This window comes from Scomber japonicus, chromosome 14 (assembly GCF_027409825.1).
Source record: "Scomber japonicus isolate fScoJap1 chromosome 14, fScoJap1.pri, whole genome shotgun sequence".
Taxonomy (NCBI): Eukaryota; Metazoa; Chordata; class Actinopteri; order Scombriformes; family Scombridae; genus Scomber; species Scomber japonicus.
Genome location: NC_070591.1, coordinates 13,539,794 through 13,611,882, shown reverse-complemented (window position 1 = coordinate 13,611,882; position 72,089 = coordinate 13,539,794). Strand labels below are relative to the sequence as shown.

Below are 72,089 nucleotides of genomic sequence, written 5' to 3'. Positions count from 1 at the left end.
TTTCTGTGGTATGTCAAACTCAGAACAATAATAATAATAATAATACATTTTATTTGATGGCGCCTTTCAGGTCACCCAAGGTCACCTTACAGAGAATAAAACAGAATAAAACAACAAACATTATTAAAACCAGACATCAACCTAAAAACCTAAAAACAAGTGTAGTGCACAGTGTTAAAGTGAGTATGACAGTTTGAACAGGTGTGTTTTGAGTTTGGTTTTGAAAACACATGACCAAGAACACATATTTATTCTTACTTTACATGGACTTTAAGTAACAGCCAATAACATCAGATCTTCTCACTCCCTTTAAAAGCTGCAGCAGACAAGGAAGTGAGTCTTCAACCTGAAAACTACTTTTGTCTATGTGTCATACATCCAGTATGGCACACTTCAAATATGATACCAAGGACAGATGATGCGTTGTTGTTTGTTGACTTCACATTTCAGGAGACACTGTAATTTGTGTCACTGAGTTGTTTTAGATGACAATTATTGTCTGAGCAATCAGGCTGCGACAGCAGCAACTTAAGCCGCTCACACGATTGCGTTATCTGACAGTTTCCAATACTAATCCTATCTAAATGCAAGGGAACATTATTTAGTTTACTCAGACATGCTGGATAAAGTGAATACTTCTTTATTTACACAAAACAAAATTTAGTGAAAGGCCAGGATAAATACTTCGGCTAATAATGAGCCAAGATTAAAGCAGAACCAAAGGTTTACATAGTGTGTGAAGCACAAAAAATGTATTACTTACACTCTGGTCCCATGTTAAGGTGATGTTGCTCATGTCCATAGGTTTGGGGCTGAAGGTTGATGCTCCCTCAAAAGACAACTATGTCACAGATCACATAACTGATTACTTAATTCAGACACAGTGCAATCTTGTAAAATGTGTACATGTGTAGCACATAAATCTTTTCCCAAAAGATTTGTGATAGAGGCCCAATAAACTGCTGACACCAGAGGCAAAGTGAATGTGACCTACAGTAAGGAGTACACATACCTGTCCAGACTGTGAGATTCTGCGAGTGCAGGCATGTAACCCAAATGAATCTCTTTCTTTAGTCCTCTCTATGGTCCATCCAAAGGCCAACATACTCTTTATTGTCTCTTTAATGGCCCAGCGGTATGCCTCCTTGTCCTGGGACACAAATAAATGTAGATAAGCCCTCATTTATAACTGAAATTAGTAGAAAGAGGAGAGCAAAACATGTTTGAACTGTTCTGATATTTCAAAAACTTGAATTAAAAGTCTTGTCCCCTCAATACACCAGGTTTTGTGAAAGAGGCAACAGGGTAATAATTCAAAGACCAAGAACAGAAGCATTTTAATCTTTTATATTACATACACCACATTTGGTATGCAAGTGCCTCTGGGATGTATCAGTTCACTGCTTTCTTTACTGAAGTACATTCACACACGCGCACACCATAAAAACTCTCTACCTTCTCAGCCAGAGCCCTGTATGGCTTAAGGAGCGGGTGAACCTTGGTGTTCTCACATAGCTGCTCTCCATGAACCCAGCCATTGGCAAACTGACAGAGACAACACATAAATTGACTAAAAAAAAAACATCGCACATTACAAAATATGCAGACATCACAATATAAGCTCAACCAGAGAACACAGAAATGTTTTCACACTGCTATCTTAGAAATGTATTTTTAAGGGGTTAGGTCCTGACCAGGATATCATTCATCACCTTTAATTGTCAACTTTAACAGGTTACTCAGATTTGAAGAATAATTACTGTGATACTACCTTGTCCAGTGACCACTTCTCATGGGTATGCTCTGCATATTTGTTCACTACAAACTCCAGTCCCTCTGGCACTGAAACACTAGTGCAGGAAAATAAATCCTACATTATGTAGTTCTATCACACAATGACACACTTAGATACATATAATAATGGTAAGTTTTATTAATAGCATGAAAATAAATGTTCATATGTATTCCTCTTTGTCCAAAAGTTATTTCTGTTTACCAAATTAAAGTTTATAGTATACTTCTGCTGGAACAGAACAGGTAATCTTCAAGACATCCAGAATCAAACTGTACTATTTTTTAAACTTAATCAATAAAGATCCATGGTCTGTGTCTTACTTGGAGGTGTCTACAGGCTGGGGGTCAAAGTATCCGTCCGTGTCCATGAAGATTTTTCTCTCTGTCTGGGAAATACTGCCTGGGTCAATGTGGTCAGGAGGCAGGGCCTTGGCTACTGCAGCCAGGCATTGGACACACAGCTTAAATAACTGTGGCTCATAGGGCTGTAGGAAGAGAGGAATAAGAGGGGAGCAAGAGGAAGAGACAACATGGGACACAGTAAGACAGAGTCAAAAGAACAAAGTTTGGGGATTATTGAAGAGATTTCAAAGCTGCATTGATCCTCCTAAACCAGTCTGTCCCTCCTGTCCTATTATCTGTGAAACTTGGAGAAATAAAGTTTGCCATCATCCTTCACATTTTACAAGAAAACAGTGATTGTAAGAAAGAATGGTGTGTCATTAATGTACACATTCATTTTCTAATCATGCATGTTTTTCTCTCTTAGACAAGTGAGACATGTGCAATTTGGACACAATGCACCTTCCCACTGAAATTTCAAAATTGATGTTATTGTGCTTATATGTACCGAGGAGGCTAGGTTATTAGTGGAAATTGGGTAGAGCAAAAAAATGAATAATACATTTACATGCACTGAAATAGCCTGGTTCAACTAAAATCTGCATTTATATACAGCTGGTCATGAATCAGACTTCTTCCATCTTCTAATGCAACACTGAAGCTCTGCAATTGTATGACACTGATTAAGCCTGGTTTCACGTGCTTTGCAACAGTAATGCAATTGTAATGTGTGTCCTGTGCATGTGTATGAATTTTAAAAACAAACCATTACAAAGCCAGATATTTGTACTATACAATTTTTTCTCTATTGCTATCAATATACACTATACTTTTGAATTCAATTATTAAAATATGTTCCTTTGCTTCAGAAATCTATGGTAGTATAAAAAGGGAAAGTGAAACTGTATATCTAATCTACATCACATATACTGTATGTTATACTATGTAATATCTTCTATGAAGAAGTTACACGACTCAGCAATGCTGACTATGGGCTCAGCTTCTGCAGCCGTTTGATGTAGAACCAAAGGACCTCATGAACCTAGTTCTTTGATGTTTTGATGTCCTCAGTCAGTCAGGTATATAATGGTGCATGCTTACAGATGAAGTGCAAGAAGATTCAGTTACTGATTATGTCTGTTTGAGGATGGGAGGTTTCATACCAGGATATAAAAAATTAACTTTTAATCTGAAGTGTGGTACAGCCTCCACTCAGTTCTTTCTAAAAGTACACTTAAGGGACACTCGCTGTTAGGTAACTCTTACTCCTGAAATAGATTTTGGGGAGGGCGGAAAAAGAAAGGAGGCAATGAATCAATGATAGGATTACATGATTATTAAACTGTCAAAATATGACGCGCACTCACTCTTTAACTTTTTAGGTGCTGTAGGAAAATGTTATACTGATATCAAATTATCTGAACATAATGTGTACATTAATGCAGATGTTCAATATGTTTTACCTTTTTTGCCAAGGCTGTAAACACCCCCCAAAACAACTTTCGAGACAATTGGAGCTCCTCGTCAGAGGCCAAGCCTTGGTCCCCCTGCCCCTCAGTTAGCGAGTAGTACTTCCACCTCTGCTCGTAGTGACTGGTTAAGAGCTGGTATACAAAAGTAATAATCAAAGTCAGTAAACAATGTTAAAATGATCCATCTTATTGATATATTCATATCAAAAGTAAAATGCAATTTCTATAGCTACCTTTAGTGGCATCTTGCTGTGGTCTGTGAGATTGGGAACATCAAAGACAAGACGTCGAAGAAGAGGCTGCATCATAGATGGCTTGAGTTTACTGAGGACACCAATGAGTGCAGCATTAGTCACCACACCCACCAACACACACACACACGCACACAATGACTCATGTAATGACTGATTATCATGTCTACAAAGAATGACAAACACAATTAAGAAGATACTTTGGGCAAGATGTTAATTAACTTGTTAAATTTTGATTGAATTTGGTCAATTATATCCAAACTGGGCAAAAACAGGCTTTACAGTGATTCATCCCATATTATGAGTGGACTGATGTATCTGCATCAGTTAACGATGATTTGTTGTTTCTCATTATTCATCTCAGCATGTGATTTCGTCCAACACCAAAATGACAGAGGACAATGAAAGCTAATGTTGCAAATAATTAGCAAATCAATATCAGCAGACCACAGAGGATGGGGCTACCAAAAATAACACTGTACCGTAACATATATAATCTATTAGCAACTTGTTGAAAAATCAATAACTTATCTGAAGACAAAAACTATTCTTTGCAATAATAGTCTAGTGGAGACAAAGACCTCATTCTGGTGGTTGTTCTATCATATCAACTAAAAAGCTACCTGCACACAGCCAACACACAATCTTCAATAGTGTCTCTCTGAGCCTTGGTCAAGCTTAGAGATTTGGAGAGGCCGTAGATTGCCTGGATGAGAGAATCCAGCGTCGAGGCACGGTCGTCTAAACCAGAGAAGAGAGCTGAACATTTGGTGAGCAGGGGGAGCACAGCTGTACACAAGTATCTGTTGAGGGCCAAGGCCATGTCAGTGGATCCTAAGCCAGCCTGTGATGAGAAGGGAGGTTACACTTACACAGAGTCCAATTAACTAAGTTGATCTAAGAAGACAAGATAGAGTAAGCTGGCAGAAAGATAAAACAGACCATGAAGTGTGTCACAAAGTCCATTTTAAACACAACTAAAAAAACTGAGGGGACAGGGTGGGCAGAAGTGGATATTTGTCATTGTTGACGGGCTACAGCTTGTGTTATTACAAAGTCACCGGTCACTCCTGCAATGTTACACTGAATTTTTCAGCAGGTGACCACAGCAACAAAATAACATTTTCTCTCCTTACAGTGTCAAGAGAGACGGCTGCCTGAAGGTCGGGTAGAAAGCCGACATCTAGTAGGTGGAGAAGAAAACTCTGGTTCTCTATGCCATACACCCGGTCCAGGAAGAGAACCATAGCGGCCTTGTGGTCTGGACAGAACACTGTAGACAGGTCAGGCTCAACCACCACACCATCTTGAATAAAACAAATAAAAACATTCAATGTTACAACTAAGAGTCAATATTGATTTACTGTGCATTGAACATTTATATGTTGTCCGTAGAATCATCTTGTTTGTTTTGCTGGTTGTTCTTGAAAGCTGGGAAAAGGGGAGTCTTGTTTTCATGTTGCACCAAGGTTTCCCCAGGTTATCTGCACTGGAGTTATATCTTGTACTAATGCAGTATTAATGCCCTGTGCAGGTAAAACCCTCTAATATTAAAGGGAGAGCTAGAAAGCAGTGTTAGGGTTTGTCCTCATTTAACATTTAAAAAAAGCATCTGGGAACACAAAATTAAAATTAGTCTGCAGAAAAGCAAAAACATTTACAAAGCATTTTGTATATTATGCCATGGGTTGTTGACATAGATGGAGACTATATTAGGTCTGGCAGTGAACTCTGGGCCACATTCTTGGAAACAGCATCAAACTGCATGCAGCTGCACATGCCAGCTTCTCCAACTCAACCATTTCACCATCAACAGGAAGAAGAACTTTAACATTAGAGTCACAGGGATAATGTGGCTGCACAAAATCACAGACTGGGCCTCTATTGACTAATAAGTAATGTCATCTTAATGAATCCGACTTTAATAGGCAGCCACAACAGACAATTCAGGTGTTTGTGCAATGGCTTGAATGAGTAATATGACACTTCAGTCTGATTTGACCTTTTGACACTGAAGGGATTTGAAAAGCGATGCTGATGACTCCCTCAAGATCCTGAATAGGGATGAGTGACCTCAAAATGGCCCGGATACGGATAGCTTCTCCTTTGCCTCCTTGAATCAACTGCAGTAATTTTGAAAAAAAAAAACAGTCAATGATATACAACTTCACACATAATCATACATAATGCTACAGTGGTATAATTGTTCTAAATGTAGGGTTATAGCCCATTTTGCATAATCCAAGTCTAATTTGTCTCACAGAAACAAGTGGTGTACTTCTCTTAATTTGCTTTTTTAGGTTTAATTATAGGAAAATATCCTTAGACCCTTATGCTGACAGCACACATGCCCATTCCCCAATCTGAGCTAGTCTGAGGTTTTGTGCATACTGATACATGTAAGCACAGTGCAGGGCAACTCTGACAGCATTCAGCCAACTTTCAATATCCAGTAAATAGCATCAAAGACAGTAGAATTTTGACGGACATACTTTATTGCTTTATTGTTGGTGACATCAGTGGATATTGATGCAGGAAGGATGCTGAAGGCTTAGAGAACACTCACATGCATCTCTGGAGCACAGCGCCCCAGCAAGTCGATAAGAGCTGAATAGAAGGTCATGATGGCGTGCCCCATGTGGATGAGGTCATCATCACTGTCCTGGACAAGATTTCTGTTACAGAAAAAAATCATAACAATTAAAAGTTTGTTGAAAAAACATGAAAGGAGCAGAATTAAAAGACTGCATATCCCTAAACAGCCTAATACCCAGACAGAAAAATATTTTTGATAAAACATAACAAACACTCCTTAACAGGCTTACATCTACAGCATTACAATCTTTTTTTTACATGGAGGTGACTTCCCTGGGTCTGTATTTAAAATAAACAACTGAAAAGATATTAATAAATGCTGTGCACCGAAAGCATAGCATTTATTTTAAATCTTTCTCCACATGGCAAACATTGTAAGTGAACTTTGATCCCATTTGCTAGTGAACTTTTAATACACAACCAACGAGCTTACAGACTTTCATGAGAATGAGATATGACAGAAACAGAGGACGTATTGAAAATCATTTTTTAAGCCTACAGCACAGATTTAACAAATATGCACTGACCGTTGAACTGTTTGTAATCTTGCAATCTATAGTCTAACCTGCCACAGAGCAAAAATAGTATAATATTTATTACACTACTTTTCATGCATAGGCTTTTGCAATGTGCTGCCACTATGGCTTTGTCATGTGAGACATGTGTGGAGCGAGAAGGGCAAATACAATTTCAAACCAATTTTCAAACTGCAGGATCAAAGTCATTGTCTATGCAGCAGCATTAAAGTGGTGAATTGAATCAATTTCTGTGACTTTATACTATATGTCAGCTGCAAATATATGCGCATGCACAAAAACTCTTGAAAGTACTCAACATATAATAAATTCTGACTGACAGTGTTCTGTTGGACTGGTAGGTGCATGGTCCATCCATTGAAGTGTCCTCCGAGATCCTGATGGCTTCCTCCATGGCTGCTAAGAGACCATGTCCTCCATCACCTCGTAAGGCAGGACCAAAACACTCAGGCCGACGAATCAGCAACCTCAGCACCACATAAGCATTCTCCTCCACACTCTCACCTGTGGTTGAAGAGAAGATTAGACAAGCTGTTGGTGGACGGAGTGAAGTTGTGTGTGAGCCACATTTTTGTTTTATAACCCATTTTTTATCCCAACAGAGAAAATATTTAATAGTAGAGAATCCCATTGAATTATTCGGTCAACAAATTAATAAGCTGCTAAGAGACCAAGAGAATCAATATGATAATGAAATCGTTTAATGTATGTAAAGCTCATAGACTGTATATGAATGAGGTCCAACTGAAATCACTAAGAGGCATGTGGTACAGAAAGCTAATGCCATTTGGCTGAACTGTCAACACCCTCAAGGACAATTTGAACTGATGCCTTCTGGGCACTGCTTCAAAGTAAGGAAATCAATAGTAGAAACCATCCCACCAATCCAAGTTAATTACCTCTATCGCTAATAGCTTGGTTAATTGGGAGCATGAAGTGATGCACTCTCTTCTGCCTTCCTAACTTTTTTTCCTTTATTTATTGGTTTATTTAACAGGGAGCATTAATAAACCTGCCATGTTACTATAGTAGCTCAAAAAGGACAAACCAAACAATGTCTCTAGACAGGACTAGTTACACAGCCACTATAGGTTCTCCTACATGCTTAGAAGGAGAGGGTGAGAGGAGAAGTATTGAGTTGGTTGAAGTCTGCAACATCACTGCTAGATGCCACTAAAACCTACACACTAGTCGTTTAAATGACGTAGCAAATCTTTAGAGTCCCACAAGTGATAAATGCCTTGATCTGGTTAGAAGTTGAAAAGCGTAACTAAATACATATATACATTTTTAGAAAGTAAGTTAAATAACTGATTATTAAAACTTAAAGATCTCACATTTTTAGTTTAATGAATGAAAAGCAGATGAATGAAAAAAATAATCAAATTTGTAATAGGACAGTAAATTTTACATATTAAAGTCAAACAGTCTGGAATCATCGAATTAAAATATATTTCTACAGCATGTTAAACAACTGGCATTAATACCAGTGTTGATATTTTGGATTGACAGGATATCTTCAGAACGGGATAAGTTTAATGGGCCTATGCATGGAACTAAAAGGTTACCGTTGCAGAAGACAGCAAAACGTAGAAAATCCAGGTAACGTTCGCCCTCCACAGGGTTCCACCCAATATCAGGATAACCTTTAGCCACTAGCCTTGGGCAGCTCTGAAGACCACAGCCAGCAAGGTACTGCACCACCTGGATAGATTAGTTTATCAGAAACAGGGTTATTACAGCGCCAAATAATGGTTACAGCAAAAAGAATGCATTAATCCTCCAGACTGAACCTGAATTGCCTTAACATTATGCCTTTCTTATAACTTGAAGCAACATATATATACTTGCACTGTTTTGTCCTATTAGGATTTCAGGTAACAAGTTGTAATTATGCAAATGGTGACATTTATTATGCAGTGTGATGCTCATTATACTGCTGGCGACATTAGACACTACAGCTATTGCATATATTGTTGAATGTTACATGCATCCTGACTGATATTGTCAATATATTTATCACACAAAGACAGCTATCTAAATGCAGACTGCTTTCTCCCAAATCTGTAATCAGAGTACATTCATTAATAAAAGAGGTGGGACGTACACAGAGAATATATAAAAAGAACATTTTCATAGACTGTGTCATTTATTCATTCCAACATACATACATGTATGTATGTATGTATGTATGTATGTATGTACGTATGTATGTATGTATGTATGACTGATGAGATGAGTAGAATGAGAGTGACACTGAAAAATTATGCTGTGGCAGAGCATGTTAATTACAGAACAGAGTGCTCATCGATGTATAAATTACATCATGGATGCTATTAAGAGCAGAGTATTGGAGGAATGCACTCAATATTAACTCACCTTCTCTAGGTCAGGTTCCCTCAGTGCTAGGGCCAGTTCATTATTATCCATAACAGAGGCTGCTGCCACATCCAGCGGAGTGGCCCCACGCATGGACGGTGAAGCTAAGGAACGAAGGCATAAAATAGAGCACCAACTCATAAATTATATAATGCCAGGTTGTTGGAGCTTCTTATCATGATCCGAACAGCCCCACAAGGTTATTTTCAGATCTTAAATTAAATGTTATATTAAGAATAGGTCAAACAAGAGGTTTTTTTTTACCCCTTCCATTTCCTTATGGGCAAAATAATGACATAGCAAATGGTAAAATAGTCAGACACAATAACATGCATTTCTGTGTTATCCAATACAACAATCCAGTGAAAAATTCTCCCCTATTTAAATAGTTTTGTGAAACTTTTAGTGTTACATTGTGAAATTTGGTACAATCAAAAACTGCGTCAGAGTTGAAACAACACTTCTCTTATGTTATAATTTAATTATAAATTATAGGTCATATAATTCAGTTGATTTGAGAAATCTGTATAATGAAGAGCTGTTATATTGTAATGCATTACAGTATATCAACAAGAGTTTCTGTTACTTTGTAAAGCACTCAGACATTAACAAAGGGAAGTTAAGAATAAGCTTCACGGTACCAAGTCCAACACTGCTGTTTTCCAAAAGGTAGCTGAGGTGGTCAAACAGGGCTCCCTGATTGTGACGGCTGATGCGGCAAAAATAACACAGGAATCGACAGCAACTGGCCACCATCTTTGGAAAGGAAATCTCCTAACAAGTTAATGCATGCATACAAAGAAAAGTTAAATGTCAGGAGGCGATGCATATCTGTTACAAAAAATAAACTGAGTGTCTACTTTGCAGGTATTGCCAAAGTAATGATACATATCAGTAAGAACACATCATTGTAACTTCGGCTATATGTTATCTTTATTTTGACATGTCGCTTATGAATTACCATTTAGCATGGATCAAGTGACAAATGATCAATAATCAATAGTAAAAGCTTAGTACAAGTTTTATTAATCTCACCTTTGATTCCCCTTCCCCAAGAACATTGACCATCACCTCCATCACTGTCTCATGCATCCCCAATGCCCTCATTAGGTTGGGGTGCTGGTAGAAAACTTTATTGTTCATAATGTCTCTGTGTAAAAGCAGTAAATAAAAAAGACAGAAATGTACAGTACCAGTCAAAAGTTTGGACACACTTTCCCATTCACATCAATGAGAAAGTGTGTCCAAACTTTTGACTGGCACTGTAGGAAAACTTCACCACACGGACATTATGATAAACTAACATATGTGGAAAAATGTGGAAAAAAGCAACCCATTTAAATTACCCTAGTCTTCTGATCATCAGCCTTTCCTCTTCTTTCCCCATGCGGACACTGAGGAGAGATCTTATTTGGCCCAGGGAGGACAAAAGAACCATGGTGTCCTCCACCGAACCTTGGCTGATTGTATAGGCTCTGCAGAGGGGAGCTGCCATTAAGCCAGCAAGGCCTTGATACTGGCGGTGCAGCAATGAGAAGATAGCTCTAACCAGTTCAGGGTCCTCCATCTCAGTCTCTTGAGCCCAGCGCACCATTGTCTTTGAGATCAGCTTTTTGAGGGACTCTGCAGAAGAACCAGGAGGTGAAAAGTGGTGGATGGGAAACATGCTACCCTTGTGCTTAAAATAATCTGGGTTGGTGAATATATGAACAAAACTTTTTTCATGCAAAAACCAAGCAATGTTTTTTCATATTGATCCTGAATCAAATATTGGTTGCATCTGGTCCCATGTACAGTTCAATTAATGGGCCTGCAATAGCGATGGGATGCAACCTTTTTTAAAAGCACTGTATCCAAAATATAAAAAGAAATGATTTTGCAACATACTGTAGATGCACTCACTGAGACTCTGTGACCTATACTCCTCCACCTCTACAGTTGCCAACTTCTGCCCAAGAACTCTCGCCATAAGACTGAGAAGTCGATTTTTTACAGATTTCTCGTCATCCTCTTCATCCTCTGAGTCACTGTCCATTTCGATGCCTGCACAGTAACAGCAAAATAAGATGAGATGTCCTCAGAGGTAATCATGGTAAGTGCATTCTCAGAGCTTTTTCATTGTTCCCTGGCTCAGCTAGGATTAATAATGAATCAGTCAAAGATAAGAAGTGTTCCAACCACAGTGTGTATTGAGGAGGTGATGAAAGTCTTGCAGTGGCTGTTGAATTTCTACCGGACATGGACAGGTCAGCTGCTGCGTATCCTCTCTGAAGCTAAGCAGCATGTTGATCTAAAGACAGGTTATAGATAACAGCACTGACAATATTTCAACAAATGCCATTCATTAAAATTAGAAAACAAAAATCATGCAACACACATATTGCTGGAGTACAGAGCTCCTGGAACACATTAGAGACCACACCACACAACCACAACAGTATTCACACTGTAATCCTCTTAAATAACATTCATAATTAAATTTCCAGCTATTCAACCTGTTCCTGTGGAGGTGACCTGAACTCCTTGGTCTTGCGGGCAGTGAGTGCAGCGGACATGTTGAGTGCTTGCATGACCTGATTGTAGCGAAAACGTTGATTCTCCTGCAGCTGACCCACAAAGTTGTCAGAGAAGGCAACCACGGCTTCTACCCTGTGGCGCATCTGGCAATCACACAGGTAGGACAGCAGATGGCAGAGCTGCAGAGAGAAGTATATTAATATTAAATCCATTATGATTTATTTTATCATTGCTTACAGAAGCAATACAGAAACACAGTATCTCAAACTAATCCAATGGTATACAACATGGAGGAAAAAGAGAAAGAAACATGTCAAAGGAATCAACTTATTTATTCACCTCAAGTTTGACAGCTTCTGGAAGCTTCATTTGAAGAAGTCCTTGTTTAGGACTGTGATCTTCCTTTTTGCTGCTGCCTTGCCCTTGTTCTTCATCATCACTAGCCTCCTCTTCTTCTTCCTCTTCCTCCTCAGGGGTTTCGGCATCTAAGACTCCAGGTTCTACCAGTTTCAGAACTTTAACCAGTTCCTCATCCCCTAGTGCCCCCATTACAAGTAGAGTGTAGAACAATCTAATTAGGGGAACCAGCAGAAGCTCAGTGCTGCCTCCCACAGGGTCCCTCACACCCTGACCCACAGCCCATACTCCTGCAGTCAGCATCTCCACTGTCAGGTTCTTCAGTATGTCCAGAGGGATTTCTGGGCTGTCTATTTCAACTGCAACATCACCTGCCATCCCATCACTCCTGACAAAACAAGGACAGGAGAAACGCATCTGTGGTTTAAGGGATACACTAAGACTACAGCTGGGGAAGCCCTCCAGATGATGTCCATTCCTCCCATTACCACCATGACTGGGATAAAGGGTGATACTTCTAGTCTGCTCTGTCATAGGTACAATGTATTCATCGCTCATCATGAGACACGCAGTGGCATGGCTGCTGAGATAAACCTAAAGACAAAGAACAAGACTATTTATTCTCCAAAGACTAAAGTCAATAAATGTAACCCAAAGAAAAACATGAATTCCAATAAACAATCACCTGAATAAGCAACTGGTAAAATGCTGAGCGGAGTGGGCCAGGAAGATGGGGATTCTGAATGGCATGAAGGACCTGGGACTGATCCACATGACTGCAGATGGCATGGCAAACTCTGGTGTTGCCAAGGGCGCACAAAGAGTAGTAGAGGAGGAGGGTGTGGTGGTGAAAGGTCAAGAGGTCATCAAGTTCCGACAACTCCAAAATGTCAACACACCTACGATGTCAACACATCATCAAGAAGGAAGGACTCGGTTAATGTCAGTGTTGTTACTTGCTCAAGAACAAATTAAAACTCTAATTGATAACCTGGCACAATAACATTGAATAAAGGTCAGCCTTCACGACTACAGTCTGTTGTTAAATGTTTAATGATTCTATACAAGTGCAAACATGTGCGTGTTGCCTGGTGTTTGCAGATATCAGTGGAACAAGAAAAATGTGGGATGATAGCAACATCATGAGCAAAACATGCATCACCACCTGTGTACTTAAAACTCAAAGCCTAGTTCCAATAATAGTTTTTTCTGCTCTCTGACCTGTTTTCATCAGGGATCTGAAGGCTCATGACTTGAACGGGCTCAAAGCATTGGACCCTCCAGCCATGGTGCTCATCTGGCCGATCTACAGACACCTTTAATGTATTATCCGGTACCCGGGTCCACGAAACCGGGCGCAGATGCTGGACCTGCAACCTTGGGGGGCACTGAGGAGTGTTGTTCCTTCTTTGGCTGCGAAGCAAACCAGCTGACAACGGCATCACATTCTGGATCGAGAAGACGACAAATACAGGGACATGAACCACAGACCATTAAACATATTAAAACAGTAAAACAAATTGAAACACTGAATAAAAAAATAACAGGGAAATTAAAAAAAATTGTACTCCAAAGAGAAGAAACTTCCCAACACTTCACTGTTCACAAAATCTGCAGCCTAATTTATCACTAATCCAATCTATTTACAACAATTTGTCCATATTTCTTGCATCTGTGGTATTTTTTATTAACACAACAGATAGTAGTAAAAGCACAAACTATTTCCTAATGTCTTTAGCAGGGTTAAAAATTAAAAGGTTAATTTACCTTAACGCTTCCCAGTTCAAACTGAAACATGTTGCTGGTGGTGGGCTTGACAAAAACAGCAGGAAACAGCTTAGCACTGGCCTCCACCTGATTTTTGTATAACAACAGTATATCAGTTTAACACAATGCAACATGTTACTCATTACTAAGTATGGTTATTTTAAATATTTATTTTCCCAAGTGTGACTCAATTCATTTTAATATATGGGAAAGTGGTCTCAGACTAGTGGACCCCATTGTATATTAAATGTAGATTAGAACAATTATATTACAATTGAGAACTTAAAAAAGACAAAAATTCTCATTAGGATGAACAAATCTGGATTTTTTTCCGCCCTGCATGACCTACTTGGTAGAATGTGGACATCTCCACTCCACTGGAGGTAAAGGTGAGTAGCCCAGTGGCTGTGTCAATTAAACAGCCAATTTCCAGTCCTGCACTTCTCCGACTCCGAGAGAGACCTGTGGCCTCTCCGGCACACACCACGTAACAGTTACATCGCTTCACACTGTGCAAGAGAGTAGGAATGTGATTAATAGGCAATTTATTGCTCATTTATGATGAAACTTAAAAAAAGCACCAGTGAATTTAAGGCACAAATAACTTTTTTAACATTTTTCACAAGTTTTTCAGTGATACACTAGATGCAATTTCTTTGGGATTATGGTGTAATAAGGATAATCATGGCTGCAATCAATGACATCTACTTAAATGTACTCATACTAACAATATAACTTGATGTGCACTAACCTTTCTTGGACTTTGCCACTGTCATCTCCGAGGGTGACAGTCACGGTGTGGATATTGTCAGGATCAAAAGTCATGTCATGCTGATGAAAATCTGAGGTTATCCAGCCTACCCAGACATTAAAAGGCTCCTGACCTGGAAGAACCCTCACGGAGTAATAATACTGAAATAGAGAGGTCAGTTGGTGTCACTGAATTTTGCATGCAATGTTTTCACTGTGGCTGCTGATTACATCTACTAGCAAAGGGCAGAACCACAGAGCATGTGCAATGCCATGAGTTATTTCCAAATAACAGCACAAAGTTATGGTAAGCATTAATGTTTTGTATGAATCTGCTGATCTTTTGTTATGAAGAGATGAAATCATGAAGAAAATGAAACGCTTACTCTGGAGTTCTGGATAAGGTGATCATTGTTATCTTTTTCAACTACAACATCTTCCAGGAGCCGTGCAGATGAGTTGCTGCTAACAAGGCCTGGTTTAGTCTTTTTCAGCATGAACCTTACAGACAAAAACACACAGAAATGAGTATGAAAATACACAAATTGTTATCTTTGTTTCTTTCACAATCTTAATTTCTTCTGTTTTCTGTCATTTAATTTGAGGAAACTTCACTCATAACCACACTTCTGTCATTTTAATCAACTGACACACAGGTTTCGTAATAAGTAGTAAATTATTATCCTAAAGTAATTTCATTATATATTTTCCCTATTTTATAACAACCTACCGTTGTTTCAATCTTGATGTTTTGTCATGGTTATGATCCTTATGGTTGAGCTCATCTCTTGAGCCAGCAAAGCTGTGGGCTGACTTCATCAGCACTTCAAAGTCAGAGTCCAACTCCTCCTGCTCTTTCCTTACTAGAAGGACAACGGGAATTAATTATAGCAGGACCCTGGGGAGCTTAAACAGAACAGCTCATCAAGGTCATAATGGTAAAATATAAGTAATCTGGATAGTGGATAATCTGGGTAACTGCAAAGAACAGCTGCCCAGATCTTGCACACTAATTATTTCACTCAATTCTCATCTAGTATTGGCTCTGTAATTTTTAATGCTGCATCAGGGGTAATTTCATTTGCTGTCTAAGCTTGGCAAACCAAACAAAACCTTATTGTGGTCCTTTATTACGTCTTCTTGAGTCCTCTCTGTTGCCAACTTAAGCATATTATCATTAACATGATGTAACATCTTCTGAACCTGGAGAGAGAGAGTTGGAGGCCACTGAAGACATTCCTCCTGCAGGGCTGGTAAGGATGGCAGCACATTCAATGGACATGCTGAGACGGTAAAAGTCAATTTCACTGCCTCCACCATGGTGTGCAAACAACCGCTGGGAGACCCTCAGGCTGGATAAAGAATCAGTTGAGCCACTGACTCTAGTAACCTTGAATAAGATTTGAACAATATATCAAGGTCAGTGTTGTCAATTACCAGTGCTATAAAAAACCCTGGGTCTCATAGAGCCTGTACCTACAGTATTTACACCATACTACATGCTTGTAAAGACATAACCAAGCTACCAGGTACAACAAAGACTATAAACTGCAGAGACTAACCTGTAAATTGTGATCATCAGGCAGTATGGAGGTAAACTGAGGCTGTTTCCAACTCATCCACAGGGCTGGATCTCTGCTCATGTTGACAGCAAAAGGTTCATAGCCCTCCTGCAGGCCACATATCGTAAAATACTGCAGAGAGCCCACTTGACGGCCCAAGTTCAACCTCCCCACCTGGTTCACCCCAACACTGACCACAGGCAGCATACCTGGAAAACATAGGATGATGAAAAAAGGGAAGAAAAAAAATACACTGATGAATATGATTCAGTCTTGGACTTTTTCAAAAATGGGATTGTACTGCCAAATTAAAATCAGTGTCTTGATTTATTATGTTTCAGTTCATCAGACAAATAAGTCTTTGCAATGATATGAATAAAGTCAAAAACTATTCCAGACCATCTCTGATATCAAAGTCCTTGGCAGCCAGCTCTGATCCTCTGTCATTAAACAGCACTTCCCCATTGAGCGTGACCATCATGGTGCGTTCAGCTATGTCCACCAAACAACCCACCACATCGCCTCTTTGCCACGGACGCCCCAGGGACTCACCGCCCTGATGGTACCACTGAGCCTGAAAGTAACAAGAAGAGAATGAGTTAGATAGAAATCAAGACAAGTATTCTTACACAGGAAAAGGTTAATTAAGGTTAAATAGCAGCCAGCAAGTATAATTATGCGATGCGATATTTTTGTGTACTCATTTGAAATGGTTTGGAAACAGTTGAGCAAAATTGTTAGTTTGATCACACCCACTGATTAATCAGAGTTATACATCTTAATTACAGCTTTGCTGTAATTGTGACAGCTGTGTTGTTGATCAAGTACTGGGTTGAAATCAGATGATCTCCTGGACATGCAATTCTGAATAAGGATGTGTTGCAGTAAGCCACAGTATTTCTTTGGATATTTTAGGGATTAATTCCAGTTCCTCTCATTTCACGGTTATTTCAAAGAGCAGCACAGGGCCTGTTCTCTGCCTCATCTCAGCTCTCCAAAACATCCTCTGGCACCACTAATGATCACACAGCTAAAAAATACACCAGTTTATAAACAGATTTAAATTTTTTATTAGATCCAGATATATTATAATTCTGTATATTATAAGAGTAAATCAAGAAATGTCTAAGAACCGTGGGAAATTTTTTTCTTATTTTTCAAATAAGAAAAAAATTCACATTGGGGCTTTAATGCGCTGTGATTTAGGCTCAACTTTGGTAAATTGGCCATATTAAGAACCATAAAATATTACCTCAAATCCATCAAAGACGTATGCCTGGTCATCTGAGCCAAGTTCTTTATCTGGGGTACACCCTGGCCGGGCCCAGCCAACTCTCATATTCCCTGCTGTCACGACTTCATATTCAAAGTACCACTTCCCCTGGGTCACAGCGTATGATTTATCTGGTCTGAACACTCGGCTCTTCTCAGCAGAGAAGAGACATGGGTTTGATAATGTGGCTGCAAAGCCAAGAAACAAAGAAAATGTTATCCATTAAATAAAAACTTCATTCTCATTAAATAGAGTGTATCTTTGCAATATTATGTTGATAAATCTTTTTCTGTACTTTAGATGTTGTTAAATAGAGCAACTAATGTACTGCATTTCATTAGCCTATGCTGGATATTAAGTAACGGTCAATGAACTGAGCTGAAACTCATAAGAATAATTACATACTCTGTTCCTGGTTAAGTAGCTCCAGGCTGTAACCGTAGGCCAGCAGGGTGCAAACAGTGTCTCTGACACCCTCCCTGCCCACTCTCCTACTCTTTTCATCAAGAAGGTTGTAAGGCACAAGGTAAGGGCTCCGTTTGGCTTTTACATCCTAAAAATACAAATGCAAAAGGAAAAAAAGGGGCAATGTTTGAGTTGCAACAGCATGTTGCTATTGTGTGCATTTCTGTGTTGTGACCGAGAGACAATATACACCTCAGTAGGCCCTGACTAATATAGTAATACATCACTGAACATAAACCTGTTGGGTTCCATAGGTCCATCCATGCTTGATACGCTCTCTGGCCCATACATTGTGATCATTCTCTGCCAACAAGGTAATCACTTCTTCATGGCCTGGGCTCAGAAAAACTTGGCTTAGGTCTATCGGGGCAGGCCTGTAACCATTAGACTGCTCATACCTAAGAACAGGAATAAAAATGTAACTTGAATGTGTCAAGATCACAACAGACTTTGAAAAATGATTGTAAAATTAAGGATTCAAACTTAGTTGTGCTTTTACAGCATTTTTGAAGAAGATAGTCATCAGACATGCTGCCCTAGGCAAACTCTAAAATTAGACATGTGAGGCTACAATAATGTGCCATGCTAAGATTTTCTTTTCTATTCACAAGGGCTTCAAGCAAAATGCAATAAGAGCTCATCTTAAACATATGGTTAATACACACTTAGAGGAAAGTCTTGTGTATTTGGCCCTCTCCTCAGCATGGTCATCAGTCAAACCAATGTGGACACCAAAGCCAAGAAGAGTCCTAGAATGGGAAAAAAAAAAAAAAAAAATCAATATGACTAAAATAAAGAACAAAATTGAAATTATATCAATAATAGCACAAAAAATCAATACAATGATAAAGTAAAACTGGGGGTTTTAATAATAAAGTAATAATAAGTAAGAGTTGAGGGGACAGATATGATAAAGCTCACTTGAGGGTGTCCTGAGCCATCTGAAGGTTGTGGTTCCTGTCCTGGTCTGGCAGCTTGGAGAACTCTACCAGACAAGGATCATGTCTCTTCCCCTCATCTCTCACCTGTTTGATGAAAGATATTTTTCACGCTGCAAGCAAAACTGAAGCTGGGCAAGTCAAGTAGATGGGAAAAAGTTCTTACACACTTCAGTATGTGCAGTGTCATTAAATTATGTTTTAATTATGTTGATTCTCTTTTCTTACTGGTCCATATGTCCATCCGAGATCAATCTTGTGCACTGCCAAAACTTCATGGATATTCTCAGCCATTTTTTCTTGAATATTCTCAATTTGCGGGGGCAATACCACCTATGACAGTAATACATATTGGTATATAGTAAAAATGTCAAATTAGATATAAACATCATTGAATAGCTAAAAGAAATCTGGAATCACTAAAAATAACAAGTATAATAATAAGTAAGACACAATACAATAAACTGTTTGCCTATGCTATTTTTTACCTTGCTGACATCTACTGGTGTTGGAGTGAAGGTAACTGGAGTGAAGGGTACTAAGGGGCCAATGATCTCTTGTTTCCCATCTCTATGATCCAAGATGTATCTATGACAAGGCTCTACCTTCAGCTTGACTCTGGGTAGCAGAGCCTCAGAGCATGGAGCAAAACCTGGCGGGGGCAGGAACCGAAACTCTCCATGCGCTCCCCCAAGCAGAAAACGAACCCTTGTTTCCAGAAACAGGACAAGAAAGGCATTTAGCGTATGTAGCAAGGCCTTGTTAGAGACAAAAACCAAAATGTTCAGAGATGATGTTTCAGTACACTGATTAAACTTCAAAATCCATTTGTCTCTACATTAGATAAGAAACAATTAAACACGACTGACCTGACTCCAGCAGAGAAGCTGACCACAGGATAAAGAAGTCCATTAGCACTGAAGTTCTCCAGCATGCCCTGCACAGGCAGCCCGTTAACCCGAAATGAGATGCAGGGAGCACTGAGGTCGAGGCAGCAACTAACAATGTCGTCATTTTTCAGTAGGTGAGGGAAGGGAGAGCTCACTTTACGAGCCACACAGCCTAGCAAAGATTCAGGAGACAGGATCTTTAAAGTCACCCATGTTCAGATCTCATTTGTTAAGCACATAAACACATCACTAAGTTTGAAAGATTCACCATGCTTTATTAAATGAATCCCCAAAAGGCTGACCAATGCCCCACTTATTTATTATTTATATATATAGTCTTCCTTTTGTCTGAATTGATCTCAATGTGATACAAGCAAATGTTTCATAATCAAAAGTATTGCTGTTGCATCAATACTGCTGGTGCTCCTGATTTATTATCATTGCTCCCAGTATCTCTACGTGCAGCCTTAAATGAACAAACAGTAATATGTTCCCAGCTCTCTCTGTGTAATTACGTGTTGCTCAACAATAACAGTCACTGCTGTATTTTCAATGGCTGCTGAGAGTTTTCTTAACAGGCAAATTATAAAGCATCCATTTTATTGAATTTCTTTGTCATTTTACTTAAGCATGGGAAAGCTTCCATATATAAATTCCATGGCACTAGAAAAGCACTGATTTTGTACCATTTTGTAACATCTCTAGATATTGGATATGTGGGGCAATATACTTGAGTGTACTTTTTTCAGTTTTCTCGTAATTTGATTATGCTTTCTCTCTACTTTAGTTTGTGAAAAGATTCAAGATTATAAGACTGAAATATGGTTACACACACAATCATAATTCAGTGAGCCAATTCCCCTGTAGTACTCTTACAGTATATCTGGTTTGATCTCATCCTTACCTGCCCAAAGGTGAAGACCATCAAAGCCGTAGGAGCAAAGATCATCTCCCAACCCGTTGCCCCCCCAGCCTTCACCTCCTGTAGGCTTGGGCTGGTAACCCTCAGTGCAAGCCCAGCCGACTCGCAGGTGGGTGGGCTCAGATGTAAGGAAAGGGTCTACATGATCCACAACCAGCTCATAGTACCACCTCCGATGCTGGGCTGAATCCTCCCCCATGGCCAGAAAGATGTTTGGCCTCATGCTTTGGTAGAGTGAGACGCAGACAGTGCAAGAGACAAGGCAATAAAAATAGAAGATAAGGGGATTTAGCCAGATTTGTCTGGTTATCATTTTTTTAGTATAAAATTCATTTCTAAGACATGAATAGTAGTAAAGTAGGTTTGAAGAAATGTTACAAAATTGTACAGACATGTGTTTATGACTACTACTGACGACTGCACATGATTGCATCATTAGAAAAGTGGACAATTAAATGCAATTTTGTAAATGTCTTAAAACAGAAAACTTCACAATTAATACTCTTTAGACATATTTATCATCAAGGGGTTAAATTAGAAAAGGTGGGATGGGAGATATATTGTTTATAACTGGAATGAGTTATCAGATAATCTAAATTATGTGTAGACAGTCTCTGGAAGATATTTTTTTAATTTCACCACACAGTCCTGTGTACGACCACATGAATTTAGTTATCTATGCAACCCACACAAAGCATGCCTCAACTCCCACAGGCACAGCACATTACATTGTTGCATAAATATAACAATGAATGAACAAACAACAAACACAGAAAACACGCCCTTCAAGCGGTTCTGCTTTTGACCTCCTAATATCAATGCTGAAACAAAATTACCAGAGATAATTTGGGAGCTCGATGAGAGACAATGAGATGGAGAGGAATGTGGACGAGCAAATCACCAATACGCTGCTGGAATTAAAAGTGTGGCCAACACAGTGTTTGGATAATGAACATGAATACAGATTTGAGAGAATGGAAAAAGAACACAGAGAGAAAAGTAAGACCTGATTAAATAGAAAAATGGATGAAGAAAAAAGGAAAGAGAGCATCTAGAAGAACTGAAAAAAAACTGTGGCTGGTGAAGACAAGAATACGAAAAAAAAAAGAAAACTGATGAGATAAAGGAAAAGGATGATGAAAGCAATTGTACCAACGAGGCATTTAGTTGATCAAGAAGTAAATTTGATAGTATGAGAAATGGCTTGAGGAGGAGAAGAGAGCTGGGGAAAGCTGGTGAATCGACTGAGCAGGTGTAAAGAATATGAAACAAAATAAGCCATCCGGCCCATAGAACAAAATTGGCTGCTGATGGAGAAAAGCACATTCAGGAAAGCAGCTGCGGAGGAAGAAAGGGCAGATGGAGTTAAAAAAAAAAAAAAAAAAAAAAGAAGTTCAAAGAAACAGGGAAAAGGAAGCGTCTACAAGATCAGACTGACACAGTGGTCCAAAATATTGAGAGAAAGAAGGACAACATCAGTGTTTCCCACACATAGACTAATAAAAAGAGGACTGACGGTGACAAGTTATTCTTCAATTAACTCAAGTCCAACTGAGAAAACATGAGGGCCATACTATAAAGAAATCTGAAGTATTTTCGTGTATCAAGAATGCAGACATCATTGCAAGATGGAAAACTTCAAAAGATACCAAGGCCCACAGCAATGAGATCTCTACAGTTGACAAATGGCGCTCAGCTAAACTAATTTATGAGAAAGCATAATCAGAGCTAGAAAAAGAAAGCCCTCATTCAATGCAAAGAGTAAATACAAGTGAGCACAGAATAGGGGAAGACGGACTCCATGCAGCACAATTTTTAAATGTGCACAATTTTTAGATGCTTTTGTTATAGTCACGGTCAGAGGTTGTCATTTCTCACTGATTGGTTGCCTAACTTGGATTATAATCTAAAATATGCTTGTCAGAAGGTTGACGCCAAAAGAAAAGAGAGTGGGTATTTGAACGCATGATAGTGGCGTGCTGCAGAAGGGAATTTTATATTGAGTCCACGATGAAGAACGAATGACAACCCCTCATCCCTGAAGTATTGTGGTTTAAGTTTCTGCCTGCATCTTTTTGTTCAGCTGAATGTACTGAAACCAATGGCAAGCTCAGGACACGGTTGACAGCAGTTTTGTACAGTGAATACCACAAATACAAAACATTAGTACAGAGAAATTAAGAAAAGCATTGAACAAAAAAAGAATAGGAGAGAATGGAAGAGAGAAGTCAGAGACAAAGCTTTCCCATTTTAGAGAAAACACTGTAAATTGTACCTGGTGACCTGATTAACCAGACGTGTTTGGAGCAGCAAGTCTCGCTCTGGCAGAAGATTGTCACAGATGAGGTTTTGATTGGACCGCACGGCAACACCATGGCACATACATAGAGAGCACAACACCTCCAGCACCTGGAACAAAGCCTGTCAGCACTTCATCCAACAAAACTTCATAAACATATTGATATTATCCCACATTAGGGAAAAACTCCTGTTATAGCCGTTATACTTTCCGTTTCTAGTAACTAACTAATTTCAATAGATTTTGCACATACATGTACAGTCTAAAAGCTAAATTCTGTGTTGACATATTTAACCAATGTGATTTTTTCTTTCCATAGCAAGCTAAATTTAGATGTTCTACTGCATATCAACCAATTTAACAATAACTGCTCATTTTATTTCTAGTATTAATTTCACACATAAAAACCCTGCAAATGCTACCTTGTGGTTGAATCCATGCTTGTCCAGAAAAGAGATGATAGACTGAATGTGTCCTTCTTTGATGACATTGAGTGCTTCAGGACTTTCCACTAAGACACAGTGGAGAACCTCCAAAACTCCTGTAGACGACAGTTATCAATTACTCAATATTGCATGGACAATACCCCTTTTGTGCCTATATTTTGCTATAATGATGAAATAACATACAACATAACATATAAGCAATCTCAGAAAAATAACATTATATATATATATAAAACAGGGTATGAGTAGAATATTTCCCCACATAATCAATTAGGTAAAAACAGCTAAAATGAGATCAACACAGTTTTTTTTAGAAACGTATTAAAAAAAATTTTAAAAGCCCATAAATCCAACAGACCAGAAGAGGCCTCGAGCCGGTCAAGCCTGCTAATCAGCCAGTCAAGTGAACCTGAGAAATGTGCACAGTTTACATGGTTTCCCCGGATCAGAGCCGCTGAAAGGAAAAAAAGAAGAAGAGTGTTCACATTTCACAATATTTAAATACTAAACATAGCCCATTAAAGTTATTCAGTTTTATTCAGTTTATCATATTTTATATCAAAGTGCATATGAATGGCCATCTATACTCTGAAGACGTGTGTTATTTCTTACCCAGTAGCTCATAGAAACAGTTGAGAATAGTCTCCCACTCTTCTCCTGTGTCACCCTGAACAGCTTCAGCAAACTGGGAAGCACTGCTGTATTGTTGTAAACGGTCAATACAGTCTAGGACCAAATCTATCACACCCTGAGAGAAGAGACAGGAGTATACTCAAGCAACACAGACAAATTCATCACAGGACCAATTTATTCATTCACACATATATATTTACCTCCTCTTGAAACATGTTCTGCTGATTCTTTAGTGCTGTCATGCTGTTCTGTTTAATTTCATGGTCTAGCCCCTCAGGTGGAGGCTGGAAATAGTTTATTAAATCCTGCAGGCTGCATTTCACTGCTTCCATTGGCAAAGTGACAGAGGGGAGGTTTCCTTGTTGACTAAAACCATCAAGTTTCCTAAAGAAAAGGTTTAGTAAAAATGTGACAATACATCATAAAAGGAGAATAGTTTCTATTTTTGTGAATGTTTAACACTATCTGTAATAGTTATTTAAGGTTCCAAGTGTCACTATACACTTTCCAGTTGCACTACGTTAAGGTACCCAGACTCTGGAAACAATGGATAACAATTTACAATTTAATTTAGCAGACCTTTTTATCCAAATTGACACATATCTGAGAGTTGATACAACACAAGTGAGGATCTAGTTAATAGGATGCACTGAGGCAATGCACAGAGAGCACAGAGGCAGATTTCTTTTCTTTTTTTTTCAGTTCATCACGTACTGAGGTGTTTGCCAAAGAGCTGGGTCTTTAGTCTTTTCATATAGATTGAGAGGGACTCTATGGATGAAACAGAGTTTTGTAACTCGTTCCACCACTAAGGAAGAACAGAAGAGAAGAGTCTGGCTAGAGACTCAAGGCCCTGTTGTGGTGGTAGTACAAGGTGCATTTCATTGGCAGATTGTACTGAGCCAGGGGAAGCCTAGTATTAAATGATGGAGTTCAGGTAGACAGGAGCTGTTTTTTATTGCTGTTCTGTATTTTGAATTCAGGGTTTTGGATTTGCGCAGGCTGCAACTGGGAGCCTGTGGGGGGATATATGAACAGCGGGTTGATATGCTCTTTTGGGCCGTGTTCTGGATCATACATGCGGGGAGGCCTGCCAGTAACGAGTTGCAATAGTCAATACCAGATACGAGAGCCTATACCAGGAGTTGCACTGCATGTTCAGATAGGTAGGGTCTGATCTTCCTGATGCTGTACACAGAAAATCGACCAAGCAACTGGATGAGAATTTCTTTCTGTGCCTACTTGAAAACAGTTTTTGTTTAGTACATTTCTATGGTCGATCAGCCTGGTGAGGACAGTTTGAGCAGCTGCTGCTAAGGAACTCAAATGCTGACAAGACAGCTGGTTGTGTGGACAGTGAACCTTAACTTACAGTAGGTCAGAGTTGACATGAATTGAGCAGACATAATGCTTTAGTACCACAATGTAATGTGTCACTTTTGATGTGGATTCTCAGGACAGAGTGTTGTATGTTGTACAGACTATAAAGTCCTTTAAAGCACGTGTTGTGCTTTATGACTGTATGACTAAAATTAACAATGCTGTTTTGTTTTTAAAAAAGGGAGAGCAGAACATGTGAGTGAGTATCAGAGCCACAAGTGATTCTGTCTTCCAGTGTTTTCTCTCAGTGCAGAAGTTGGGGGCTTTATGCAACTCCCATAGTATTTTGAAATGTTCCTCTTGTAATGCTAAGGTATACCAGGTATACTGTACCAGGACAACCGAAGCCTGTGATAATGTATCTGGGTATCATTTGTGTATACTGTATGTGTGCAATATTTAAAGTACAAGACTCAGACATCTTATACATAGCTATAGATAGAATTTGGATGATCTATGATATAATAATCAAGTACCACATAGGCATGCACAAAGCTTGTGTTATAAACGCACTCTTAAATTGAATACAGTTTAGCAACTGAAACTGGAAACAAAAGCTGTCACTGTGTCAGTGTAACCACATCTCAATCTGTGTGTAAGTCGGAGATGACCCAGACTCTAGATGTCTAGTACCTGATGAAGCGAGTGAAAAGGAGAATAGCAGTCCTGATGAGTCTGGCAGTGTGAGATTCTTCCCTCTGAGAACGAGACAGTGTCAGCCCATCGTCCATGTGACCTTCACTGTGCAAAATGGCCTGGAAACATAATCATTTGTGATAACTTCCTCCTGAGTCTTTCAGTATGTTAAAGCGTAACTTAAAACATTCAAATGTTCAACATTTTCAAGGGATAATTAGAACAGTGCATGAAATGAGTCTTAAACTTTTGGCTAATCAACAATAATTCTCTTCTTATAGTGCTTTTAAATTTACAGGTTTACCTTTCGCTGAGCTCCTCCCATGCGTTTAGATGTGGCATCAGTTGCCTGGTAGGTGAGCCACAGCCCAGAATCCACATGCTGAACATAACAAATGGAGTCTCCATACTTGATCTCAGGGGTCCCCATGCCATCAGCATTAGTCTTTGTTCCAGTGTCAAGCTTCTCCTAAAGGCGTCACAAATGTTGATATATATGATGATCTGAAATGTACTTCTAAGGGTTCTAAGGCCTCAAAAACTCAATTTTGTGGAATCTTTCACATTATGAACTGATCACATCCTTGAAAAAATGGTGAATTTCTCCACACTCCTGACCTTCGATGATCTGAAGCAGAAGGACGTTGTGCTGATGTCAGCCTTGTCCCTATCAACCAGATGTAGGCCTTTCTCCTCTGTAAGACCTAGGTACCTCCCGGTGGTTACATGGCAGAGTCGGAAAGCTTGCCCCCAGCCTGTGTGCCGACCACTCCACCTGAGAAACACCAAGCACTGTGTTTTTTTATTGGCCTTTAATGGAAGTAATTACTCTGCTATATTTAGTTGTTCCTCTGTATGGTGAAACGGCAGGGGAGCAAGCAAGGGACATACAATCAAAATCCTAATCTGGGCCGGTGATATTAAATATCATTCCAGCAACTCTGCACAGTTGTGTGGACAGAAACAGCAGGAACAGTAATTCTGGGCCTGTCTCTGGCAGTGTGTTTGCAACATTTGATATTGACTCCTTCTGTGGTCTCAATAACAATTAATTACCATGTATATTGTCACAACCCGGCTCAAGGCTGGACATCAGAGAAGAGACCACACATGATTTGTAACTAAAAATAACTTCATTGTATACAACTAAAAAATAAATGAAACTAAACATAACAAAAAGCAGAGAGACCAGAGAGAAAGCAAGTGACTGACTGTCATCAGCTTATAGAAGCATGTCAGTCCAGGTAAGTTGAATGTCTCTGACGACCCAACTCTGCCCTGCAGGTGGGGAACGACCAGTTTTCTTTGTTCTGCAAATGTCACTTAGGATATTTTGATGGTGTTTTCTAATAATAAGTTTAAAACTGGATATCATTCTATTATATTCAGCTAAATATTACTTGAAACTGCACGTGACCTGATCATCACATGAAATCCATGTATACTTACACAACACGCAGAATCTCCAGCCTCCAGAGAGAGCGGGCATGGCTGGAAACTGATCCAATCTCATAATGCATTATCCTGGATTAAGAGAGAAGACATGACCATAGAAGAAAAGGACATTTTGTCTAGTAGACAAGAGAGAGGATTAGTCTTTTCAACTGACCTTTGCAGCTCCTCTCCCTGCTCTGTGGAGGGAATAGTCAGACATGCGTCACTATGGCTGTGGAGTAGCCGCAACGTGTCGCCTCCCTTCAGAAATCCTAGAAGCAGCCCAACAGAGACCAGATGTGATCTCCACTAACCACCAACTTTCTCTTTTAATGGAAGGCACAGCTTTGTACAGTTTGCATAAACAAAGGGGCACTACATACAGCTGGAATGCCTCTTTGACCAATCACATTGATTATATAATTTTACAGATGAATACATGAACGAAATATAATAAAACAAACTTGCCTTGAGCAACTCCACTTCCAGAGCAGATAGGAGCAACACTCCAGAGACTCTGCTGGAAGGCTGCATTAACAATCAGACTGTCACTCAAGCTTTTGTTGTCAAATACAGTGCCAAAGGACAGGTGCTGGGAGGAAACAAAATGGTAATAGCAAAATGGGCTCATTAACATAAATCCAAATTCTGCTTTTTCTGCTACAATAGCTGTTATCATAACAATTATGTTAAACTCCTCATCAGAGGCTGAGAAACACAGATGGCCAACTAAAACTAAACTAAAGTAAAAGGACATGAAACCAGTTTCTTCTGATTCTACAAAGCTCAGGGGAAAGATGGAGAAGAAATGCAGTGGAAAAGAACACACATCCCATATACCCACTTTAAATTTTAAATCAGTAGTAATTTGTTTTTTTTGTTTTTTTAATAGGTTATAGTGTTTGACATTTAATATGCTCTGAAATATCACACACCAAATTTATATATTTCCCTGATTTACCAGATATCTCTCTGAAGACAAATTGACCAGTATGAGGTCATCTCCAACCCGCACTTTCTCGCCCTCTGACCTCTGTCTGGATGCTGGGTGGACAGTCCACCAACATGCCTCACCTGAGACACGCAAAGAGAATATATAAGAAAAAGCAAAGTTTTATAATTATAAAGCATAAGGTAATATGGTATAAATTGCACATATCTTAAAAAGCACTGAAAAAGCAAATATGCACTGATATCACAATCTTCTATTTAAAAAGGTCCTACACCAAATACCTGCTTTATCCTCTTGCAGACCAACATCAAAAGCCAGCTTGTCAGTTGAAGACTGAGATGAAGACAAGCAGCTGAGATACTGGGATCAAGATGAACAATAGTAGAACAATAGTTTGTAAATGTATGAACAAATATTTGGAAAAAAGCCAATGAAACTTTTAGAAAAAAAATGAGTCTGCAATCATCTGTATTATACCACAATGACTCACCATGCCACTGTATGAATGTAGGAACAACACAGCCTGGCCATACAGAAGCGTGCGATGGCTTCCTCCAGCTCCCACCTGTATAGAACACAAAGAACAAAATGACTCAGTACACATTTACTGTAACAAAAAAAAGTGAGTAAGCTCAAACACAAATGAATAAGAACTTAGAGAAATACAGCAAATAAAAAAATACAAACAATCATCAATTTAAACAATGCAAATAGTAATTGAGAACAACAGAGAAAATGATGACGATGGCCTATCTGTGATTCGTTGTAAAACTGTTGTAACTATGTGGCTGGGTAAGTACAGTCTAAATCCCTCTCAAAAAAGTCTCTAATAAAATCCTGGTCTTTATTGTAGTTAACAGTGCACTGAGTAGTGCAGTAAAGTCCAACTGAATTCACATTTGGTCAGCCGATTTTGCAGAGAAAAGTAACAGTGTGGCCTTTTTAATTTACTGTTAATAGTCTCTGTTATTAAAAGGAAGATAAAATGGTATTTGGGGAAGCTTAGTTGCTGGAAGGGCGTATCCATGTTTGATTAACAGCAGTTGAAAAGCTAATCCCTTGCAAGGGATCAAGACAAACTAAGCAAACTAACACTGTAGCTTACAAGTCAAGGACAGACAGTGTTATGTTATGTTATGCAGTGATACTGAAGAGTAAGGACCTCAGCTGCACCTAAACAGAGCTAAGTGACATGTTGGCGTGCTGTTTAATCTGCTGCAGCTGATTAATTATCAAGCCTGCAAACTGACAGCAGTGCTGTTTTTTACAAAGTGATTATTTTTTCAGTGGTTCATTCAACAACAACTAGCTCTATATCATACATGCTTTTTTATTGGTTTACACCTATGGAGGCTCTCACCTCTGTAGCCAGGTTTTTGCTGTGGGCAAGCATCTCCTGCAGGGCTCGGACAGAGAGACACTGGGCCAGGACAAAGCCACATACAGATAAGTCTGGTGGGACATTCTGTTAGAAATAGAAGGACAGTACAAGAGGTGTCAGTGAAATAGTTTTACATCTGTCCACTCCCCCCAACAGGCCAACAATGGAGCTAGCACTGACAGGGACCACAGAGAAACTAGGTCTTCCAAACTGGGGGGAAAAGACAAAAAGAAAAACTATAAATAAATAGGCAATAATTCAAAATCCTGAGTTATCAATTAGAGTTGAATCCATAGTAGAAAACTATATATAAAACATTTAGATAACTTTGAAAAACATATTGTCACGACAATTAGTACACCTTTATTAAAACTTTACATAGAAAGACAGCTAGAAAGAAGTCCTGTCCAACAACTTTGTGTACAACTTTTGATGTGGAGTTCTTTACCTTGCAGTTAGAGGTGGGCTCAAGCCTGCAAAGTCTGCTGCCAAATCCCTCGGCGGCAAGACAGAGTTTCACATGTTCCTCCTGGGAAGTGAAGGTACTCTGCAAAACAACCTCATCCCCCTGAGAAAAACACACACACAAAACAGCAGTAAGTGTAATAGATTCCCACATATCGTATAAACAGAGCACATTCACAGTATGAGTGGATATTAAGATTCAACTTAGATGTCTGTGAAGGCCAAATGTGATATGGATCATTTCTTTGCCTTTACCTTCTTCAAGCAAAAAAAAAAAAAAGCAAGTACTTCTCATGCTCCTTCTGAAATGTACTCTTATAGATTTTGAAAATCACACTGAGGCCGCATTTAGCCTGAAGGACTCATATTAACAGGGCATGGTGAACATGACCAAACATATCCATTCAATGCTATGTGAAATAGTTGCTTGGAATTGGTGTTCAGGAATCATGTAAACAAATCCAGGAATATAAGAAAAAATAACTGACAGACACACTGAAAATATGGAGTATCTACAGAATGACAACAACATTTAATTGCTGTTTTTTTTACACTATTTTTACTGAAGTGTTTATCAGCTTAACATGATCTTGCTGTACTAAAAATGCATGTACAGTAGACATATCTGTCACTAAACTTATCTTATCTTCATTTAAATGTCAAATGGAAAACGTCAAAGGAATTAGGCCTCCACGTCTATTTAAGGAACTTTAGAGAGAGACAACAGACGACTGGTCTTAAAAGTCCAACCAAGACTACTGACACCTCTCTCTACCCAGGCTGCATACCTCCATATTGGGAAGATACTGCACTGTCTGACCCCTGATTCACCCTTCTTTCCACTCTTCATATCAGCAGTACTCTGCAATCAGTCAAACACACTGGCCCAACGCTGAGGCACTGTGGGACCCTGAGATTGTTAAGAGGACTTGGCTCTTTTTGGAGGCACAGTACATTTGGCAAATGAAAATGCACCACCCCACAAGACTTAATCTAAATGTTAAGAGCCCTGGCAGGTGGAGATGCAAAAGCAGGCTTTCAGAAATCTTGACTTGGACTGCCATCTGTACCTTTTCTAATATAGTAATGTATCTGCAACCTAATTTCATACAGTATGGTGGACCGATCTTACCCAAATAGCCCAAATTTACATTGTGTGCTGGATGTTTTTAAATGGTGTAGTTCTTCGAGATTCACTACAAATGAAGAGTGTGGTACAAGTGCATCATCTCCACCACTGCCTGTGTGAGCAGTGCGTGAGTCCCATATCCACACCAAACACTCCCTGTGACATGCTCTTATCAGAGGGCAGAGATAACAAGCTGTGAGAGGACAACTTACAACTAGGGAATAATGATAGCATCTTGGAGTGAAGATGAAAAAAGCCATTTGTGGTCCTCCCTTGCTTGTGCCTGACAGTGACTAAACAAAACAGTGCCAAAAATAGCAAAACTGCTGTCAAAAACTATGCACTAAAAGCAAAGTAATTTACTTTTGAACTGTTATGTTACTTTCTCATATGAATAAAAAAATCATCACTTTAATAATAATAATAAAGGAAGGGATGAACAACTTTTAAGAGCATTGGATATATCAAATGGTCACAATTCGTTTTCATAGACCCTGATATGAAACTAGCAATTTTTGAATGTGATCTTACTTCAATAAGAAAAAGCTGGCAATATTAAAAACGAAAAAAAATCCTGGATCTAGTCAGGTTAGGGTTGCTCGTTTTAAAAATGGCAAGAGCTTGCAAGAAACAAGCAGCCAGTAAAGTTGTGTCTCCTCTGAGTTAAGTATTTTAGGTTAAGCATTAGCCAAGTTACGTTTTTAAAATGTGAATTGAATAAAAACATAATAATATGACTGACGGGCTCTCTTGTAAGAGCTAGTATTTTGTTAACAGCTTTAAGTGTTGACACCTCAACTACAAGTTTGGTTTCTGGAGGTTAATTGTAAAAGGTGACAGTTAGTTTGGCAAATGGCTGACTCACCGTCCGAAGAACCTGAAATTCATCTTCACCCTCTTCAGTGTCTAACATTATTTCATCCAAATTAGCTTCATGAGACAGGCCTGGCTGGTGTTGGTGGCACAATAGGAGGCAGAAGAGGAGTGTAGCAAGAGCAGAAACAACAAGGTGTACAGCCGTGATTGTGCGGGCGGAGTCTGCAGTTCATTACAGAACGTCACGTGACTGCATTTAGTTATTTTGGCGGGAATAAGGAAATCATGATGTAAACAATTAGAGATGCTAGTGTATGGAAGCCCATTTATGCCAATGTGATGGGGGAAAATATTTAAGTCATTATAATGAGAAACTATCGAAAAATAATGACTTGACTTATTAGTATCTCATTATAGTTAAAGTCATTAATTTGAGGAAATATCATTATTTTGAGATAATAAGTCATCATTTTGAGAAAGTATTTCATTATTTTGAGATAAGTAATTATTTTGAGTTACTAATTCATTTTGAGATAATAAGTCATTATTTTGATAAAGTTTCTCATTATAGGCTATTGAGATCTTTTTTTTCATCACGCTGGCAGAAATGAGCTTACTAGCTATTCCCATAAGAGCTCACAGTACACTTAAACTCAAATTGCATTAGCTTTAGGTTACCTATTAGCACTTTCATTCTGCCAGAGTGTTTTTTAACTATTGAAAGAGATGGACAGTATGAAAATACTGAATTGTAGAGTTTTTTAAAAGTTTGTTCTTGTACATTGAAGGGAGGGTTTCTTCATGTTAGCTAACAATAGGCATTTTATAGCATAATGCTAACTTTGCTACAACAAGTTATGTTGTCTTCTAGTGATGTTACCTTGCTAATGATTTATGGTACAGTAGGTCGCTCAACGCTTTGTCTAAATGTTCTAAAGTAGTACTATAACATCTACTCAAGCACAGTTTTGAAGTACTTATACCTTACTTGAGAATTTCCATTGTATGCAACATACTTCCATTCCACTACATTTAAGAGGAACATATTGTACTTTCTACTCCACTACATTTATTCAACAGTTTTAGTTACTTTTCAGATGAATGATTTACACAATGGATAATTTAACAAGATTTTAAAATAGCCTACATGTTAAAGAGGAAAAGATGAAACGAGGGGTTTCCAACATTTTGGACTTTTGACATCAGAAAGAATAGCATACAAGGTCACATTTCAGACGTCTATGACTTTATAACAGCTTCACCAAATAGGATTTTTTTCCCTCTAAACTTCTTACTAGATTTGATTTCAATAAATGTTCAAACTATTTATTCTTTCACATATCATTTCACATAGGTTGGGGACCACTGGACCATAGCTAACTAACTGTCAAACTGGCTCCCCCTCCAGCAGCAATTACAACAGTAACATGCTGCTTACACACTGATGCTTCAGTTTTAATGACCTAGTGGTATCATGTATAATAATATATTGTTCTGAGGAATAAAATGAGTACTTTTATTGCAATACATTAATGACATTTTTCTGCTAATACTTCCTAAAATCACATCATTTACATTGTAAACCTTGTACATCCTGGTTTGGTAACACCATACTTGATCATGATAATTCCAGTAAGTTGATATCCTGGGATAAGTCCATATTGCTGCTAATACTTTTGTACTTTTACTAAAGCACAATTTTTAATGCAGTATTTTTACATTGTTGTATTGATGCTTTTACTAAGTGAAGGATCTGAATACTTCCACCACTGCTTGTTTGGACAACTAATGGAACGTCATTAATGTCAATATTTACAACTTTGCTTTTCCTGCTTTGACAGTTTTTTTGTTTGCTGTGAAAAGGATTCAAAATACATCCATGGTCCAAGACTGCCCTGAAATTTTATATTTAAGAATAATTTTAGTAATTTCCAATTAATTGGTAAAAGAAGCTCTGCTCTTTTGTCCCAGTGGTAGCATATCTGGAAAACTAACAGTTGATGAATTTCCAAGAAGTTCACTTAAGATATTCTTGGTGTCCTGAGGACAAATCCTAATGTTTTCTTTAGCACCACTAAAGGACAAAAGTTCAACTTGTTCACAAAGTATATTAAAATCTGACCATCTTTCTTTCTCTCCAGAGTGTCCCATGTCCATTTTGATTATATGACCTTTCCTTTGTGCCACCATTGTGTCAAAATTCCACTTCCACAGCAGATATTGCATAATGTAATAGGTTGATTGCCATGACATTTGCAGACTACATTCAAGGCCCTCAAAGGGAGAAGCCTTTTGAATTTTGTGATTCACTGACCTGTTTTGCAGTATTTTTAGCCCTGAGAGGCAAGGCTCAGGGAAAAGCTAAATCATTAACACATTGTTCATTCCATCAACTTCATAGAGTGGGGTGAAGCAATAATTGCAGCGTCTGAAGATGATATTGCAGCTGTCACTTTTCTACAAGGTGTGAACTACTTAAAAGGATAGGATCAGGATTTTTCATGTCTGTCTTGTAACAAAATTAAAATGCACACGTTCTTACTGGTGCTATCCATACTGGCTGTGAAGTGTAAGAGACGGGGGAAACAAAATCTGCAAAAATGCATTTTAAACTGGTGGTTCAACAGTCTGGCCTTTTCAAATCAAATGAATATCTTTTAAAGTAACAGTGTTTTGAGAACAACATTTCCTCTGTGTGTAGCTTAGTAATGAAGCACTGTATGGAAAAACAAATACTTTTGCCATAAAATCCTAGCAATAAAGGAATATATAAAATATAAAAATGTAAAATGTAGCTTTCCCAGCACTGCCAACACAACCCACACAAGCTTGTTTGACCACATATGTTAATTAAAATATCTTATATTATATGGAGAGTTTGACATACAGGTGAAAGTGATCATAAATGAAAATATATGACTGTTCTGCAATTTATGTAACAGTATTGACAGTATTTTTTAAAAACTTTAAATACTTTGCAATATGTTGACAAATTGCATATTAAACATACAAGAAGTGATTTATCAGGTTGGAATATATGTTTCAATTGTTTTATTGGTTATTAATCCATACGTTTCAGTTAAAAGTTAAACTTACTGAAAACAAATCAAGGCTTTCATCAAAACTGGGAACATCTGGAGAGGTCAGTGAGGTCTCAGCAATTTTCATTTGCATTACAGTAAAAATAAACCTTTATTTTAAAGGGGATTGCTTGCATCTAAATAGAGTATTAAATTAATGGTGTGCTTCAGTGCCTTTGGCTCAGTCGGTGTGAGGCAGTCAATGATCCTCTTGACAGAAAATTCCAGTACTTTAATAACTCAATTTTAGCTCTCTTCAATGATTCACAAATTGGCAGAGCTGTTGAAACCAAGGACATAAAATACTTCATTCCTTTTCAGTAAGAAAACCACATAAAGATTGTTTTACCAGAAAGTAACTTGAATGGAATTATTAGGTGTTGGGCACATGTCCAATACAGTTTGGCTACATAATAACCTTTACTGTATAGCTTAAATAATAACTCTTAATATCATATTTTCTTTTTATTCTTCAAACAGCATACAACATGAGTACAATGAAAAGTAATGTGTGGCCAATCCAGCTGTGAAAAATCTGGTTAATGTTAATCTGTACTAGCAAGACGTCTAAACATGCACCAACAAAGAAAAAATGGGAAATCACTCGACTGTAAAAGCAAGCACTAACAACCAAATGTACTGTACATGTCTCCAGCAATAAAGAAGAGACAGATAAGTGTCAACCCAAAGACAAAACAGAAAGCAAATTGGACTGAGTAACTGATTAACACAGCTAATGAATCCCCAACTATTTTGACTATCAATAAATCATTTTAACTATTTTTCAAAAAGAAATGTCAAATATCCTCTGGTTTTTTCTTATCCAATGTATTTGCTGCTATAATGTATGATAGTAAACTGAGTATCACACAACTCATGAATACTGCACACTGCATTTAGTCTTCTGTGCTTTATGCATTTAAAGTGCTAAGCAACTTAAACATTTGCTTTTGCATTCATTTGGTTTCCTATTTTTCTTCTGTTGGTACTGTACATTATGTTGGTACTGTACATGTTATAGCCTTTTGGGATCCCATTTTTTACACTTTATTGTTGGATGGCAGTCTTGCTTTTGCAAACTGTAATTCAATTTATGCATCTCAAAATCCCTTATGGGAAGATTGCATTCCCAAAATTAATATACTGAAAGGACAGATAAGGAAAAAAATACATGACAGTGCTAGATGAAACTGGACTTTTATGTATATATTTTCTTCAAATGATAAGCTGCTCAATCACCATGATCAAGTTCTTCCAAATAATCTGCATTTTTGATACAGATACACTTCACCATACCACACAAGATAAAACCTGCAATGCATTTTTTCTCACAATACAATTTTAACATGGAAATTTTGTTTAGGGGACATCTTTTATCCAAGAGCACCATCACACATGACAATGCTCAGTATGACTGCAGACAGACTAATGCGTCAGATAACTAATCAACAAAAACTTGATATGGTCACAAACACATTTCATTCAACATATTTGATCCTCCTTTCATAGATTCCTTAAATTCATCAGGAGATGGAAGGCGGAGGGGGAGGGGTTGATTAGGTAAACGGTCAGTAGATGAAGGGTTTTTCTAGTCAGGTTAAAGGTCACTCTCTCCATAGAGGGCGGTGGAGAAGGCAGTGTAGTCCAGTGCCCCTGGTGGTGCTCCAGGGGCGCGACAAGGCGGCATCCTCATGATGCAGTATTCTGCCTGTTCAGGAGGCAGTTCTCTCCTCAGCTCCTCCACTAATATGTAAGGCTGTGATGGTGGAAAGGACATGCGTTTCAGACATATTTCCAAAATGATTCATGCTAATACCCCCCTTTCCACTTGAGATCATGAACAAAATTATAGACCATAAATCAGCTTGGCATGGAAAATACTTGTTAATAATGACTGGAATAGAATAGATTAGTGTCATCTAAGAATATCCGTCCATATGCCAGTAAACTACACTGACTCACACACACATACACATACCTTATCAGCTGCCAGAATCCTGAATGATGCCACAACCTGCTCCGCAGTGTCCGTGTCAGCAGTCTCTCTGGTCATAAAATCAATGAAAGACTGGAAGGAGACAATTCCAGTAGTATTGGGGTCCACCAGCATCATTATACGGGCAAATTCCACCTCTCCCTGAGTAGGGTATAGATGAAAAGAGAACAAATGAGGGGATGTAAAATACAGCAAACATGAGCAATTCTGTCAGTTACTGATAATGAAGTCCCATCTATCCAACCGCATTTAAAACACCATACCAAGTCATAACCCATAGAGATGAGGCAGGCTCTGAAGTCATCCGTCTCCATTGCTCCATTCTTCTTCTACAGGAGGCCAAATTTCAGGTGAATTTCAGGATAAGAATAGGAGAAAAATAAAGTCAAGAAAGATTGAAGCATGGCAGTGCAGAGAAAGAAACAATACACTGAGGCAATATGAGAAGATCCAACAAATATATAGTGCTTGTCAATATTCCATTAAACAAGACCAATATCTGACAATAACAATAAGATATGTAGCACTATGATATAAATAACATACAGGAGGAATGCTATCAACTTTAAACACCTAATACTTTCATGACAGGTAAGATTTGAGAGCTCAGTCATTGTGGTATTGTACAAAAAAGGTTTGATTTGTTGGGTGTATTAATCTACTCAATTCAGGCATTGAGAGGCATAATCAGTCTGTGGAATCCCCTAAACGTTTAGCTTGAATAAATGAAAACTGAGTGGATAAGTCATCCATCATTGCACTTTCACCAAAACTACAAGAATTTAACTTAATATGAATACAATATGGCTTGACATCCTACAATTGATTTTTTTGTGGTAATTTGTAATGCTCAGGGTGGAAACATTTAATTTACATCCACCATGTCTAACAAAAGTCACTTTGGGTCAAATGTAGGGTCACCTTCCTGACACTGCCCTTGGGTCTGGCAAGAATTCTCTTGGGACATTTGGGTCATGGTGCACTCAGCTACAGGACCCTCTCTAAACACAGGGCTACCACCACCTGCTTGGCTTCTTTGCACCAATCAATCAAGCTGACAAAAAAAATACTCCAGTGATGTAAGATGTTGGAGATCTATACCCGGTCGAAGTGGTTGAAAGAAGATCTGAATTCATTCATCTGCTGCTGGCTGATGCCCTTGGCATCCCGGGTTAGGATCTGGGTCTCAATCTCATTGATGGTTCGGGCAATGGTTGTAAGGAGCAGCTCCCACCCAACACGGATGTGCTGTTGATGTGATGACAGAGCAAGCATGTTAACACAGAGCAGACACACCTTGAAGAAACTGAGTGTGAATCTAAATGTTTGTTTCATACATACTTGTACATTTGAGAATTTCAGTATCTGCAATGAGTATCTTCAGAATGTGTATGTGTGTGTGAATGTTTGCACATACTGTTGACGTCAATGCATGCATATATATTTGAAGACTGTTCTCTGTTTGCCCCTGTCCTGTACCTCCATAGTGTAGTTGGTGTGTTTGTTATCGAACACAAGTGACTCTTGGATTAACTGGTGGTCTCCCTCCAACTTGTCGACATTGGGCTTGTAAGTGACAATGACATGCTCAAATTGCTTCAGCTGGGTCATCTGGTCTTCCAGAGTGCCTCCTATCTCCAGGGAGCAACGTCCAATTTCCTGTTGGGAAAATAAATGCAGCAGGGTCAACTTCATTTTTGGACCAATTTAGATGATAAGATATTGGTTTAAAGATCTCGTGGTTTGCTTACTCATGCTGCAGCGAGTCATTTGAGTAAATTCTGTCATACATTTGGTAAAGAGAAATTGTGTGCGTGTGTGATAAAGTAATTTTACTTGGAATTATTCAACTATCATCATTATCAGGAAACCACCATCATTGTACCTCCAATTTGTATAAAACATTTGAATATAATTGTCTTCCATTTTTGGTTTTTATTTGATTAGATGGAGATAACTGTCAAATTGCTTATGAAGGCTGTATGTCTGACCTCCATTCTGGCCTGTATCCAAGGTCCAATAAGATTAGCCTGGGCAGCAAACTGCCGTCTCAGCCTTTCATGGGCATGCTGGCGTGCCATCTCCTCCTGGAGGGAACCATCTCTCTGAGGAACCAACTTCTTCACCTAAAAATTACACACATGGACATATAAAGTAGATGGCTTACTTGGTATTATGCTGGATCCTCCTGAAAAGATCCATTCACATGAAACAGAAATGTGTCTTTCAGTTCAGTGATAAAATGTTAGAGCAGCACTTTTTTATCAGTGGAATGTAAATACTGCTCTCTTTACTCCTAATAGGAAGAATAATTACTTTATTCCTCGATATATGAATCTGTAAATTAGTTTGGAAGCTATAGATACCTTATCCCATTTGTTGAGAAGCTCTTCAGTTGTAAGGGTGCTGTAGGGGTTAATAATGTTGGCCTTGATTCCATAGCTCTGGGAAATTTTCTGCACCTCATTGTGGATTCCCAAGATGGCCTGTCTCTCTGCATCTGCCTCAGGTAGAGTAGCTTTGAACTGCTCATGAGCTGCGATTAGACTCTGGAAGGGAGAGTGGAAAGAGGGAAATCTTGAAATGTTATTAAAAGTTCTGTTAAAAAAAAGTGTGATAACATTATGTGGTTTTCATTTGGGTGTGACAGACTTACCAATATTATATTAACACTGTACAGATATTTACAATAAAGAGAAACTGTTTATGGGCTTCATAATAACCCAAACATGAATCATAAATCATGATGAATGATTGCGGGCAGGCTAATCTTACCTGGACTTTTTTAACAGCAGCAATGCTGTCAAATGCAACTGGAATCACAAATAAATGTGTGACTCTATTGTACTGTGTGTAAGCTTACCTGGACTTCTTCAATAGTATGCACCATGAACATGTCCTGAAGATCCTCCATGGCTCCTTCCATCCAGTTATTGAAAGGAGCTGACCTCTTTGCAAACTCCAGGAACAACTGATCAATAGTCTCCAGCAGTTTCTCTGTCCGCTGGGAGGATTACAAGATATACTGCAATGTATGATTTTTATATTTTTTAATTCAAAACAACCCCCCTGCAACATGCAACCTATAGCTCACTGTATGCTTTACCACAGTCTAACAAGGAATCATTATCCTCATATCTCACATACAAATCCAAAAAAAAAAAAAAAAACATCCCCTCACCTGTTTTGATAACTAATCCCAGGCTGCATAACACTGGCACGGCCTTGTTAACCCCCACTTTGGCTTGCTTGTTCCTGACAGGGTCCCACCCCTCAGGAGGGGATGGTAGGGAGTGGAATCAGGACAGACAACAGACCCCTGTCCCTGTCATTCAGACTTAATCCTTGGCCCTTTTCCCAGGCCCTAACACATTTGCAGGTCTGAAATGGCCAGCATGGATCAGAGGAAGTGGCTAGTGGGCTTTGAGCCAGTCACTTCCTGGACAGGACCCTTACATCTAGCCCCCAATTTTATCCTTCTATCTGGGTCAGGGATTTTAGAGGGATCCAATTTTCTCTCCTCATCAGTCAGTTATGTCTTCACTTTTCAGATGTCATTGACAGACACTTGAATATGCTTACACTGACATTTTGATTAAGTTGATCATGTATGTAACTATTGTGGTCAGGGTGGAACATTAGCACACTCTTGTGGGGATTTATTAACATATGCACAGCATCTCATTCAAGTTTTAGTAACTCAGTATATAAAAAAAGGCCATGTTCAACAAGATATGAATGATTTATCTGCGTTCTGTCAAATATCATATTGGTACCAGCAGTAAATATTGCCCTTACCTCCAGTGCTTCTCTCCTCTTCTGAGTCAGGGTTCCCAGCCTGTCCCACAAGTCACAGATGCTCTGGCAACGCTGGTTCACAGCAGCCACATCATGGTAATCCAGCTCACTGGAAGAATACAAAAACAATACTGCCATTTGTATCAGTTGTGGAAGAGAGCTCTATAGCATTTTTAAGATTAAGATGCCTTTTCCAGGAAAAAGCCACAGGTTTTGAGGCCCAACTACACAAAGGCTCATTCCTGCTTTAATGTTCAGTCTTGCTTGCTATGTTTTTTGGTATAAGAGTAATGTCTTGCCCCTGAAAGTAAACACCTAAATCCATGCATTTAGCTCAAGACTTTAGATTTAAACATGGCTGCTATCAAATGAGAACGTGCTGAAATCATTTCTGACCTTTAGGAGATCCCTTAAACCTGAGTGATGCAGGGTAAATTCCAGTCCTCATTGAGCAAAATTAAAGAGTTCTGAAAGCAAAACAGCTAGCCAAGTTAGATATATCTTTAGTTTCAACTGTAACAAGAGGGTGACAGACTAAACATTAGATACACATTTGCACAGGACTGGATTTGAGCTCCTGACTGTCAGGACAGACTTGAGGAATTATGAACCCATCTTTTATTCAGCCAGCCACAAGATGTCCTGAAGCAAATATGATACTTTGGATTAAGTAATTATGAACACACCGCTTTGATTAAACCCACACAGAAATCAAGTGTTCACGTTCCCTTTAATTAAAAAAAAAAAAAGTCACACACACAACTTGAACACAGAATGTACATTTCAGAGTGAACAGCGACTAATAGAGCTGCCTTTACTGCAGTCTGCATCAAGTTGGTTGAAAGATCTACAGGTATGGTTAAGCTTTAAGGAATTGTTGGGTCCGCTGCCAGGGGACATCTCTGGGAGCTTCCTTGGTCTGAGTGAGGTGGTTTTGATTGTCGGCGATGGGATAGTGGTATCTTTCATAAGAACTTTCATCCCTGTTGTTAGCACCAGTCTCATAATCTGTCTGGAAGTTTGAGTATGTACCAGGAGGAAGCTGACCAGTCAAGAAGAGGCGGCGGTGATAGTTTGGTATAGTTGGTCCAGCTGGTAGCATCTGAGATGACCGGTGCCCAGCTCCCAGCCGAGCCGAGGCATAGGGAGGAAATGGCCTGAAACCTTGTTCTTCCGTTTCCCTGTCTTCATTTCCATGCTCAAAGGTTGACTCGTACTGGCTCAACTCACCTGCCTGGAAGCTAGGGCCTAGATATGGAGGTGGAGCTGATGGAGAGCTTGGCTGCTCAGTTTCACTTTCTGAATTACCATACTCAAAGTTGTCTTGGAAGTGCTCAAGTGCACCTGTCTGATACTGAGGTGGAGGAGGAAGCATGATTTCATGACTGGGCTGAGATGTTCTATAGGTAGCGAAGGTTGTTGTAGATTCTTCTACAGGATCCCAGACAGGAGCAGAATTCCACATGGACACATCTGGGTTAGGGCTATAGCTTGCTGTTGAGACAGGATAACTCATGCCTTGGAATGAGCCTGGGGAGGGAGGGGGATATTTGTGGTCAAATTTAGTCAGCTGAGCAAGTGTGATGAATTTTAATAACTCAAGTTTGTCACACTAAACATTTATAATAGCTGAAGTGATATTACCTTTTTTAGCAGGATAGGAATGGACAATCCAGCTCGACAGCACAACAAGGAGCAGGTGACTGTAAAAGAAAATAGCTTGGTCAAAAACCTGACTAAACCAAACAAGTCATAAACATGTCATTATAGTAACTTAGCAACATACCTCAGCGTAAACCATAAAGCCATCTTGCTGGTCAGCTGAAATTGTATCTTCCTGTTGCAGAGCTTTTCACTTTAATACGAAAAGGGAAGTACTCTGTGGCCAATCACAGACTAAGCAGGTAACGATGGACAGGTGGTCATCATTGAGTGCTGATTGAAAATGTCTGCATGCCTGTGAACGTGTGAACCATTCTCTTCACCCTTTTCTTTTTTCTTTTTTTTTTAAAGATTTTTTTGGCACAGATGCCTTTATTTAACAGTAGACAGACAACAGGAGAAAGAAGGGGGTGTGACATGCAGCATAGGACCTCCAGCCAGGATTCGAAGCAGGGTCGGCTGCATATGTGGCATGCACTCTAACCACTCGACCACCTGCGCGCCCTTCACCCCTTTCTTAAGATATAGTTATATTCCATTCACTAAGAAAAAAGGGGGTTATATAATTTTCGTTTTCATTAATACATGACCTCAGGATTGGGTCACTGCTTTTTGCAGACGATGTGGTCCTATTGGCTTCATCAGACCGTGACCTCCAACTCTCACTGGATCGAGTGCACTCTCCGTGTTGGGGATGAGATCCTGCCCCAAGTGGAGGAGTCGATGTTCGTTCCTACCCTCACCTATGGTCATGAGCTTTGGGTAGTGACCGAAAGAACAAGATCATGGGTGCAAGTGGCCGAAATGAGCTACCTCCATAGGGTGGCTGGCTTAGAGATAGGGTGAGAAGCTTGGTCAGACCCACTGCTTCTCCGCGTTGAGAGGAGCCAGATGAGGTGGCTCGGGCATCTAGTTAGGATGCCTCCTGGACGCCTCCCTGGTGAGGTGTTCAGGGCACGTCCCACTGGTAGGAGACCCCAGGGAAGACCCAGGACACGCTGGAGAGACTATGTCTCTCGGCTGGCCTGGGAACGCCTCGGGATCCCCCGGGAAGAGCTGGACGGAGTGGCTGGGGAAAGGGAAATCTGGGCTTCCCTGCTTAGGCTGCTGCCCCCGCGACCCGACCCCGGATAAGCGGTAGAAGATGAATGGATGGATGGATGGATGAATAATAAATTTCCCAAAATCCTTTAAAACCATCTCACTTGTAAATTACACTTGAGTTGTAATGAGTTCATATTGTTCCAAATAAGTTTCTGTGCTACTTTGTTTTCTATTTTTTCTTGTCTCAAAAGTGAATAATATGAACAGATGTTTTTTTTTGGACCATTTCAAGGGCAGTGTTTACAATGTTGCCAATCTGGCACATTTGCTTTTGCTTGTCATTCTTAATCTATTCAGGCAATCTCTCTTGTATATTATACGCTGTCTAGAGCCAAAATACTACTACAAGAGAAATAGAAAACAAGACTGCAATGGTTGATTTTGCCATTAGTCCCCTGATGTTGTGTTTGGCTGGAGTGAAAACATACTCCTGGGCCTCCATGACACATGACTGCAAACGTCTGCTATAGGGAGTGCGTACTTTAGTTCCTGTGCAATGGCAGCAATCTGCTCCACTCTGTCCTGGTGGGCTGCCAAGTCACTCTCAAAGGCCTCATGTTTTCGAAGCAATGCTTTCATTTCTATCAGGGTAGCTGTTTCATAGTCCTTCTGGGAGAGGATCAGTTCTTTACCTGCATATCACACATATGGAAAGAGAGAAGGATAAAGTAAGAGGGAGGAATGATCAGATGATTAGTATTTTGGATCGAAACACAGGCCTTATTTGGTCATTGCACATGGAGAAAATGACCTGTTGTAGTGCACTACAGGCTGATTGCATTGGAAAGACTCTTAAAACCTTCAATCAAATCTCATTAGGAGTAAATCTAAACAAACCCAGTGGTTAACGGAAACACTTGAGAATTGAAAAGCAAGCAGAGAAGCAGGATTAAAGATGCTTACAGACAAAACATTGAGCTAACAAGTCAGGATAAACAGATAAACATGCAGATCTATAGATATAAAAGTGAGAGATAGAAGCAAGCACGCAGACAGGTAAAAAGTCAAATGTACATCTACAACTTACCGCTGGCCCAGTTCTCATGGTTGGTGGCTTTTTGACGAAACTTTTCAGCCAAGTGGTCCAGCCTCTCCAACCTGCGGATCTCTGTAAGAAGCCATTCCTCATAGCCCTTCTCTGCCTGCTCCAGTCCCTGCCATGCACTGGTTATGTCCTGTAGACGAAATGAAAATGATACATCACACCATCTTTTGTTTAAATTCAACCCCAGTCAATAATCTAATCCTACTGGTAGAATGGCACTGTGTGTTACTAATCAGTCCCATGTAAGATTTGAATCCTAAAGCTTTTGCCATAGGAGGTGAACATCAACAGTGATGAACACTTCTTTCATTGCTGAATTATAAGAGGAGGAAAAATGTGGAGTTGTAACTTACAGACACCATCTTCCCCTCAGAGGGCATGAAGGCAGGACGATTGCTGATGCGCAACTTGGTCTGCAGGGTGTTGAAGTTAATTTCCAGCTGGCACTTCTCCTGCACCTTAGGGGGCTTGTGCTGGCGTCTGTAGTCCCTGAAGTCCTCCAGCTTTCGCTGCATTTCTCCCATGGTCTTCTCAGGGGTCCGGTTCTCCAGCCAGGGAGTGGTGCGGCGGATCCATTCCAGCAGCTGGGAAACACAAGGACAACATGGGAATAAGTGAAGAGTCAAGAGAGCTCCATGTTAAGATAGCAGTTTGTCAAGACTGTGATGAATTATTACATTTTTTCAGCAGATGGATCTCAGATTATGGCAGCAATGGGATCCACAAGTGGGGGAGAGGAATATGTTTTTAGAGCTAAACTTAAGTCTGTTCTTTTACTTTGGACTAGTTTAGAGGCAGGGGGACAACTTTAGTGTAATATGTATGTTTGATTATCTACAGTTCTACAGGTTAACTTCTCTTTTCATTACACAAAGAGTCATGATCAACATATGCAAGGATATTTTTTAATGAAATTTCAGATCATGATTTACCTCACTGGCCAGTCTCTCATACTCCTCCATCAGTTTCTCATTCTCCTGGTTTACACCCAGCACCTTACAGATCCTGTTGGCAGCCGTCTCTGCCTAAAAGCACAGGGAGTGAAAAATAACATATTTACATGATTTCATTCATCCTTTCAATATTTTTAATAATGTCATCCTCAAAATACATTTGTTGCTCAAAATGATATGTCAAAACCAAACTGCAATAGAGGGACAGCAAATAAGAGAGACAGTGATAGCTACCTCTTCTAAAAATGAAAGTTAAGTCATTTAAGGTGATAGGTTCAGTCTCTATACCTGCTCGGCTCCAGCAAAAGCATGGTAAAAGCAGGACACATAGGTCATGATGGCTCTTTCATCAGGCTTGGGGGTGTTGATGATATCTATGGAATTGAGAGGGGGAAAAGTCAAGGTGGCAGAAAGAAAGAAAAAAGAGAAAAGTGCTTTTTTCCAGTTTTTTAGAAAAAATATTATTAATGCATATGAATGTAATTATTGAGTATGGAGAGGGTCACTTAATCCAAATGATCAAGACTGAAATATGGTTGTGTTTTACTTTACATCCTTTTATGTGCACACAAAGTGAATCTGACGTAGTCATCTAAGACCCCCTCAAAGAAATAGTTCTCAGTCTTTCACCCCATGATTAGCGTTAACTGGACACATCATATGTCAGGATACATTTGCTAGTTGTGTATGTGTGAAAGAGACTAGTGCAAAAATAGACGTCCAACAATAATATCTTCATACACACACACACAGACAGTAACATTCATACAGTATTGAAAAAACATATTTCATACAGTAGAATAATAAACTTAGGGGTTTTCTATTCCATAAAACATTACCTTCCGCATCCAGCATTTTGGGAATGTCCAGGTGTTTCTCGGCTATGTCAAAAGCCAGGTTCAGGTTCCCCATAGGATCATCCTAAATAAAGAAACACAATTCTGCATCACTGCGCAGCAATGTTGGACTTAACATGCCGCTGCGCTGACCTTCATGCTGTGGTGGACACATTATACTCGCTGATCATCTACTGTGCATGCACATTAATTTAATACGACTTAAATCAACATTTGATTGACCTGCTGAATCCTACAACTGACGTTATTGTTGCTGGATGTTTATTCAGTCCCTCACATGTTGATGATTGTTGTTTGATATATGAAACCAGTCTCAATTGGAAAATCAAGTATTAGTTTTCTTAAAATCATAAGATTGATGACTTTTTTGGCTTTTGTGTGACAACTCTGAATTGCACTTAATGATGATAATGTTTGTTACTATTATTGATTGTTTTTTTTATTTACATATTTAAATCTGTAACTTGTATTTTAACTTAATAATTTAACTTTTTTTTTTAAAGAATAAAATGATAAGCTTAGCAATAGACTCCAGTAACATTTCAAAACTACAATATACATCACATATGTTTTGAAACATAATAAACCACATTTTATTTTTTCACACAAATGACTGACAGGAGAAACCAAGTGTTTGGACAGACTAGGAGTGGTGTGTTAAGCCAACAGCTGACACTGAACCCTTCGCTGCTAATGGGACAGTCAGTGAGAGTGCATTGGGGTAAAGGGATCATGCTATCATGCTGCTGCTATTGTTCCTGTCTCTGTTCCACTGTTCCATAAAGGCAGCAGGGAGGGGGTCTGCCACACTACATGACAGGGCCAGCTGCTCACAGATCCAGTGCAGGACAGATGGATGGATGGAGTGGTAAAATGCTGGCTGGATGAAGGGATGGATGGAAGGATAGAAGGATGCCCCAAGGCCTCTGTGTCTTTGAGTGCGTGTGCATGTGTGTGTGTGTGTGTGTGGGTGTGTGTGTGTGTGTATGTGTACCCTCATCCCTCCCTGACCAGAGCTGTCTCAGCAGGCTATAACACTGCTAGCTTAATGAACACGCTCACCTGGAGCCATATGCCAGATTCAACAGCTGCCTGGCGCACAATGCAACTGTCTCCTGGCAGCATAAGCACAACTGGTGTGCAAATACATATGCCAAAAGAGACTGAAAGAGTAAGAAAATTCAGCGCAAAATGTGCCTCATCACTCATATTTACCTTGACTGCCCTTTTCCAGTATGAAAATTGACACTAGCCTTGCAGTGACGCATTAGCTTTGAATAATACATATCAAAATGACCCTTTTATAGACATCTATGTATCTTCCGATTCTTCTTTCAGGAGGATCAGCAGCCCCTCACTTGGATACACTCGGGGCCAGCATGGCCAGTCGCTGAGGTAAAGCTAAGCCTGTGCTCTGCGGGGACTAGGCTCATGTTTCTGTGACTATTCAGAGTCAACACTAAGTCATGTCAGTGAGTAAGGTGCTGAAAAGAGAGTGCCTCTGTTTCCAAAACAAATGAAAATGTCACTCCCTATATCCAGCCAAGGTGTTCCCCTGCTATACATATGCAGTGCTGGGTCAAATGTGATCTTACAGTACAGTAAGTAAAGGGAAATTCCTTCATAGCTGATATTAATGTACCGTCTGATATTTAGGCCATTTACTTTTTTGCCTCAGTAATTGGATAAGATATGTTGTTAAATCACACTTCATCTTTAAACACCAAAACAGACCTGGGTGCATTATTGTTGATGAATGCAGGAGGTCTATCGGCTGCGTTCTCTACCCTACAAATAAGCAGCACAGCTCACTGACACCCTCACATGTTTATACAAAAAAAACGAGAATCCTGGGCAATACATTAAACCCAGAACATTTAGTTGCCCAGAAAATCACTTAAAGATACAACAGTGTGCACTATTTACACTGTAAAGCTTATATGCTAATAGCAGATATGTTAAATGAATGAGGAAAGACAAACTTTGTATCTATTTGACATAATTTAAAGTTGTTTTGTCTTTTTTTGCATATTAATGACTTTGTGTTTGTGTTACTATGGAGTCGGCATATCCCTGCCATTAAATCCATTGTTGTAAATGGCACAGTGGGGGGGCATATAAAAACTGATTCAAAAACAGAAGCAAAGGCCTTATTACTTTTAATTATGCTGAAATTGTGTGCTGGGTACACCGGTGTGTTAAAGAATAATGAAGCATAAGAATAAATAAGCATGAGCTGAGACTAAATGAATTCGCTTCAGACAAAACCTTTTTGCTGTAAAGAATCATCCGTAGATTGAACTTGCTTATATCCACTCGTGTGTTCCAAATAACACGCTGTATTTCCACAGCAAACACTACTGCACACTGCTTCTGATTCTTCTGCTTCTATGACAACCGAGTGGACTTCACGTAGACGGCTTTGTGATTGTGTCTGCATCAAACACTATCATGTACTCAGATAACTCAATCAAAACAGGCAACCACATTAGCAGTGCAAGTAAGTCATTAGCAGAGGAAACAGGAAATGTGAGAAAGAGATGGCATACACCTCCATTCCTAAATATAAACTAGTCTTCCTCACAACATAGGCCAACACAACAGAAAGTGCCATTATTCTGCTTTCAGTGTGACAGAAATGTTAATTTTGTGGACTGTTAGTGTTTGAGGCTAACACACAGCATCCTGGTTACAAGTGAGGCCACACGACACCTTGTTGAGCTTAGAGTAGTCGAGGAGGTCGGGTCTGTGTCTATGAATCAGGGCGCAGAAGGCCAGGCCATCCTTCCAGCTTCACCAGCCGACAAGCAGAGAGAACCAACATGTCAGTTCAGAGATGCACCACACCAGTTAAACTAAGATGATGTTGCAGGAGAAAGTCCAGTTCTTGCATTGAACGATACCATTAAAGGTGCAACAACCGAGTGTCAACATCTGAGGCTTCATTTTTGTGAAAGTTACTTTCAGGAGGAACTGAGAGATGGTTCACTGGTGCAATAAAATATGTTTGGTGCAATAAAATGTGATGAGCTACCTGTAACTTGTAACAGATTAGAACACAAACTCCATATTACTATTGTATGTTCCGTCATAACACAATAGGTTGTTTTAATGTTGAAAGGTAAAAGAAATACTTGAATATGTGTTAACATTTATCATCCCTTTACTTTGAATATACCATGAGACAAGAATGTGAATCAGCTGTCAATCAAATAAACTATCATCAAAATCAAGAGTATTTAATATGAGCAACACTTACCTGACATGGAAGTTTTGGACGTTGACATTCCTGTAGGGGGCAGTCTTTCTCTGACACCACAGAAGAAGGCCTTCCTTGGCAGATGTTTCTGAGGAGAAAGTGAATTCACAGAAATGTAAACATGAGTTACATTGTGTACTTCAATATAACACAGGTCACAGTCTGCTTTGCCTTCTACATCTTGCAAATTTCCTTTTTTTTCATGATTTTTTTTTTTTTTGTCCTTTGAATCTGGAATTCAGTTCAGATTCTGATTTACAAGTTTGTGTCTTTTGTCTGACGGCAAGTGCAGTTATTTTTGTGCACAAGAACATTTCTATGCACATACTAGTGAATGAGGCCCAATGTCTAAAGACAATGTAGTAAGATTTGACCTCACCTTCAACAGAAATATCCTGAATGGCGAAGCGGAGGATGATAGTCCAGATCATTCCAAGAGTCATCTTTACATTCCCGTCCACAATCTCTGAAAAAAAAAACAACCTGTTAGAATCAGTTTGCACTGGAGTTAATAATGAAATCTTAATATCACACTATATATTTGTCAGTCCATTGGACACCAAATGGCTTAGAATATATTTGTGTACAGAGGAAGGGATCAGGTACCTTCTGCTCCAATGGAGACCAGTTTCACTCCTTTGCTTGTGATGAAGTCCAGTGCTTTGTTGACATTAGCAATCTTATGAAACCGCATCTTCCCTCTGTCTGGCTTGGGTAACCTCTCACCTGCAAGCAAACCATTATGAGTCATTTATGTGTGCCAACATATTAAACAGAACACAGAAAATAATATTATGAGGATAAATACGATGCTACAGGTGAATGAAAATGTGCATAGTTTCCTACTGGTGTGGAAAAGAATAAAGCATTGAAATGAACCGAGAACACATAAAATTATAATAGAAACGTCTCCCTTCTGTGATCTGACCTGAGATGACTTCCAGAAGCAGCATGAGTTTTAGTCCATTCCTGAAGTCCTCTTCAATATTTTCAATTTGAGTACCAGCTTTCCTCAGGTGGGAGTTACACCAGGCTGTGAACGTCTACCAGGAGAGGGAGACCCAGGTCAGTTAAAGCAGAACTTGATGAAATGTTGGCAAACATATGTATCATGTTCTGTGTTTGAAAATGTTTTTTCAAAAACAGTTTTTCAAGTAAGGAAATAGTGATTATATGACTGTATGTAGCACATTTTGATAAACAATAGTCTTAAAAGTAATTTGTAATTTAAGTCTAAACATCCTTTACAGACTAGATACATAAGAATAGCAAGTCTTTACTACAGAACTATAAATCAGTGTTAACCTGTTTGACCAAAGCTACTCGTTCAGATTAACCTTTAGTTACTGATTAGTGTCCAATTTCAACTTTTCCGTAAAGTATTTTCATCGCTAACAGTCATCAGAACACCATATTGTGCCACATGTGCTCCATGTTGTGCACTACATTACTGTAAATCAAGTTAAGACAGGATCATTGTCTTTCTCCTCCTATTTTTATAAAGTCTCTCAATAGCCAGCAGCAGAGTTCACGGGCGCTCAGCACTTTGGAGATGAAAGCTGGGAGCCGACCACAGAGCACATTCCGACCGATATAAAGCGTTAAATTTAGACTGCTCTGGTGTGCTTCATGATAAGAGACCGGCAGGAAAAACGTCAAAATGTTTCGCCATGTCAACATGAGAAACATGTCACGTGGACACAGGAGCAAGTTTCCCCTTCACGTCACTTTCTGTCACTATTTTGCCACTTAAGGTGTGACTGGTTACAGCTGCAAAGAGATAGCTTTATCACAATACATGTAGGCTGCTCTTCCAGGGCACATTCATTACTGCTGATCGTATATCAGTGCTGATGTATGATGACAGGCAGGCATGTTTAAAGGATCATTTTAAGGCTATCCCTCATAAACTATATGAATAAATGGATCTGGTAAATTGGCATTTCCATGTTTATGAGTGCTGTAATCAATGGGCAGATCCCACTGATTAAAGATCCACAAATACTGCAGTAAGTAGCTGGTGACATTTTGGTATTTTACTCTTCACCTTCACAAAAACAAATAGGTATTGTTTGTATTTCTATTCAAGTCTGTCATTTCATTTATAGTAAAATAAGTTTTGCCCTAATTATGATACAGTATTTGGTACTGTACATTTTAAAAGGATTTTTTAACAGAGCATTTAGCAATTAAGTACATTCACAAATTAATGGAAAGGTAGTCTGGCTTTATTTCATGTTTGCCTTTCCTTCAATTAACAGTTTTGACAAGCAATTGTATTGAACTTTGTGTTTCCTTTTATTTGAAAAAGGTTTTCTAATTTGTTACTCAGGGTACATTACAATAAGCTTTTTTATGTGATTTTACACCAGTGGTTTTACTTTGGCTTATAAACTGTGTGAAGTGACATTACTTGAGGAAGATATTTTAGCACTCTTTCCACCCTCGCTTCATAAAAATCCTTCCAGACATCTACTCAGGCTGCCCCTTTGGGTGCCTGTGCAAAAACAGAATATTACAGGCTTTAGAGTTAAGGTCATCATAGAGTCCCCAGGGTGTATGTGACTTTGAACTGCTGCCCTCCTTGTTAAAAAACGTGGCCTGCTGGTCCTCCAAATTTGACTCGGCCACAGTCGCATAACCCTGCTGCCCACTTTCCAAGTCCCCCTCCCACCCCCGCCTCGCTCTCTAGGACTACTGGCCGGTGACGATTATAGCTAAAAATATTTATGAATCACATTCAGCGAGGACCAACCCTGTCAGTGGTCTAGCTGATGCCTTTGGGGCCTCACTAGGTCAGAGACTGTGTGGAGGAGGATGGAAAATAACGAGAAGTTTAACAGAAAAGACAGGCCATTGTGAATGGATCATTGTGTTTTGTCTGATTTATTTAATTCTGATTTAACTGAGAAAATGAAAATGTTATTTTTGCAATTACATTTTTATACCTTGACTTTTAATCACCGGCAACTGAGCAGTGCAGATATCGCCACGGTCTAAAAACTTAATTATTAGTCTATGTTATATAAATGGGCACTGATGGCTTTGGCAATCAACTTGATAAACCTGTCTGAGTGAGGTAATAATTTGAAATAGTCCACATAAGCACTGTCGACTGAAGTACGACAGCTGCAAGTAAGATCTGAAATAAGCCCACTGCACCATGACTTGAGCTCGATAAGAAGTGTAAGGCTACAGGAGATAAATTATTTGGGAGAAAAGTGGCCCTTGAGGCAGTCAACAAAAGCCTTTTGGTAACACCACTGCTCACAGTGAATGTCATGCACGGCTAGGACAACAAAAGTGGTCGGGTACAGAGTAACATCATCACCTCCCCCAGTGCCAAATAGAAATGCTACACCAGTGTTTACGTATGCAACCATCAGTGATATTTCATCAATTCTGGTAATTTTGAACAGCTGCTCAGACAGCCAAACAACTCTCCAACTGTCAAATTAGTATCAGTAAAAAGATAAATATAGGAAAAATTGCTATGTATATGGACCAGGAATTTGATAATCAGGTTGCTGATTTGTGTTACCTAAAATACACAGTTTTGTCATCCCTGTGGGGACCGCAAGAGGCTATGGAACTGGAGTTGATGGCCTCCAGTTGTGCAAAGAATTGCTGTTTAATGCCTGGGCCAACTCATAAAGCCCTAAAATCAACTGACAGTGTGGTAGGCCGAGGCTATATTCAGGTGGCTTGTGCTGGTACAATATTTCTGCGTGGTTTCTATAAACAAAAGAATTCCGCACCAAGGCCACTGGATTAACCCTACTATAATGCCTTTTGGTCCCGAGGTTTAAAATTAGATGTAGCGTCCATTCTAATCCCAAGAGCGTCATCATGTGTTCGGAGCATCTGTTGACAGCTCGAATTCCTCGCGTATCAGTGGAGAGGCAGCAGTCTGGAGAGCCGCTGGAAGGCAGAGCTATTGTTAGTTGGTACCCACTGCATCCGTCCGTCAAGCCTCCCCTCCCTGTCTCCCTGCCTCCCTCCCTCCCCGCCTGCCTGGACCCCTGGCTGAGTCAAGTAAACAGCGGAAGTTTTGTGATCTTCCCCGTATAATATTAAAGCAAGAGAAGCTTCAAATGAGAGTCAAATTAAAAACACCATGTAACCCCACAAGTCCTTTGTATGAAATGTTAAGTTTGGTTTATAACGAGTAGTTTTGACAAGTATCACACGACGTTTTCAATTTATGTTTCAGCGAGAAAGTTAATTATTAACGTATTCAACAAGGACATACAAGCTACCTAGAGTTATACACCAAAATATCAATAAGGAAGTTCACTGCAAAACTACTATTTCCATGGCGACGGTGGTAACACTACTAGCCAGAGTAAGACGGTGTCCGCGACATAACACACTTCTCCAAGTACACATGAAAGGAACATCTCTGTCGAAAAGACGTGATCTCTGTCGCCTGTCACCTATCACATGTCAGCCTTGGCATTTTTACTTGTAATGAAGTATTTGTATAATGTGGTATTGACACCATCCCTTTTAGTAAAGGATCTGAGTACTTATTCCAACACTGCAGGTCACAGAATTTCATGGGTCACCAAATACGATGTAACACCCGCTCTCTCTCTCTTTGATTTTCGACTTCTACTTCAGATAATGCGATATAGCTGAAAATTAGAAATATAGACCAGTAGCTATTAATATATCGGTGGCAGTTTCTTCATTATTTATTTCACATTTTTGTAGTTTTTATGACTCATATGGAAGTTCAACTTCAGTGCTTACAGGTAGGCTACTAACAATTATTAGTGGTTATTGAACACACACACACACGCACACACACAAACGACAAAGGCTTCCTTAGCATTGCGTCTATGATAAAAGAAACATTCATTTTAATCTGCCACATTTCGAACTAAATTGGAGTTATATGGATATAGGCTATTAAATTAACTTTAATGAACTTTCAAAATGAAATTCCATAAATTAAAACACTGGCATAAGTGTCTTCGTGTTTCCACTTTACTGTAGCTTCCACAGAATAGTGTGTAAATGTAGCCCACTTTATTCAGATTTAGTTGAGTTATTTCTGATGACTTTAGTACTCACTTTCCTCTGCTGTTGCTCCCAGGCAGGGTCCAGCAGCATGTCCCTGTCCCATTCGTCCTCCTGGAGCATGTACTCCTCCTCGAAGCCATTACCATAGCTCACCATTGTGGTCTCCACCTGGGTCATCATCATTTTGGCGTCGCTTTCTGTGCCCCCCAAAACTCAACTGAGTGTTATCCTTCGGGACGGAGTTTGGACTAACTGCAGTCTTGAATACGGGATAGTTTTCTGACTGTCGTCTCTCTCTCTCTCAGCTGCCGTCTTCTCTCTCTGACTCTCTCTCGCCTGCCCTTGTCCTCCCGACCTCATAGACGTCTGGCCCCGGTTGCCACAGATGAACAAGCAACGGTATCATTAGTACTGGACAGTCACGTGACGCCTTCATACCATCCCCTGAAATCCCCATCACTCAACAACACCCACCCACATAGACTGCAACAGGACACTTTCTTACCTTGAAATCAATAAAATAGCCTTTATTGTAGAAAAAAAACAATTTCAGACTTTCATTTAAGACAAAAACCAACACAAAAATGGGCTTGGAAGATATAAATAAAATGCTTCTTCCTCAGAAGACCCCAATATTCTCACATTGAGAAGCACTTATCAACATGGGTGCTGTTACAAACCTACCAGGAGATTCTATGATAAATCAGACTTCATCATAAACAGCAGATATAAACCTTTTATGGCGCAATGTAGTGTATTGTGTTGTCTTGTCCACTTTTCCACTTCCATTTTATTTGTTTCTCTTGCTCACTGAATACATGTTGGCCATGTAGGTCCCTATACGATACTCGGACAATGAAGTTGAACAGTTACCAACTATGTGAAATGTAACACTAAAGTCAAGGCATCCTATGGAATTCTGTGTCCAGGTGTAACTGTGTTTGTTCAAGTACAACAAATTCAGTAATATGAAACAATATGTGACCTTTCAAATAAAACACTATGGCTTAGAGGCAGACAAGATGTGTGATATGTTAGATACAGTTATGCACAGATGTAGACTTAATCAAGAAACTTTAACCTCTTCCTATTAGTTACTCAAACTAACAGAAAGAAAGTGATTTTCCCCCAAAAAAACATTCACCTGGACTGTGGTCAGATATTCCTTTTTTTGGGAAGCCTTGTCATTTTGTAGTGGGCTCTAAGTGGCACTTTGTTTTTCCTGAAGCAGAGACTGCAAACTGCAAAATGACAGAAAAATGCTGTTTCTATGTAAAATCACAAGCAAGGAAAAGTAGCTCTGAATAGCTATTTAGGAAATCTTTTCATTGTCTCAACAATCACAAGTCCAAGTGTTCATTTAATGGAATTAGAGGAATACAATGAATAAGACAAGTCTCCTTTAAGGTTCAAACTGGCAGGGAGGAAGTTGGTGCCTACAGTCACTACTGAAGGATAACCTCACCACAGAGCTAGAGTTCAAACAGAGTGCAAACACAGACACATGGGAGTGGAAAGGGCAAGACTATTCCTCACAACCATCCAACAACCTGAAGAACATATTATCTGTCACAGCAATGCTAGTATTGTCCAGGGGCACGAAATTAACCCAAACAATCTCTGGGCTCAGAGCACAATAGTTGGGGGAAAAAGGGAGTCTGTGAGCAGGGGGGAGAGAGACATTTGGACCCCTTGTATCCAGGCATATCATCTGAGATCTGCAGCAGCATTCTTTGGTCCTGGGTGGTTCACAAGGAAGGGGAGAAAGGGGGTGGGGAGTGTGATTAGGAGATTTTCTGTTTCCATCATTCGGTTTCGTTTAGGCCACAAGGTCGCCGCCATTCCTGGCCTCGTTCGTGAATCCATTTGTTTGATACTAAAGACAGAAAGAAAGAAAAAAAGACAATAACTATAAAATTTTATCTAGCCGGTAAGGCACATACAATTGTTAACAGTACTTGTTTTGTAACTCACTCTTGGTTATGACAATGGATTGAATTTTAAAATTAAGATACTGGTCAGTAAACACTTTGGTCCCATAATAATATTGACTCAAGCCTTTATATTTGGTCTTATAGGGAAACAGACAAAGAGGAACTTACCCCACTTGTTGCCCACCAACACAGGGCAAGCTGCATGTCTGGTGCTGTAGTCTCCCTCCCCGCTGGCAAAGAGATTGTACCAGAACACTGCGGTGCCCTGTAATACACACACAAAACAGACAGCAGAGGTTAGCAGTGTTGCAAATGTTCCCGGGTCAGGAGTCTCAGAGAGTCAGACACACTCTTCAAACATATGGGTACTCCATTGCCATAATTTTACTTTGTTAATTTTAATTTTTTAGCATGTTTAATGTGAACTACACCTCAACACCAGCTAACAGAAACATCCGGAATTAATTACAATAAAGCCCTTCTGACACATGGAGTATATCCCTGAAATGTTCAGGAATATTTCCTGCATGGGGTCATGCATGAACAGGAGCAGTGATCGATATTCAGGTAAAACTGTTCTGCCAATTTGCCACCTCAAGATCTTGTAGCATTTCATGGAAAATGCTTGTGTGGCTGTGTGGTGAATGAAAGTAATAACATGGCAGAAACAAGCACGTAAAGGGTTACGTCTGTCTGACGAAAGACATTTTCATGTGGTGGTGATGACGCATTTGAATCCACGGCTTGTTTACAGCCTTAACAATGCTTTTGGCACATTGGCACCAGAAAAAAATCTGCTCCTCGCCCACTATGTTTCTGAAAATAAGAGATGTCTTCCACCGTGTGCATGTACATTCAGCCTTGCCCCATATTGTTCTTCTGTTGAGTTTGAAGGCAGTTGGCATCCATAAGTGTTCACTTACCACCACCTGGATTTTCCCTTGCCCCATCTATTCCTGCACTGCCATGGCATGTGTGAGAAGGTGCAAGATGGTGTGTGAATAGTGAAAATCACTAATGGCACATGCAAGGTTATCCCAGTAGTCTTTTGTGTGGATCAGGTATATGATGTTAACTCATTGTAGTATGTAGGTTTATTACTGACAACGCTACTGAGTCAGTAACAATGAATGGTAATAATTGATGAAGCATAACCAGGTACCTTTTGGGGCCAAACTGAAGCACCAACATCTGGAAATACTGTGGCTCCACCTGCTGATACATCACTCATCTACAACACAAAGACAGAGGCAAAGACAGTTTAGTGTTTAATTGGCGAATCAAATTATTCTGTAGTCCTAATTAGTGAAATTGTTGGAAGGCAGGGGATCATATTACTAGAGTGGTTACATGTATTTTAATATTGATTACATTATGATCCATTTTGATATTAATACTGGCAGGGTCAGTGTCCAGTCAGAATCATCAATGAAACCACAAATGAAGAAGTATGGTTTTGCTATTTCACTGGCAAGTATGAGAGTCTATTCACAGTTTTTCTAACCACAATAACTAACTTTTACTCAGTACCATGTGGGGTAAGAGTTTTTTGTCCTGCCTCTTTAAAGCCTCATTTTATCATAACAATCGTCAGTCTAGTTAAGTTAATACCTAATGAGATTGCTTCAGTTCATTTACATTTTAAAAAGCAATTATCTGCAAGCCACTGATTTTGTATTGGCAATGTAAGCTTTCAGATTAATAATGGCTGTATGCTTTCTTGTATATAATGTGCATGTCAAGCCCTGTTTAAAACTGACATAAATGGTCACTCGTGTGTGACCAGCTGTTCATTGTAATGAATTATACAGAGCCAAAGTTACCGAGTGTGGCACTAATCGTTGTAAAAACCTCAAACCTAGTGTTGTGAAACCCAAATTCTTTACTAATGGGTATTTTTACTGGAATAATTGTTCATTTTTTCACATTTCTCTCATAGTCCAGCATAATACATTGTTATAGCGATCATGACTACTTGGCCCAAGGAATGGATCTAAAAAGTTGAACATGGGTTATTAACAAAACAGGTTAAATGTATCCATTATCAGCTTGAGTCTTTGAGTGTAATTAATCAAAACTTGACTCACATAGAAGAGCCACGTTGCTATGCGGTTCCCAGTGCCCAGCTCTTTAAAGGCATCTGGCTCATCTTTCTGTGGAGAAACAGTAAGAATAGGGTTTATTGTCCTGGCATGCAAACACTACTCTTTGACAAAGAATGGAACTCAAGTTGCAGAAGTCATACCCTTCCAAAGTCAAAGTGAGGTTCGTATTGACCTCCAACACCATAATTTGCAACCTACAGAGACAAATACAATTGTGCACACAGTTAGGGAGATTGTTAGAAAATATTTTACACGTATACAACAACTATTGATTTTATGGGAGGATTTAGGAATATATATAAATGCAACAAAAAAAACCCATGACATTCACCCTTTAAACACATAAACACTTTACCTGCAGCTCTTCTGCAGTATCCATTTCCAGCCCTGTGAGATCCTCAATTCTCTGGTTGATCTTTTCAATCATTGGATCTTCATAGCCAGTGAGCCAAGCACTGGAATAACAGGAGGGAAAGTAGACCAATTGAGAAAGAAAAGGAATATGCCTTTCAGTGTGCCAGTGAGACACACATTTGCCCACTAGATGGTAGTAAAGACTTCTTGACTGCTATTAGGCGAATGAGAGATATGTCATGCTGTAAACATGCTGAGAAAAGCTCAAACATAAAATGAAATTGTGCATTACAATCAGATGATAGGAAAGGAAAAGGGGAGCGGAGGTATGAAGAAACGAGACATAAGAAAATGGGCACAGAATCTCCAATCAGCTCAGGGTTATTGTGTTTTCAACCTAAATGTTGTTTGGTCTTTGACTATTTTGCACAAGAGTCTTGAGATGAAGACTAAAACCAGATATTTTCATGGATTCAGCTTTCCTAACACTACCTCTGATAAAATAAACTCTAGACTGGGCATGACAGAGCTCTTTCTTCTAAATTACTAAAACACAGCACAAATCTGGTTAATTAAAACAGGCTTTTTTTTGGATAATGCATTAAAAAGCCACATAAAAAAACTGTCCAACTACACAAAGTATTGTGAAAAAGTATGCCTGAGAGACAGAGACAACATCAGTCTTCTCTCTGCACACCATAAAATTCATGGGATTTTTATAAATGTCACACCATCTATGATGACTCTCACACCCACCCTCCTAATTTAAGCATTTTTGAATATTCCTGCAGAAATAATCTCAGATGCATGTGTATGCCTGAGAGAGATGAGTCATCAGTATTAATTCAGAATTTGTGTAGATATGAGTTTTGAAGGGATGATGAACCAGCCAAGATTATTTCCTCATGCGTTCTGCAGTTAGTTCAGAGAGAGGTCAAACTCTTCTGAGATAATCTATCTGTCCCTTTTTCTTCACTGAATGTTGAAATACATGCAAGCTAGCACGTACACATAAAAACATCAAAGGAACACCACACCCTTGCACCCACACACACATTAATAACCAACAACAGTAAAACCAAAGAAATGTGGGGGGTTTGGTGGGCTGCCAGCCAGCTATTTTTAGTATCACTTAAAGTAGAATAGTCATTTAAACTACAAGATGACATTTTCTTTCTTCGCATCAAGAATGTTTGATGAACAGGTCTATCTGTTTTCTTGAGTGTGTGGATCCAGACTCAGGCCTTGGAAATTTCTGTAACTCTCTCACTGATATGGAAGTTGAAGAAGCATATTAGAACCACAGCAGCTGTAATGAGAATGTGATACAGATGCATTCCTGAAAAACACAATCGGGAATAGGGAGTCAGTGATCTGGCTCTCAAGTAACATGGGAAGGATTGGAAAGATATAAGGTCTGTCGCAACTCTGCAGTGCCATGAAAATGCCTAAATCTCTGCGTTTACAGAGAGAACAAGGAAAACTTTAGCTACACCAAAAAACAACAAGAGAGGATTGTTTAGCTTTTTTGGATCTCAGCTCTGTTTAGTGTTCATGCAGTAATCTAAAAAGTTCTTCACTTTAACCAAATCAAAACATCCTCTAGTGTTTGTTTTCCGAGTGTGGCTAAAGATTTTCCTTTTTTTCATTAGTGTTTGGTTGGTACAGGGATTCAGCCAGGGCACAGAGATGAAGATGAAGAGTTGGATGTAGGGGGGGAAGGCGTTGCGGCCCTCCTGCTGACCTGTAAACCCCTTACCTCTTGGAGACTCTGTATTGGGCCGTAGTAAGTTTCCCAGTTTGGGGGTCATGCACCGTGGCTCGCCTTAACTACAGAAGTTCCGGAAGCGCAGCATGAGGACACGGAGGTAAAAGAGAAGAAAATAAAAAGAGAAGGAAAAATTGGAATGTGATACACACAACAGGATGAGTGGAAAGTAAAGTAAGAGAGGAGGAAAGAGAGAGAGAAAAGAAAGCAGATCCGGTCACTAGTTGTCAATGTTACTCTTATGAAGAGCCAAGAGAGTGTTCCATGAGGCAATGCTGGAAACCAAATATTCCTTTAGAAATGTAACTTTAGGGAATGAATAACCGCCTCTTATACACCTCCTGGCTCACAAAAGGCAACTATGTTAATATCAACTAGTAAAAAAAGTAACACATTTTAACACCTCTTGTGTTACCTTTCAGTAGCAGACTCCTGAGCATAAAGAGATCCTCCAAGAGGAGCAGTGTAATCCTAACTCTTTTCAATTGGAAATGTTTTTCTCCCAATTTATCACCTTTAAGAATGCTTTCTTTTCTTTCTTTCATTTCTGTCTTTTGTAAATACATCCTGAGATATATTTGAATAAAACATGCTAGCTTAGATTATTCTCAGCTGGATCCTGTGCATCAGCTCAGGAGCCATCAAGATATGAAAAAAGTGGAGAAATAGAGTTCTGGACCGATGGGAGAACAGAGGAGAAATCGGATGAGATATTGAGGGAAACAGGAGGAAAGAACCTCACTTTCTCCCGCCCTGCTCTTTCCTCTGTTTTTGGCGTTTTCTGGCTGTGCCTTACCTTTTGCTGATCCGGTATGGTGCTGTCTCCAGCACTCCTGTGATGGGGTTGGAGATGGTGGCCCTGCGTAGCTGTGAAGCCAGGGACATGATTTACCCACACATAGACACACACACAGATGTGTGTGCCTGTGTGTTTGCCTAACTAGCGACATCACATCAACCAGCCTCACAGCTATGACCCCCCCCACCTCCCCCCAACACACTAAACCGCATAACAGAAACTGAAAATGCTTAACAAATTTTACTGCTAGATCACAGTGAAAGAGAAAGTGACCAGTATAGCTTTATGTATGTAGTATAATAGAGGCACTGAAAACACTTCATTGTGTTCATGGTTGCAGCATCCACATTGTGAAAAACACATTGCTTACTCTTGGCTTTGCCAGCTCCTTGATCCTCTCGATTTCTTTGTCTGAGATGATGTCAAGGTACCGGACAATGTAGGGGCTGTCCCACTCGTCTTGCTGTTTGACAGGTGACAGCACAAAGCTGGGGTTGTGATTGTTGTCATAGTAACGGCAGAACAGTCGGCTCTGCCTGCGGGGGGTCTGAGTGTGAGAAAAGGAAAAACAGGAAAGAAAGGAGTTTAAACTGAGGTGTCCTTTACAAGTTGGAAATCACATTTCTTTTGTATTTCTATATCTTTCTCACCAGTTTGATGCCCTCCCCACGACACAGCATCTCATATTTCACCCTCTCAGGCATGAGCTGATTGGAGCCCTTCTTTTTGGGCTTCTTCTTCTTTTCAGTTTTCTCTTTTTTCGCCTGATCCTTTTGTTTCTCAGGCTCTTCTTCCGCAGCCTTCTTCTGCTTCTCCAGCTGGAAGGTAAAGTATTTCAGGTTGCCCTTGGCACGCTGGTGTTCTGGGTCTGGAAATGGAAAAATGAAAGAGCAACACAAATAATAGTGGTGATTACAAGTATTAATGACTGAAGCAATGTCACCTAAGAATATCACACTGCCTGCGATCAAAATAACTGAGCTTCAACATGATCTAATTATATGCTATTTATTTATTTGCACCTTATCCAGTTCTCAGTCCTAAGATGTACAAACAGGAAAAAGGAACAAGGTCACATCAAGACTCTATCATAAAAATTAAATTAATGTTTTCAGTGCTGTGAAATGCATTGCAGCGTCTTTTATTTAGATCAGAACTTCCCAACCTTTTTGGCCTGTTACCCCTTAAAATAAAGCAAAGTGTAGCTGAGACTACTTGTCATATGCTGCATTGCCAACCAGTTAAGTTACTGATTATTGTCATGACTCAATGGTTAATCATTTTGTGTATAAAATAGTAAAGACAATAAAATAGAAAAATATCAGTAAAATGTTCCCCTCAGTTCAAGGTTACATCTTTAATTGTTAATTTTGACTGACTAACAGCCCAAAACTGAAAGATATTCAATTTATTATCATGGCTGATAAAGAGAAGCAATGAATATTCACATTTGAGAATCTGAAACCAGCTTATTTCTTCTTCTTTTTGCATAAAAACATTATTATTCAAGGATTAGAATAGGTTGTGAAACAATTATCTAGATCACAGTATCAATTAAGATTAAATACAACTGATCAGAACGTTGAATTAAATTAAAAATTTAATTACACCAATCACTTGTCAATCCACCAAAAATCCACTTCAACTGTGATCCAAATCAAGCAACAATTCATTTTGTGATTATTTAACTGGCTGGAGGATAATTGAATAATACATATAAACTAAGACTTCTCTTATTACATTAAATAAAATATTACTACCAAATAAATAAATAAATTAAGATATGTGGCACACAAGTCTGTACAAACTGCTCTGTCTTAGAAGTTGTATCCACATGTCTGTGCTCTTGTCACTGAGGACCAATTAGTTTTATGCCAAATCTACACACAAACACTAGACAAAACTTCACCGAGTAGGCATGGATGTTTTGGTCAAACCATGGTAACAGTCTGCACTGTTTATGACTGTGAGGTTTGGACATGTTGGCCTCCGGTTTGCCTTTTTTTAGTATGTCTGCTGGTTCAAACCAAAGTCAATTTTTGCATTTGTTATTGCTTGCTGCCTAATTTATCCAACTAACTGGCAGATTTAATTTACAATCAATATTGATGCACTTCTCTGTCTTGGTAATGTCTTTGTTTGTATCTTTTAAGTTAAGGAACTTTCTAAAATCTTATCTAATTAAATAAGATTAAGTTTGGTATGTGAACATGTCTAGACAACCACTGATGAGGAAAGTCTGTCCATTATTTAATCTACTGAAGTGCATTGTTTACCTTGAGCAGACATTTTACAATACAAAGTGATATTATAACTTTCAAAAGAAGCCTCCCTGTATGCTTTTCATAATTGGAAAAGCATGTTATGCTGCTTAAATTCTTCATAGTGTGGAGGGACTCACCCAGTTCAAGCAGCTTCTCGGTGTAGTCCAAGGCTCGCTCTATCTCCCCCTGCTGGTAGACGGCGTAGCTGAGGTAGTCGAGCACTGTCACCTTATCTAAAGTGGACTCCTCTCCCTCATCGAGCTGTTTCAGGGCCTGGGCCATCCACAGCTCTGTGTGATAGTAGTCAACATCAGAGTAGGCGATCTTTCCCAACTCGTAGCAGTCCTCCACTGTCATAAGGCTTTTGTGTTTCACTCCTAGCATGCAGAGGAAACAGGAGAATATTAGATAGAGTAGAAATGAATACAACTATCTCCTCTGTGATGTCAATAATATAAAAAGTGCACTTCAACATGACATATGTACTGTGACTTTCATGGCCACTAGTCTGTTAATATCATTGCTTCTTTAAAAATAGAGATACATAGTACTTGTCAGTTAGACCTGTTATTCCCTGATTTAAGGTCCTTACCAGGAAGGTCTCCTGTAGAGATAGTGTTAGAATCCAGTCTGTATGTGTCTTGTAGCCGAAGGAGAGCTTTGGCAGCTCCAGTCTGGTCCGCATCCGTGGGGAAGTATTGTCTCTGGATGGTTAGGTTGGAAATAAATCCTGATGGAGACAGACAGGACAGATGAAGCAGAGGATGGCTCAGTATGGGATACATAACAACCAGGTAAGTGGACAATAAATAATCTAAGTTAATAGTCAGTGAGACTGCTTACAGTGACTTTGATCTTGAGTGAGAGAATTGTCATTATATCAAGCCAGACATGATGCAAAGACAGATGAGTAATGTTTGCCTCTACCTCAGTAACTTAAGGTGTCTCTGAGCGGGTACTTGATTGCTACTAAAAAAGTATAAATGTGCAGTCCAGTATTGACAAGCAAGGACACAGCACACCAGAACAGAAATGTTTTTACTTTAACAAGGTTTTTGCTTCAGTCTGCTCTATCTGCAACAAACAAAAAGATGGCTTCTTGGAGCTCACGTTGATGGAATTCAGTGTGCAAGGTATGCTCAGTTGCAAAAGTTTACTGATTAAAGTGATATATGTTCCAATGATTTTCTAAACTTTTGGCACTTGCTGTAACATCGGACGAACCAAACATAAAGTATATGATACTATCTAGCCTACATACTCTGTTAACTGTTTGAATCATGTGGTCTTCATCCTTACCATCAGTGGTGTCACTAAGTACAAGGCTCTCTAGGTCCCCCCACTCTGTGTTCAGCCTCTTCATTAGCTTGAAGGCATTGACAGGGTGCCCCAGGAAGCTCTCCGGGTCTTGCATGGCTGTGGCCGTCAGTGACTCCAATTTATCAGCCCACCTATCACACAGAAAGTAATACAGAATTAGGTGCATTGCCCTACAACCAGTTAAGAAATATGTGCAAAACTTTGTTTCTACAAACTCAACCTTTTGACCCGCTCTAGCTTGTTCTCTTCTGCTTTGATGTAGTCCTTCAGAGAGGTGACGAGGTCTTTTTCTGTGTATAACAGGTCTGTCATCTGGCCTGAGGAATATAAATCAGAAACACTACATCATCAATACTGCAATGTATACTGGCTAGAGTTTTTATCTTCCATATGTACACTAACAATAAGAAGACATAATAAGTTATCAGTTAATCAGTTATTTACAACATGTGTATTAAATATTAGCAGGTCATTTAACCTATGGAGGTGAAGAAGTCATTGTTGGCTGAGAGCGACTGCAGGCAGCTCATCAACAGGAAACACCAGCACGGTAGGTGCACTCTGAGGAAAGACAGAAAAAATATGAGACAGTCTCTTTAGTCTCATAAAACTCAGATACTGAAACATGGATATTAAAAAAACAGCATGAAGGTTAATCACAAAATATGGCTGTGTGTCATACTGTCACATACGGCATTACACCCAGATTCATATTTTTCATAATCTCTAATAACCTCACTCTTCCAGCTGGATGTCAGCTAACCACACCGAACTTATTGCTGTCAAAAGTGAGCTGTCTTGTTTCCCTGGTAAACCTGCACTGCAAATGACCTCTCCGTCACCGCTGACAAACCACAGTGACCCCTCAATATTGCAGGCTGTCACACTCTCTCGCCCCTCAAATCAGGCAGATGTTAGAAGAAAAATATCACCATCTACTGTCCCGCTCACTCCAGGCCTCTCCCATTGAGTCACAGAAAACATTCCAGGCCCTAAAACTCATCCAAGGAACTGCTTCCCTTTGTCCTAAACCTCATAGCACCATCTGGTCAGTTTTTATAAAATTCTTATAAAGACTGTAAAAAAAAATACTTAAAAATGAAAACAGTTTTCAGCAAGGTCTGTGGATTATTTTTGAATAACTTATTTCGACAAAGGCTAGAAGCTGTTGAGGTTTTCTATTGAGCAAACAAAACTCTCAGCTGCTGGTATCTCAAAACTTGGACAACTAAAAGGCAAAAGAATTTAGGTTGTTAAATATTCATCAGGATGTTAGAAAATATGTTTGTGATTTGACTGAACTAAGCATTTAGGACAGATAGAAAAAAGGAACAAATATATGTATACATTTCTAAAAAGGGTAAAATAAAAAAGAGTAATACAATCCTGAAACTGAAAAACAAATCCCAAACTTTGCCTTACTCCTTACAGAACTGCAGCCTCCCACCACACAAAACCAAATTTAATTCGGTATGGCTGTGGTCACTGTGTCCGGTTTGGTTTTGGAGTTGGCATAGCCATAACAACTACAGGGCTTCTGGCCTGTGAGGAGTGGCACTTTGCTCTTTATACCCATACAGACGGATATTAGAAGAGAACCCAGACAGACAGGCAGGAAGAGACATGGATGCAAATGGCAAGGTGTGCGTGTCTGAACCCTGTCTTACCTGCTGCAAAAACGAATCATCATCCACATCACTGACAATTTCACTGCCTTTTTTAAGATACACTGGATGCTGAACCTTTTACTTCCATTACAAACGACAAAGAAAGAACTATTTGGAGAAAAGGGGTGGGAAAATAGTTCCAAGAGGCAAGTAGTATTTGCCATGGTAACGAACCTGGTATTTGCCAAATACCAGGTTTGTTACCACGGCAGTAGAGATCACTAAACTATTACCTTTGCATGTTATACATGTCAAGATAACAAACTAAGCAGGTTGCAAAATTAACTTTTATGTCTAGCGGCTAAATGGCGAATAAATGTTTACATTTTCCCAGCCACTCAGAAGATTACAATTGCTTTTTTCGACAGCACATCTACCACAGTGGCTGGTGTTATTTTCATGCCCCAAAGCTAAGCAAGACTCTTCTTGAATCAGGCACAGGAAAAACAAAAGACACTTTTGATAAAGTTAACAGATACACTCTCACACTAATCTGCTGCCTTTGTCAAGTATGATAAATATACATTTACTGGTTTGTAACTGTAAGAACTATAACAGCATGTAACTCATTTGGCTGTAAATGTGGACAAACCTTCTGGGAATCTACAACATCCACCTCTAATTAAGTGGTGAAAACCTCAAACTTCTGTTGCTAACTGACATTACTTTGCTTGCCTTGTTTCTACGTCTAGTGTGCTGCTGCAGTTAGAGAGAAAAAAATCCATAGGTTTGATCTCTAATCTTTCTGGACTGTTTGATAGCAGAATATGCCATGAAAAAAACAAACAAACAAACACAGGCGGAGTCAGGAACCAATAATCGCAATACCACTGCAAAGACAAACATACACAAATGAAGCAACAGTAACCCATGCAGACATCCACATACAGTATATGTTCATGCTATTAACACACACACACACACACACACACACACACACACATACCTGTACACACACCTGGTCCCACATTAAAGGTCAAGCATGAAATGTGCACCTAGGCAAATCAACTGCTGCACCTCACTGGAAGCAGCATACAGGCTCAGGCAGGTTCTGAATTTGCCACAAGGACAAGTTTCCAGTAAAAATAAAATAATTACTTCATAAGGTATTTCAATTTAGGTCAGTAGCTGAGAGGAAGGAAAACAGACCTGCCCTACCTTTTCATATTAAATTAAAGAAGAAACTGAAAAGGCAGATGTAATTAACTATTACCCATAACTGCTACTATTGCATTTCCAAAAAAAAAAAAAAAAGTGGTGCCACACAGTCCAAAATAGCATAAACATGCCACTGCCACTTAGATTTCCTGGATAAAAAGTTACCAAGATGTAATTATTGTAATGACATGGTGACAGCTACTTTCTTACTTGTAATAAAGTTGTATGAGTCTAATCTAAAGATTAAAGCTGCAGGTTTAACTGTTATAATTTAGATCCATGTGTCATGCCACACGTGACAGTGAGAGTTTTGGTGTATGTGCATGCGTGCTTGTACAAGACGTGAAAACTCAAAAACATTCTTGATGGCCATTTAACATTTAAGCTGCCAGACAATTGCGAGGCAATTTTAGACAAGTTACAGAAACTTTTTTTTGATGTTGAAAAGTTTGACAGATCCCAATGCTCCCATTAACATGTGATTTCCACCCTCACACATTCCTACAATAACAAATAGTGATGTTCATTGTATTAAAGGAGTCATCTTGTGATTAAGAAACCACTGATTTGGTATTTTACTTTATTTCAATGTGCCTTGACACCACTACTATGTCCTGCTTTTACTAAAATGACTTTCAACAAATCCCAAAGATCTGGATTAAATGTGTTAAATTCAGCTGTGGATTTTAAAGGTAAAAGCAAAAGATATACACATAACGAGTGGAGAGTGTGACGTTTGTTTAGTTGAATCAGAGAGAAAGCTTGACCCTTTTTTACAAATACAAATAGGCTGCACTATATTACGAACTACTGAGGCTGTTTTCAGTGCATGAAATAATATTTCTATCTCTTCGGTAAGTTATTTTTCATCATGTGATTATTTACTTCTTCTTATTCTTTTCTCTTTTTTTAAAAATCTGTTCGGAAAGCTGTTGCTTTTTTATTTTAAAGCAATGACACCAAAACCTGGTGAACCATGAATAATAACCCAGCTGCTGTCATATCAACATTTCTAAAAGGCTAAAATCAAACCTCCAGTAGGTAAAAAATCAGGGGAGCCATTGAAAAATAATCAATTTAAGTTAAACAAAATGACTCATGAAAAGTTGAACATGTGTTTATTATATTCAGTATCAGTATTGCATGAAATCAAATATATAAAAAGGACCCTCACTCATATTAAAAGTGTAAATCCCGAGTCCAATTCACACATTAAATATTACAGGGGTATTTTAGTGGAATATGACTTTACTGGATACACTTTTGCACAAATATAAGATTATTACTCTCAGTTTGTATTTCTTGATGAAGGCAGCTTCACTCAGAAACTGCCTTCATCACAACTCTCGCTCTGCAGTGAGTGAGTGAGGCTGACTGTGGATTCAGATAACACAGGATGTGGATGGAAGAGGACTGCCACGTCTTCGCCCCTCCCCGCCGGGAAAAACTCATGTGAGGACTGCTCACTTGAGTCTAGATTTTACCTGCTGTAACCCGTCAATAACCCCTACAAAACTGAGTGAAAGCAGAGGGGAGGAGTGGCTTTTTTTTTTTTAATTACTTGCACGGTGGCTGGTGTTGCTCGTTTACTTCACAAACTAACTTGAAGAGTGTTAATAGCTCTGCAATTGTGTATTATATTAATGAGGCTTCCAGTGAGTATTGGCTTTTACCCACAAATAGCACAATACTGTTGGCTCACTGGAGTGTTTCATATGCCAGGTTGTGGCATATGAAATGTGGCGTATTAACTAATAAAAACCGTATATGCTGGTAAATGAGTGCATTCACTTATAAAGGCAGCAGCAGCAGCAGCATCCCACATTGCATTGCACTGGAGTACCGTGACAGTAGTTTCACAGACAAATCCTGTCTCTTCTCGCTATTATTTTGACTTGAACGAGCACTATATTGCTTATTTTACTCCCTAATAATCGTGCATCCTTATATTATCATTTGCTTCTGCTGAAAAGCAACGACAAATGTGAAAGTTTCCGCCAGCCTAAGCTAGTTCCCCTCTCCGCTAGCTAGCTAACCTAACTTTCACCGAATAGTTTAAAGGAAATTAAAGTAAAGGTCGCTGGTGGAAAGTACGGTGAAAAAGACAAGTCCATTACTGGAGAAAGAGGTGACATACCTGAAAATGCTTTAAAGCTTTTTCATATGCTATCTATTCTCATCTTTTATCTAGATAGAAGCGTCAATATTTACCGAAACGACAGCATCTTTGGTAGCAGATATGCGTCCCAGTGCGTCGGCTCCTCTTCAAAAGTCAAAAGTCAAAAACCGGACTGTGGTTGCAGGCAGTTCACCGTGAGGAAGATGAGCAGAGACTGTGCTGCTGCTTCGTCCCTATCTGTGGTGTTTCGGTGCACTGTTGGCCATCTGCTGGTAGTAGGCTGGGTTTTTTTTTGTAAAAGCGTGTCTGAATGCTACGTGCAGAATCTCACATGCATATATTCAGCCTCCTCTCTACCAGAGACCAGAGAGGGGCTGTCGTCGTTTGTAAAATTGCAAGGGGAGGTGTTTTACATTTGTGTGGATCCGTGGCGATGCAGCAATGAATGAGTAGCTAGTTTTTAGGGTTTTTTTTAATGTAGAAATGATTGAGTCAGTCACACACTTGAGACTGCCACGTATACCACAGAACTTAAAATAGCTTATGCTTTTCTTATTTTTTTTTTTATTTTACGTCCAATAAAGTAGCTCTTTAACTCTTTTTTTTTAACTTGAGATCAGTCAGTTTAACCTGCAACGCACCAGTGTAATTCAAGCTAATGTTCAGTGTACTTAATGTTTAATTTGGCCAAAACAAAGACATTTTTCTAGACTTTTCTTGCCATTTCTCCCACATTCCAGAAAATTCCTTCCTCCCAACTAAAAAAGTGTGACTGGAGGGAGGGAATTCCTGTTGCATGCTACTGAGTTCAACAGGGCGGAGCTAAGTTTGTGTGTGTGTGTGTGTGTGTGTGTGTGTGTGTGTGTCTTTCAGTGCAAACTGTTAAACTGACTGAAATACTTCTTAGATGCCAGATGAAACAAATCTTAACAAACTTTAAACAACTTGATGGCACACCCTATGTAAACACCCCAGACTGTATATGTCAGTTATAAACACGGACTACTTGCAAGCCTCCATTTATGTTTTAAATACTTTTTCTCGATATGAATGTTGTTGAACAGAATGCATGGCTCAAAGAGTTATTATTAAGAAGTAAAAATAAGGCAAAAAAACCTTTCTAATTTAAAACATAATAAATAGACTTTATTGATGTACACTTTATTATCTCCTACCAAGCAAAATGTCCTGAGAGGGATTATGATATACCAAATCATACAGAAGGCCCAAATTTAAACAAATTTAAATCTGTAGGATTGCTGTTGTTATTGAGGCATAGCTCAAGAAACACTGTATGGAGTTTGATGATGAAGCAAGGTTAATATCAAACTTGTGGGGAAATACTCCAGTCTTTAAGTGTCTTTATTGCTGTATGAGGTCCACCTGTTTTTGTTCAGTCTTAGCTTATTTTACACTTTTTCTCTGTGAACTGTAAGAA

At 39.3% G+C, this 72,089-nt stretch overlaps 2 protein-coding genes across 3 annotated transcripts; both read right to left on the bottom strand.

The window, feature by feature from the left end:
• Positions 1–37,058: 37,058 nt before the first annotated feature.
• actn2b (actinin, alpha 2b) lies at positions 37,059–55,343 on the bottom strand. Of its 2 annotated transcripts, XM_053333631.1 has the most exons (21): positions 55,215–55,343; positions 51,064–51,178; positions 50,742–50,861; positions 50,515–50,601; positions 50,136–50,223; positions 49,589–49,667; positions 46,859–46,940; positions 46,308–46,393; positions 45,999–46,091; positions 45,420–45,650; positions 45,049–45,196; positions 44,503–44,653; positions 41,256–41,364; positions 40,321–40,461; positions 39,824–40,006; positions 39,449–39,583; positions 38,937–39,116; positions 38,559–38,705; positions 37,721–37,786; positions 37,440–37,598; positions 37,059–37,217 (listed from the first exon to the last, which is right to left on the bottom strand). In XM_053333631.1, exons 1-21 carry the CDS (start codon positions 55,341–55,343, stop codon positions 37,059–37,061), a joined length of 2,688 nt encoding a protein of 895 aa, XP_053189606.1. The 2 variants fall into 2 exon arrangements, with proteins under 2 accessions (XP_053189606.1, XP_053189607.1); XM_053333632.1 differs by lacking the exons at positions 46,308–46,393; positions 46,859–46,940; positions 49,589–49,667; ... (3 more) ...; positions 51,064–51,178; positions 55,215–55,343 and adding an exon at positions 53,721–53,735.
• A 744-nt stretch (positions 55,344–56,087) lies between these two features.
• Positions 56,088–70,917, bottom strand: p4ha1b (prolyl 4-hydroxylase, alpha polypeptide I b). The gene is made up of 15 exons (XM_053333633.1): positions 70,744–70,917; positions 66,186–66,268; positions 65,928–66,024; positions 65,687–65,838; positions 64,980–65,117; positions 64,525–64,764; positions 62,774–62,991; positions 62,494–62,670; positions 62,121–62,191; positions 59,558–59,657; positions 59,343–59,396; positions 59,185–59,250; positions 58,260–58,328; positions 57,266–57,362; positions 56,088–57,039 (listed from the first exon to the last, which is right to left on the bottom strand). The coding sequence occupies exons 1-15, from the start codon at positions 70,755–70,757 to the stop codon at positions 56,969–56,971; spliced, it is 1,647 nt and encodes a 548-aa protein (XP_053189608.1). The 5' UTR covers positions 70,758–70,917; the 3' UTR covers positions 56,088–56,968.
• Positions 70,918–72,089: the final 1,172 nt, after the last annotated feature.

Coding starts and splice junctions, on each gene's coding strand:
- actn2b (XM_053333631.1), bottom strand. CDS start 55,343: ATGATGACCCAGGTGGAGACCACAATGGTGAGCTATGGTAATGGCTTC. Junction 51,179..55,214: donor GGGAGCAACAGCAGAGGAAA/GTGAGTACTAAA, acceptor CTCTCCTGGTAG/ACGTTCACAGCCTGGTGTAA. Junction 49,668..50,135: donor GTCCAAAACTTCCATGTCAG/GTAAGTGTTGCT, acceptor CGGCTGGTGAAG/CTGGAAGGATGGCCTGGCCT.
- p4ha1b (XM_053333633.1), bottom strand. Junction 62,992..64,524: donor CGAGAAGCTGCTTGAACTGG/GTGAGTCCCTCC, acceptor TTCCATTTCCAG/ACCCAGAACACCAGCGTGCC. Junction 62,192..62,493: donor AGGAGCTGGCAAAGCCAAGA/GTAAGCAATGTG, acceptor CTGGCTTCACAG/CTACGCAGGGCCACCATCTC.